We start from the raw sequence: 72089 nt of genomic DNA, 5'->3' as shown, positions 1-72089 counted from the left end.
TGTCTTCTTGCTCAGCAACTCCAATGTAGATTTGGCCTTGTGTTTTAGGTTAATGTCTTGCTGAAATGAGAATTTGTCTCCCACTGTCTGGTGAAAAGCAGACTGAACCAGGTTTTTCCAATAAAATTTTGCCTGTGCTTAGCTCCATTCTGTTTATTTTTACCCAAGTCCCTGCAGCCACCACCATGCTTGAAAATATGAAGAGTAGTAATTACTGATATGTTGTTTTGGATTTGCCCCAAACATAACACTTTGTATTCCTTGGCCACATTCTTTGCAGTATTACTGTGGTGCCTTGTTGCAAACAGAATGTGTGTTTTGGAATATTTTCTTAATTTCACTTCATCATTTAGGTTAGTTTTGTAGAGTTACTACAATGTTGTTGATCCATACTCAGTTTTCTTCTATCACAGCCTTTCAACTCCATAAACGTTTCAAAATCACTATTGGCTTCATGGTGAAATCCTTGAGCGGTTTTCTTCCTCTCTGGCAACTCAGTTAGGAAGGACACCTATATCTTTGTAGTGACTGGGTGTATTGGTACACCCCCCAAAAGCCAATTAATACATTTACCATGCATAAAGGGATATTCAACATCTGCTTTTTACATTTTTACGCATCTACCAATCAGTGTCCTTCTTTGCGAGGCATTGGAAAAGCTCTCTGCACTCTTAGAAATAAAGGTTCCTTTTAGAACCAAAAAGGGTTCTATCACTTGCTTCATACAGTATATGGAACACTGAAACATTATAAATACATGCCTTTTATAGGGTTCTTTGATAAGAACTGATATAGAGTCCTGCATGGTGCCATTTATTAATTATGGCTACTACTGTTAAAATAATATTTCTAAAAGAATATCTCATTTAGACAAAAAATATTAAATAAATGGACAAAATAATACCGACATTGTTTTTAGAATGTATTGTAATTATATGCAAACATAGTTTGGAAATATGCATGGGTGGCCAGGAATGCATCTCTTTGTTTGAAAAATTGCCCAAGTCAACTGTGGCTGACTTCTTTATAATACAATAGAAGTTAGTCCATTAGTTATAGCGAACAACAAACATGTGTCTTCTGCTCTATTCTCAACCCCCCCAAACAGCAGACCTCACACATACGTCTAAATCCAAGATGGCGTAGCAGTCAAGCAATGTTGTCTTCGTCTTGTCGTTTCCCGTGTATATATCTTTATATATCTTTTTTCTTTGCATATATTTTGTAATTTTTTCTTAACCCCAACTTCAACATACTCTCTTATAACCCGCCTCACCCAATGTGGTATGTATCTGCTATTTTCTTTACTTTAGAACCGGAACCCCCAAAATAAGCTAGCCAGCTAACTAGCAGCTAGTAAGCTAGTAGTCAGCGAGCCACTGCTAGTGGTCATCAGCTAACCTTTTGCCAGGACAACTCCTGCCAGTCTGTACAGCGTGTTTCAACCCAGAGCTTATCGGAATCCCTTTTCTCCATATCACCAGATTCCTGCCTCAAGCTCTGAACCTCTTCACCTGGATCATCGCAGCTAGCTCGCTGCTCTCCGATTGGAATCTCCTGGCTAACATCTCTGTCCCGAAGCAAGCACCAATTATCCTGGAGCTAGCATATGCTAGGCCCATCTCCCGGTTAGCTGAAGAGGTTCATCAGTCATTCCTTGGGCTACAATATCTATTTTGCCAATTGGCCGGGACCCCTTTTATTGCTGATAAGAAGCCCCGCCGGTCCATCACGACTGGACTACCGATGTTTTTCAACAGGCTCCTTCGTCGCGAATGCCCATCTGCTAGCCTGCTATCCACGGCCCGCTAGCTGTCTAGAGCATACCGGATTGTTAGCTGAAGTGGTCCATCAGTACATTTTTTGGGTTACTATACTTATTTTGCCAATTGGCCTGGACCCTTTTACTACACGGACCCCTGCTGATCCTCCACGACTTATCTTCTGACGTAACTGCACGAGGTGGCTACAACAACAGACTTCTTCCGTCGCGACGTCCCTCTAAGGCCCTTCTGCTATCCTGCTAGTCCCGGCCAGCTAGCTGTCTGAATCGGCCATGTCTCCAGCCCGTCCAGCTACACATTGGACCCTATGATCACTCGGCGACGCATGCCTCTCCCTAATATCAATGTGTCTTGTCCATTGCTGTTTTGGTTAGTGATTATTGTCTTATTTCACTGAAGAGCCTCCAGCCCTGCTCAATATGCCTTAGCTAACCATCTTGTCCCACCTCCCACACATGCGGTGACCTCACCTGGTTTAATTGGTGTCTCTAGAGACAATACCTCTCTCATCGTCACTCAATACCTAGGTTTACCTTAACTTTATTCACATCCTACCATAACATTGTCTGTACATTGTGCATTGAATCTATGCTACCACACCCAGAAACCTGCTCCTGCTTACTCTCTGTTCCGAAAGTACTAGACGACCAGTTCTTATAGCACTTAGCCATACCCTTATCCTACTCCTCCTCTGCTCCTCTGGTGATGAAGAGGTTAATCCAGGCCCTGCAATGCCTTGCTCCACTCCCATATCCCAGGCCCTCTCATTTGTTGACTTCTGTAACCGTAAAAGCCTTGGTTTCATGCATGTTAACATTAGAAGCCTCCTCCCTAAGTTTTTTTAATTCGCTGCTTTAGCACACTCTTCCAACCCGGACGTCCTAGCTGTGTCTGAAACCTGGCTTAGGGAGGCCACCAAAAACCCAGAAATGTCCATCCCTAACTATTCAATTTTCCGACAAGATAGAACTGCCAAAGGGGGCGGAGTTGCAATCTACTGCAGAGGTAGCCTGCAGAGTTCTGTCTTACTATCCAGGTCTGTACTCAAACAATTTGAGCTTCTACTTTTAAAAATCCACCTTTCCAGAAACAAGTCTCTCACCGTTGACGCTTGCTATAGACCACCTTCTGCCACCAGCTGTGCCCCGGACACCATATGTGAATTGATTGCCCCCCATGTATCTTGAGAGCTCGTGCAGTTAGGTGACCTAAACTGGGACATGCTTAATATCCTACAATCTAAGCTTGATGCCCTCAATCTCACACAAATGATCAATGAACCTACCAGGTACAACCACAACTCCGTAAACACAGACACCCTCATAGATATCATCCTAACCAACCTGCCCTCCAAATACACCTCTGCTGTCTTCAACCAGGATCTCAGCAATCACTGCCTCATTGCTTGTGTCCGTAATGGGTCTGCGGTCAAATGACTACCCCTCATCACCGTCCCTAAAACACTTCAGTGAGCAGGCCTTTCTAATCGACCTGGCCCGGGTATACTGGATATTGACCTCATTCTATCAATAGAAGATTCCAGGTTATTCTTTAAAAGTGCCTTCCTCACAATCTTAAATAAGCATGCCACATTCAATGTTTTTTTGACCAGGAAAAGATATAGCCCATGGTTCACTCCAGATCTGACTGCCCTTGACCAGCACAAAAACATCCTGTGGCGCACGGCATTAGCATCAAATAGCCCCCGCGATATGCAACTTTTCAGGGAAGCAAAGGCTAGGTTTTTCAAAAAGAAATTTGCATCCTGCAGCACAAACTCCCAAAAGTTCTGGGACACTGTAAAGTCCTTGGAGAATAAGAGCACCTCCTCCCAGCTGCCCACTGCACTGAGGCTAGGAAACACTGTCATCACCGATAAATCTACGATAATCGAGAATTTCAAAAAGCATTGTTCAACGACTGGCCATGCTTTCGACCTGACCACCCCTACCCTGGTCAACAGCCCTGCACCCCCCACAGCAACTTGCCCAAGCCTCCCTATTTCTCCTTTACCGAAATCCAGATAGCTGATGTTCTGAAAGAGCTGCTAAATCTGGAACCCTACAAATCAGCAGGGCTAGACAATCTGGACCCTCTCTTTCTAAAATTCTCAGCTGAAGTTGTTACAACCCCTATTACTAGCCTGTTTAACCTCTCTTTCGTATCGTCTGAGATCCCCAAAGATTGGAAAGCTGCCGGGGTCATCCTCCTCATCAACGGGGGAGACACGCTAGACGCATACTGCTACAGACCTATATCTATCCTCCCGTGCCTTTCTAAGGTCTTCGAAAGCCAAGTTAACAAAAAGATCACAGACCATTTCGAATCCCACTGTACCTTCTCCGCTATGCAATCTGGTTTCCGAGCTGGCCATGGGTGCACCTCAGCCACGCTCAAGGTCCTAAATGATATCATAACCGCCATCGATAAGAGACAATACTGTGCAGCTGTATTCATCGACCTGGCCAAGGCTTTCGACTCTGTCAATCCCCACATTCTTATCGGCAGACTCAACAGCCTTGGTTTCTCTAATGACTGCCTCGCCTGGTACTTCTCAGACAGAGTTCAGTGTGTCAAATCGGAGGGCCTGTTGTCCGGACCTCTGGCAGTCTCTATGGGGGTGCCACAGGATTCAATTCTCGGGCCGACTCTTTTCTCTGTATACATCAATGATGTCACTCTTGCTGCTGGTGATTCTCTGATCCACCTCTACGTAGACGACACCATTCTGTATACTTCTGGCGCTTCTTTGGACACTTTGTTAACTAACCTCCAGAAGAGCTTCCATGCCATACAACTCTCCTTCCATGGCCTCCAACTGCTCTTAAATGCAAGTAAAACTAAATGCATGCTCTTCAACCGATCGCTGCCCGCACCTGTCTGCCCGCCCAGCATCACTACTCTGGACGGTTCTGACTTAGAATATGTCAAATACCTAGGTGTCTGGTTAGACTGTAAACTCTTAGACTGTAAACTCTGTAAACTCTCCTTCTAGACTCACATTAATCATCTCCAATCCGAATATCCTACCGATACTTGACTTCGGCGAGGTCATTTACAAAATAGCCTCCAACACTAAACTCAGAAAATTGGATGCAGTTTATCACAGTGGCATCTGTTTTATCACCAAAGCCCACATACTACCCACCACTGCGACCTGTATGCTCTTGTTGGCTGGCCCTCGCTCCAGAAGGTATATTTCACTGGTCACCCCCAAAGCCAATTCCTCCTTTGGCTGCCTTTCCTTCCAGTTCTCTGCTGCCAATGACTGGAACGAATTGCAAAAATCACTGAAGCCGGAGACCCATATCTTCCTCACTAATTTCAAGCACCAGCTGTCAGAGCAGCTCACAGTTCACTGCACCTATACATAGCCCATCTGTAAATAGCCCATCCAACTACCTCATCCCCATACTGTTATTTATTTTTTTGCTCCTTTCCACACCAGTATCTCTATTTGCAAAAAACATACAGTTGAGATGAGCACAGGTTCAAGCTGCAGAGCAGCACCCCATGATGGAGAGCATGTTGTGGAGTTTAGGGCCATGGTCAAGGGCCCAAAGATAGGTGAATGCTTTGAGGATGAAACCAGAGGCACTCCAGTTGTCAGATCAATTACGGCAGTTTTTTCCAGCGCCCTTTCCGGGATTCAGGCCACTTTTCGGCCACATGTCCAACTCCTCAGCTGCTGGGCTAACTACGGCTAGTACACATGGGTTGTATGAGACTGGTCCTTGAGAAAACTGAAGTTAATCTTCAGAAATTAGCATGAGTTAATCTGCCAAAATTAAGACATAATTCTATGCAGACATGTAATTAGTATGATGTAGAAGAACTTACAGTACATATAGTTGTTATGAGCAGCAGCCGACAGAGAGATCCTCTGCCTCTGATAGTGCTGTGTTACTGCCAGACTGAGCAAAACATATATGTAGTATTACTTTAGTGTATTGTTGCAAACAGGATGCATGTTTTGTAATATGTTTTATTCTGTGCAGGCTTCCTTCTTTTCACTCTGTTCAATTAAGGTTAGTATTGTGGAGTAACTACAATGTTGTTGATCCATTCTCAGTTTTGTCCTATCACACCCATGAAACTATATAACTGTTTTAAAGTCACCATTGGACAGATTGGCAAAATCGCTGAGCGGTTTTCTTCCTCTCCGGCAACTGAGTTAGGAAGGACGCCTGTATCTTTGTAGTGACTGGGTGTATTGATGCACCATCCAAAGTGTAATTAATAACTTCACCATGATAAAACGAATATTCATTGTCTGCTTTTTATTTTATTTTTACCCATCTACCAATAGGTGCCCTTCTTTGCGAGGCATTGGAAAACCTCCCTGGTCTTTGTGGTTGAATCTGAGTTTGAAATTCACTGCTCGACTGAGGGATCTTACGGATAATTGTATGTGTCAGGTACAGAGATGAGGTCGTTCAAAAATGATGTTAAACACTATTATTGCACACAGAGTGAGTCCATGTACCTTATTATGGGACGATTATGTTAAATTTTTATTCCTGAACTGATTTAGGCTTGCCAAAAGAAACGACTTGAATACTTATTGGCTCAAAACATTTAAGCTTTTCATTTTAATAATATGATGGAGGTGACTAGGGTCGCTTTAGAATCACATTTTGAAGAAAAAATGTATTAGTGGGGTGCCGGCGTGCAAGCTTGGGAACAGTCTGTATAGAGAAGGGAGAGAAGGGAGAAAGAAGGAACAGGAAAATGTGGGGTTTTTCATGAAATAAGTGTGTATTTGTCCAAATTAATTGGATCTTAATCAGTTTTCTGTAGCTTTTTGTTGTGGACTACACATTCTAAGATGTAAGTGGTGTGTTAATATTGATGTTTAGAATATAAAACTGTTTCAAAGTCCTTTAAAACCCTTTTACAAACGGACATCAGCCCTAAGCTGGCTCAGACTCAGACTGTTCTTTGAGAGAATATGTAAGATTGGAAAGTACTGTGCTCACTTGGGCGGGCTAGGTTCAGGCTCTGCGTAAGTCCACAACGGCACAGGCAATGCCTATAAGGAGGAAGCCAACCAACTGCAGTCACTATGATCCCCTTCTCTGGGTGATCTCCTCCAATCAGCATTGGAAGTCACGTTACTATGACAAGTACAATAATGGAAGAACAAAATCATACATACCATTTAATAAGCTCTTGTCACTTACATGTTTGGTAAATTTGGTGGTTCCATAGAGGGTAAAGAATCACATCTGTCTCCCTACCTAACTAAGGTGTGCGTGTTTGTGTTTAATATAATGGCGTTTTAATTGTGTTTATGCAGGTTATTTACATATTCATGGACTTTATTTGAAGTGGAATTTGTTTGTGAAGTTGTAGTTTTGAATATACAAAACATGGTTGCTGTATGTGGTTGAGATGGGAACAAAAACATATGCGCACATACCCGGCATGCAAAACAAATGTCATTTAAATATTGGTTGAACTTAGGTTAAGGTAAGATTCAGGGTTAAGGGTTTGGGTAAGTGTTAGATCTAGTTGTTTCTCTGACCGGGTGTGTCCTTATAGTCTGTCCCTGTTGAGACATATTGCTTCATGTTGTTGAGACAGGAATGGAGATAAGGCAAAATAAAGTCAAAATTTTGATTTTTTTTATTCTAAATGTTTTTTCTATACAACTGATCCTTGACCTCTTCGACCTCAGTTATTGTCTGCATGTAGTGTAGAGTGCCACCTAGTTATGAAAATGCCCCATGAGGTGGAATGTTTAATACTCAATCAAGCCTGTCATGGTTAGTCAAATGTACAACATAAAACAGGAACAGGAATTTAGCGGCAACATCATTGGGGAGAACGGGCTCATGGTAATGACGAGATGGGAATGAGTGGAATGGTATCAAATACATCACATGGTTTCCAGGTGTTTGATGCCATTCCATTTGCTCTGATACGGACATTATTACGAGCCATTCTCCCCTCAGCAGCCTCCTGTGAAAACAGGGTATTAAGCTGATCTGCTTAATATTCCTATTATCAGTTTTTATTAGATAGAAATAATGGAGAGAGGTAGAAAACTAAGGAGGAGAGGGTATGTCAGCAGGGCTATGAGCCGGATTCAAACCCATGCCGACATGGGCATATGTGTGCATTGTAGACTATGATGCTACATCACTGGATCACAATTAAAGCTGCAATTTGTAACTTTTTGGGCAACCGGACCAAATTCACATTTTGTATTCTTCCAGTTCTTAAGTTTAGTTTTTGAACACCAGTGTCCAACAGCTGAAAATGCAATATTTTTGGTTATGGAAAAGATATTTCACAGCGGTTTAGATACAATAATTCTCTCCACAAAAACGGGTTGTTTTGTCACATAAACTGAAATTAGGTAAAGTATTATAATTTTAGCAACCAGGAAATGGCTATATTAGGAAGGTGTCCTTGATGTTTTGTATACTCAGTGTGTATTATTTATTAGTGTGGTGTTCAGGGATGGCGGCTAGGACACAATGCTCAGACGATTGGTCGTGTTCCTCAGAGCATTTCTTTTTTCTACTTTGACAAGCATTCACATATTATGCACTCTGGCAACAAATGTTTAGCTCTGAACACATTTTTTTTTTTTCTAAGTGAAATAGATAAACAAGTATAAAATAGTCCATAGTCTTATATCTATTTCAATAAATAATTGAATAAAAAATAAATTAAAGCTATTTGTACAACAACTAACAAGTTACTCGTTTCCTTCAAAAACAGTTATGATAATCAAATCCCAAAAACACATTTGAAATAGTCTATAGACACATGTATTCCCAGAAGAAAGTCAGTTTTAATACCATTTCCCATAATCAACCACAGGTGCCTCAGGCTCTAACTATTTCCTTGTAAGAAGTGTATTTGTCCCAGTACAAGCAATACAAGCAAATAACATTTCCAGATATTGGAAGATACAAAGCAACTACTGTAGACTGTTTGGTTGGATGCATAGGCAACAGAGACAGTAGAAATCATCTCAGTAGGTCACTTCCCAACTATGGACATCAGAAATGACAAAAACCAAGGATTATTCATCAAAAGGCTAAGTTATGGGGCAAAAAAAGTATTTAGTCAGCCACCAATTGTAATTTTCATCATAGGTACACTTCAACTATGACAGCCAAATGAGAAACAAATAATCCAGAAAATCACATTGTAGGATTTTTAATGAATTTATTTCAAATTTTTTTACTTAACACTTTTTTTTCTTAAAACTTCTTAAAGCATTGTTGGTTAAGGGCTTGTAAGTAAGCATTTCACTGTAAGCATCTACACCTGTTGTATTTGGCGCATGTGCCAAATAACATTTGATTTGAAGAAAGCAAGTGAAAAATTATAATTTCAAGTATTAAGCGTTCCAGGTAAGATGATTTGAACCTTTTGCCTTTCCATAGTAAACACACACTAGACAGGTGTAAAAAAAAAAGAAAAAAAAAAGACATTTAACACTTGAAAAAAGCAAGTGAAAAATGAAAATTAGAAGTGTTAAGATATCCTCAACCTCTGGGACCTCATTTATAAATGTTGCGTAGGCATAAAAGGCAGCGTACGCCACTTTCTAAACAAATTTTGGGATTTATAATTTTTTAAAACTTGACGGGAGAATGTGCGGTCCTCCACAGACACTGTCAAGGATGAAACTCTAGAAACTATTTGAAATTGATATCATTGTGTAAAATACATAGAAATATTAACTCTCACATATTATATATGAAGAGTTCCCTGGAGTGCACACAAAACAACATTTAGGATAATAAATAAATGGAGAAATCTGTTCTTGAAAAAGTGTCACGCCTTGGTCATTGTATTTTGTGTTTTTGTTATGTTTGGGTTTATATGTTGTGTTTCGTATTGGGGTTTGTATTATTTGGGATCGCGGCTGATTAGGGGTGTGGTATAGGCTTGGCTGCCTGAGGCGATTCTCAATTGGAGTCAGGTGCTTTTCGTTGTCTCTGATTGGGAACCGTACTTAGGCAGCCTGAGTTCGCTTTGTATTTCGTGGGTGTTTGTTCCTGTCTCTGTGTTGTAGTCACCAGATAGGCTGTAATTAGTTTCACGTTCCGTTCTGTTGTTTTTGTATTTAGTATCGGTTATTTCATGTACCGCGTTTTCTTTCATTAAAGTCATGAGTAACCAACACGCTGCATTTCGGTCCGACTCTCTTTCTTCAACAGACGAACGACGTTACAGAAACACCCACCGCTCACGGACCGAGCAGCGTGTAAACTGGCAACAACGTAGACAGCTGGAGCAGAAAAAGGAGGACAAATTATTCGGAGAATGGACATGGGACGTGTTGGATGGTAAAGGTTGTTAGAACACCTCAAATATGTTAGAACCCCTCAAATATGTTGTACAGTTTAATCGGGAATCATATTTATTTGGTTCTGTAATTAAACAATACTTGCAACCTGCCAGCTTGACCCTATCCCCTCCTCTCTTCTCCAGACCATTTCCGGAGACCTTCTCCCTTACCTCACCTCGCTCATCAACGCATCCCTGACCGCTGGCTACGTCCCTTCCGTCCTATAATATAATAATAATATATGCCATTTAGCAGACGCTTTTATCCAAAGCGACTTACAGTCATGTGTGCATACATTCTACGTATGGGTGGTCCCGGGGATCGAACCCACTACCCTGGCGTTACAAGCGCCATGCTCTACCAACTGAGCTACAGAAGGACCACAAGAGAGCGAGAGTTGTACCCCTTCTGAAAAAACCTACACTTGATCCCTCCGATGTCAACAACTACAGACCAGTATCCCTTCTTTCTTTTCTCTCCAAAACTCTTGAACGTGCCGTCCTTGGCCAGCTCTACCGCTATCTCTCTCAGAATGACCTTCTTGATCCAAATCAGTCAGGTTTCAAGACTAGTCATTCAACTGAGACTGCTCTTCTCTGCATCACGGAGGCGCTCCGCACTGCTAAAGCTAACTCTCTCTCCTCTGCTCTCATCCTTCTAGACCTATCGGCTGCCTTCGATACTGTGAACCATCAGATCCTCCTCTCCACCCTCTCCGAGTTGGGCATCTCCGGCGCGGCCCACGCTTGGATTGCGTCCTACCTGACAGGTCGCTCCTACCAGGTGGCGTGGCGAGAATCTGTCTCCTCACCACGCGCTCTCACCACTGGTGTCCCCCAGGGCTCTGTTCTAGGCCCTCTCCTATTCTCGCTATACACCAAGTCACTTGGCTCTGTCATAACCTCACATGGTCTCTCCTATCATTGCTATGCAGACGACACACAATTCATCTTCTCCTTTCCCCCTTCTGATGACCTGGTGGCGAATCGCATCTCTGCATGTCTGGCAGACATATCAGTGTGGATGACGGATCACCACCTCAAGCTGAATCTCGGCAAGACAGAGCTGCTCTTCCTCCCGGGAAGGACTGCCCGTTCCATGATCTCGCCATCACGATTGACAACTCCATTGTGTCCTCCTCCCAGAGCGCTAAGAACCTTGGCGTGATCCTGGACAACACCCTGTCGTTCTCAACTAACATCAAGGCGGTGGCCCGTTCCTGTAGGTACATGCTCTACAACATCCGCAGAGTACGACCCTGCCTCACACAGGAAGCGGCGCAGGTCCTAATCCAGGCACTTGTCATCTCCCGTCTGGATTACTGCAACTCGCTGTTGGCTGGGCTCCCTGCCTGTGCCATTAAACCCCTACAACTCATCCAGAACGCCGCAGCCCGTCTGGTGTTCAACCTTCCCAAGTTCTCTCACGTCACTCCGCTCCTCCGCTCTCTCCACTGGCTTCCAGTTGAAGCTCGCATCCGCTACAAGACCATGGTGCTTGCCTACGGAGCTGTGAGGGGAACGGCACCTCAGTACCTCCAGGCTCTGATCAGGCCCTACACCCAAACAAGGGCACTGCGTTCATCCACCTCTGGCCTGCTCGCCTCCCTACCACTGAGGAAGTACAGTTCCCGCTCAGCCCAGTCAAAACTGTTCGCTGCTCTGGCCCCCAATGGTGGAACAAACTCCCTCACGACGCCAGGACAGCGGAGTCAATCAGCACCTTCCGGAGACACCTGAAACCCCACCTCTTTAAGGAATACCTAGGATAGGATAAGTAATCCTTCTCACCCCCCCCCCCCCTAAAAGATTTAGATGCACTATTGTAAAGTGGCTGTTCCACTGGATGTCATAAGGTGAATGCACCAATTTGTAAGTCGCTCTGGATAAGAGCGTCTGCTAAATGACTTAAATGTAAATGTAAAAATGCATGTTATGAAATTTAATAAGGTGAACAGTAGGACAAATTACATTTACATTTCATATGCTATCACATGTTCTTTGCGCAGAATGTCAGTGTGATAATGACCCTGTCATGGTCAGTTACAATCAGGTTAATTACCACACCTGAAGGTGTTACGCAACTGGGTAGCTTTGACAATCAAACGGGTGGGTATAAAAAGGTGTTATGAGCACAATGGCTGCTTTGGCGAATGGAAGAATTCGGAGAGAGAGAATTTTCAGAGACAAGCAAGATTTACTGGCAGATGATGTGCTGCTTATGAGCCGGTTCCAATTACCAAGAGCTGTTCTCTTGGATCTCTGTGCTGTAGTGTGACCAGCTTTACAGAGAAACAACCTCAGAAATCAATCCCTGCCTGTCCCACTTCAAATCGTGACAACCCTCGGATCTCTGTCAACAGGCACTGTTACATAAACCTTTTGGGAGGGAATGCAACACCCTGCTACACTCAACTCCCTGTGGAGTGAAAGAGGTATGCGACTGTACAGTAGGTGTGGGTAAAGATGACAAGAGGCAGAGAATATTACCATTTACAGGGAATTTATTTCATTCACATGGTCATTTGGGGAAAAGGGGCTGGACGGAACCAAAGTAAAAGTTAGAGTTCCCCCTCCTACCTTACCTGCCTACCCACTACTTGCCTACATTAACACCACCTGGCACGCTAACAAAAATACAGAGGGAGGGGGGGGGTCTTACCTAGTGTGCATGGACAGAGTACATACTACGGGTATATGTGTGCCCACAGGCCTCTTGCCTAAGCACTCCCAAGGTGCCTTCCCCTTCCTCCCTGGTTACAAATTAAACAGAATAATACAAACTTTAAGTGAAGAAGTTCTATAATCACAAACACAGTCCTTCTGGCATACACATACCTCAGCATGACCGGCTACAAAATACTTTACAAACTGTCTCTGAGCAACAGCCAACACAGGACATCAAAGAAACTCTCTCTCCTAACAAAGGAACACTGGCTTTTATCCAGCTGCAGAAGGAGTTTGTACTTGCCGACAGCTGTATCCCCTAACGAGAGGGCGGGATCAGAGCTCCAAACTGCAATGGGGCCGACCAATCAGCTGCTTGGGGGATTCAGGAAGCCATTTTCTGAAATACACACATACATTTACCTAAAAACCCACAACACAGAAACTGGGGAACGTAACAGGCATTGATGTACCTCTACATAAAGTTTCCTTACACGGTGGGTGAACAAGCAAATAAAAAAGTGCAATTTGCAGCAATGTCTGGTTTCCCAAATGTAATTGGTGCTATTGACTGCACTCATGTTGCTATACAGGCACAGAGTGAGAATGAATTTGCTTTCAATAATCGAAAACATTACCATTCCACTAATGTCCAAATCATATGTGATCTGGACATGGTACTGACTAATATAGTGGCTCAGTCATATGGAGCAACACCAGTGTTGGGCGCAGACTTGAGGCCGGAGCTGTGCGTGTTGGCTGGCTTCTAGGTACAGATGATTAATGTAGAAATTCTAAATCAATTGCAATTTTTCTCTACTGCAGTGCCTAACCCATTCACTAACCTTGCAGGCGACAGTGGATATCCCCTCAAGTGGTGGCTGCTCACCCTTTTCGCCAACCCACAGAGCGCAGAGGAGAGGAACGTGCGCCATTGCCAAGGTACGCGCTGTTGTGGAGCGGGCTTCTGAAGGGCAGATGGTGCTGCCTCGATTCCTCAGGTGGAAACCTTTTTATACAAGCCTGAAAAGGTCTGGGACATTGTGAGGGAGTGTGCTGTGTTACATAATGTGGCACAGCTAAGGAATGTGGCTTTACTCCCTGACACTGTTGGTTGTGTAGAATTGCATTGGGTGCATAGTTATCTCACTGTACAGCCTTACCTATGAATTGTGGATCAATGACATGGGGTCATTTGGATCCAAGATGGTGTAGCAGTAGGACTTGTGTATTTGTCTTATCCCGTGTCTTATCCTGTGTAAATAGACGGTCTATTTCATATATATCATAATCTCACTTTCTATGTACGAACTAAATATACTTTCCTGCAACCCAGCTCACCCAATGTGGTACTGATCTGCTACTTTTATTCCATTATTTCATTACAACTGGAACTTCCATCAGGAGCTAGTCAGCGAACTAGCTACTAGTCTTTGTTAGCCACGGCTAGCGGTCTTCACCTCTTTCTCGATCACCAACCAGCCTTAGATCGGACAACACCTGACAGTCTGCACAGCGCGATATCAACCCAGAGCATATCGGATTGCTTCTCTCTACCATATCACCGGATTCCTGCAACTCTGGATCATTACACCGGATCATCGCAGCTAGCTAACTGCAAACAAGTGGCTACTGTTAGCTAACACCTCTGTCCCGAAGCAAGCACCAGCTAGCCTTGAGCTAGCGTTGAGCTAGGCCCATATACCAGCTAATTCTAGGGCTACAATACCTCCTTTGCCAATTGGCCTGGACCCTTTCCCGACACGGAGCCCCGCCGATCCATCATGACTGGACTACCGACATGATCGCCCGACGTGGTCTCAACAGGTTACGATGTCGCCGAAGAACCATCTACTAACCCCGGCCCGCTAGCTATTCTGAATGCTGTGTCCCCTGCTCGCCTAGCGTAGTAGTGACTACTGAACGGCACCCTGACTCACCTATTGCTGCTCTTTTGACCCTATGATCACTCGGCTACACAGCTGATGCCCCCTGGACTGTTTCAATAACAGGGTACCTCATTTTGTTTACATGTCGGACCCAGCCTAGAACTCAGGTCCTGTATGTACCTAACTGACCCGCTCTGCCCATTCATCGCCATTTACCCATTGTTGTCTTAGCTCTCCTGATCAACACCTGTGATTGCTTTATGCTTCTCTCTAATGTCAATATGCCTTGTCTACTGCTGTCTTGGCTAATTCTTATTGTTTTATTTCACTGTAGAGCCCTCAGTCCCGCTCAAAATGCCTTAGATAGCTCTTTTGTCCCACCACACACACATGCGGAGACCTCGCCTGGCTTAACTGGTGCCTCCAAAGACGAAACCTCTCTCATCATAACTCAACGCTTAGGTTTACCTCCACTGTACTCACATCCTACCATACCATTGTCTTTACATTATGCCCTGAATCTATTCTACCGTGCCCAAAAATCTGCTCCTTTAATTCTCAGTCCCCAACGCACTAGACCAGTTCTTATAGCCCTTAGCTATACCCTTATCCTACTCCTCCTCTGTTCCACTGGTGATGTTGAGGTTAACCCAGGCTCTGTAGCCCCCAGTTCCACTCCTATTCCCAAGGTGCTATCATTTGTTGACTTCTGTAATCGTAAAAGCCTTGGTTTCATGCATGTTAACATCAGAAGCCTCCTCCCTAAGTTTGTTTTATTCACTGCTTTGGCACACTCCACCAACCCTGATGTCCTAGCATGTCTGAATCCTGGCTTAGGAAGGCCACCAAAAATTTTGCAATTTCCATCCGAAACTACAACATTTTCAACCAAGGTAGAACTGCCAAAGGGGGCGGAGTTGCAATCTACTGCAGAGATGGCCTGCAGAGTTCAGTCATGCTATCCAGGTCTGTGCCCAAACAATTCGAGCTTCAACTTCTAAAAATCCTGTCTCTTACCATTGCCGCGTGTTATAGACCCCCCTCACCCCCCAGCTGTGCCCTGGACACCATATGTGAATTAATTGCCCCCCATTTATCTTCAGAATTTGTACTGTTAGGTGACCTAAACTGGGATATGCTTAACGCCCCGGCTGTCCTGCAATCTAAGCTACATGCTTTCAATCTCACACAAATGATCAAGGAACCTACCAGGCACAGCCCTAAATTTGAAAACACGGGCACCCTCATAGATATCATCCTGACCAACCTGCCCTCTAAATACCAGGATCTCAGTGATCACTGCCTCATTGCCTGCGTCCGTAATGGGTCTGCGGTCAAATGACCACCCCTCATCACAGTCAAACGCTCCCCTAAAACATTTCAGCGAGCAGGCCTTTCTAATTGACCTGGCCCGGGTATCCTGGAAGGATATTGACCTCATTCTCTCAGTAGAGGATGCCTGGTTATTCTTTAAAAGTGCTTTGATCACCATCTTAAATAAGCATGCCCCATTCAAAAAATGTAGAACTGAGAACAGATATAGCCCTTGGTTCACTCCAGACTTGACTGCCCTTGACCAGCACAAAAACATCCTGTGGCGTACTGCATTAGCATCGAATAGCCACCGTGATATGCAACTTTTCAGGGAAGTCAGGAACCAATATACACAGGCAGTTAAGAAAGCAATGGCTAGCTTTTTCAAACAGAAATTTGCACCCTGTGGCACAAACTCCAAAAAGTTCTGGGACACTGTAAAGTCCATGGAGAATAAGAGCACTTCTCCCAGCTGCCCACTGCACTGTGGCTAGGAAACACTGTCATCACCGATAAATCTACGATAATCGCACATTTTTCTACAGCTGGCCATGTTTTCCACTTGGCTACCCCTACCCCGGTCAACAGCTCTGCACCCCCCATAGCAACTTGCCCAAGCCTCCCCCATTTCTCTTTCACCCAAATCCAGATAGCTGATGTTCTGAAAGACCTACTAAATCTGAACCCCTACAAATCAGCAGGGCTAGACAATCTGGACCCTCTCTTTCTAAAATGATCCGCCGCAATTGTTGCAACCCCTATTACTAGCTTGTTCAACCTCTCTTTAGTATTGCCTGAGATTTCTAAGGTCTTCGAACGCCAAGTTAACAAACAGATCACCGACCATTTCGAATCCCACCGCACCTTCTCCGCTATGCAAACATTTTTCCGAGCTGGTCACGGGTGCACTTCAGCCACGCTCAAGGTCCTAAATGATATCATAACCGCCATCGATAAGACACAATACTGTGCAGCCGTCTTCATCGACCTGGCCAAGGATTTAGACTCTGTCAATCACCGCATTCTTATTGGCAGACTCAACATCCTTGGATTCTCAAATGACTGCCTCGCCTGGTTCACCAACTACTACTCAGATAGAGTTCAGTGTGTCAAATCGGAGGGCCTGTTGTCCAGAACTCTGGCAGTCTCTATGGGGGTGCCACAGGGTTCAATTCTCGGGCCGACTTTTCTCTGTATACATCAATGATGTCGGTCTTGCTGCTGGTGATTCTCTGATCCACCTCTATGCAGGATGACACCATTCTGTATACTTCTGGCCCTTCTTTGGACATAGTGGTAACAAACCTCCAGATAAACTTCAATGCCATACAACACTCCTTCCGTGGCCTCCAACTGCTCTTAAATGCAAGTAAAACTAAATGCATGCTCTTCAACCGAGCGCTGCCCGCACACACCCACCCGTCCAGCATCACTACTCTGGTCGGTTCTGACTTGTGGACAACTACAAATACCTAGGTGTCTGGTTAGACTGTAAACTGTCCTTCCAGACTCACATTAAGCATCTCCAATCCAAAATTAAATCTAGAATTGGCTTCCTATTTCACAACAAAGCATCCTTCACTCATGCTGCCAGACATACCCTCGTAAAGCTGACTATCTTACCGATCTTTGACTTCGGCGATGTCATTTACAAAATAGCCTCCAACACTCTGCTCAGCAAATTGGATATAGTCTATCACAGTGCCATCCATTTTATCACCAAAGCCCCAAATACTACCCACCACTACGACCTGTATGCTCTCGTTGGCTGGCCCTCACTTCCTATTCGTCGTCAAATCCACTGGCTCCAGGTCATCTATAAGTCTTTGCTAGGTAAAGCCCCACCTTATCTCAGCTCACTGTTCACCATAGCAGCACCCACCCATAGCACGTGCTCCAGCAGGTATATTTCACTGGTCATCCCCAAAGCCAACACTTCCTTTGGCTGCCTTTCCTTCCAGTTCTCTGCTGCCAATGACTGGAACAAATTGCAAAAATCACTGAAGCTGGAGTCTTATATCTCCCTCACTAACTGTAAGCATCAGAGCAGCTTATCGATCATTGCACTTGTACACAGCCCATCTGTAAATAGCTCACCCAACTACCTCATCCCATATTGTTATTAATGTTTTGCTCCTTTGCACCCCAGTATCTCTACTTGCACATTCATCTTCTGCACATCTATCACTCCAGTGTTTAATTGGTAAATTGTATTTATTTCACCACTATGGCCTATTTATTGCCTTTACCTCCCTAATCTTACTAGATTTGCACACACTGTACATAGATTTTTCTATTGTGTTATTGACTGTAAATTTGGTTATCCCATGTGTAACTCTGTGTTGTTTGTTGCACTGCTTTGCTTTATCTTGGCCAGGTCGCAGTTGTAAATGAGAACTTGTTTTCAACTGGCCTACCAGGTTAAATAAAGATGATTTAAAAAAATATATATAATAATAAATTCAGAGAACATTAGCGTCATAGCTTTTATTGCGGGACTCTGAAACTAGGGATGCACGAATTATCAGTGAAGATATTGGAATCGGACGATATTAGCTAAAAATGCCAACATCGACATCGGTCTGATGTCTAGTTTAACGCTGATGTGCAAAACTGATGTCAAAGCTTACGTACATAGCTATATAACGTAGGTACATGACGTAATGACGCCACGTAAAATGTTGCGCTACACGTGCAACATTCCTAACCTAGCCCACAATGTCTGCTGTGTGGATCGAGCAGTCAACAAGTCAAGCAGTCATTTGAATGAGTAAGACCATTTCAGCAAGACAACTCAAAGGCGGAATCCATTATTATGGATATTATTATATATATTATTATCGCCAAGATAATGGAATTCATTGCCCTTGACAATCAACCATTCTCTGTGGTGGGTGACGTTGGCTTTTGCCGACTGGTCGAGCACTTATACACACTACCAAGTGTGCTATTTTTCAGATGTTGCCCTACCGGAGTTACACAGTAATAGCGCCACTGCTATTAGCTTCACGACTGACATTTGGACCAGTGATATCAGCCCCATGAGCATGATGAGTCTGACAGCACAGTGGGTCGTCGAGGATTTCGCACTGAGGAAAGTCGTATTTCCTGCTCATGAATGTGCTGGTTGTCATATTGCTGCTGCAATTTCAATGGCATCTGAGAACATGTTTGAAACTTGGAAACATGAACACACTTTCTAGCTCCATTGGAACAACTGACTCGAGAAATAAGCTCATCAACTGCGCCTGCAGCAGACGTGATACCCTCTGTCATGGCATTGAAACGCCTGCTCAACAGGCATTCTCTCTTTACTGTGTCGCACCGCTACTTCAATGCAGACAAGAAATAGGTTTTACGTGAAACATTACATACACAGCTGGACAAGATGGAAATGGACACAGTGACAGTGCGCACCGAGGAAGAGAGGCAACAAACGTAAATGCCAATAAAATAACTTTTTGGTCAGTGTGGTGTGTAACCTTTTATTTATCTGGGCAAGTCAGTTAAGAACAAATTGTTATTTACAATGACGGCCTACACCTGCCAAACCCTGAGGACGCTGGGACAATTGTGTGCCGCCCTATGGGACTCCCAATCACGGATGGATGTGATACAGCCTGGATTCGAACCAGGGACTGTAGTGATGCCTCGTGCTAGGAGATGCAGTGCCTTAGACCGCTGCGTCCGTGTGTGTGTTAACTATTTAACTGTACTGGCATGCTTAAAAGGCGGCAAAAATGTTCAATTTGCAAGGAAAATATTGGATATTGGTATCGGTGCATCACTATCTGAAAACACTGTGAATTGAGCCACATTTATTGTACCAGTCAACCTACTATGTGTATTGAACACTATTGCAGCAGGAAAACAATACAACCTGGATGTTTTGGAGCCTGCTAACTCTGAGAAGGACTTTGCTAAAAAAGCTCTTGGATACTGAGTAGAATGATACCCCATTTCATTGATCCCCAATCGTTAGGTAAGGCTGTACAGTGAAATATAAATGTCAATATGCACAATAGGCTGACTGGGGAGGTGATTTCCCACAGCCAAAGTCCCTCAATAAGAGCTACTGTGACACTAATATTTGCATAAACTCTTCCCAGTTGTGTTCTGTGGGACTAGACTCGTACTCCGTTTCATTGCTCCACATTCCAACACTCCAACCTTGTTTGAGATTGTCTAGTCTAAATATGTATGTATGTAACCTTCTGCATTACTTTCAAAGAGGGACTTTTATTTTGACAACACATAACCTGTCTGGTCAAGCAATACTGGTAAGGAAGTTTATAGCAATAGTTTTGGGCAACAGGGTTAAGTAGCTGGCTAGCTTGTTATTTTAATATTTCAAAACAATCTTGTTTTGCACACTTTGTACAAAATAATACAATGCAGTACTACAGGATATTTCTTAACGTAGCTCTTTATTAGCTAGCTATAACTGACATGTTCATGTATCGCCAACCAGGATCAAACTACCCATGACCTAACCATTTGGGTGGTCTTAACCAATCATAGCACAGTATGATATGGCGGTAAAATGCATCCAATTACAATTCAGTATGTTTACACATGAATATTACAGAGAACAACAAGTTGCTACCTAGCTAATACTTACTCACAAGGATTCCTAAACCATTGCTAAGAATATTGAAAATGACTGCAGTTTCTACTGGTCATTTTTTTCAGGCTGGTTGCATTGGTGCTAGCTAGGTACCACGCTAAAGCTAGCTAGCTACCACAGAAGTTGGTAATAACATCTGTATCAAAGATATTTGCAAACATTTTTGATCTTGGTCTAATTTCAAATGCTCGCACAGACGTGTTCCCATTCGGTCAAACAATAATGCCTTATTACCAATGCAGTTCTGTACAGCTTTGACAATAACATGAAAGGGGGATACCTAGTCAGATGTACAACTGAGTGCCTTCAACTGAAATATATATTTTGCATTTAACCCAACCTCTGAATCGGAGAGGTGCGTGGTTGCCTTAATCAACATCCACATCTTCAGCACCCAGGGAACAGTGGGTTAAGTGTCTTGCTCAGGGGCAGAACAACACATTTTTACATTGTCAGCTCGGGGATTTGATATAGCAACCTTTCAGTTACTTGCCCAAAGCTCTAACCACTAGGCTACCTGGTGGCGCTTGGCTTGTGTTTGCAAATTCAGCACACACAACATTCTGTAATTAAAATGGTGTTATTTGACCGTCAAATTCTGTTATTTGATGTGTATCTTTTTGGACAAGCAAAGACCCAAATGGCGCTCCATACGCAAAAACCCAAACGGCGTTCCATACGCAAAGACCCAAACGGTGTTCGATTAAATTCCCAACCAACACGGCTCCCGGTACGTGCCCTCTATTCATTTGAATGTTGTCATTTGGCCAAAGGTCCAATATTCTAGAACACCGCTGAGTACATATTACACGTTTTGGACTACAATAGACGCTTAACTCGGCACGTTCTCCGGTTTGTAAAGATGTACACATATACTAAAACCCAACCTGAATTGCCACACTGTCTGCTGAAAGTAGCTCCCAAAAGTAATTATTGGGCGAGTGTGGATATTGAAGTGCTAGAAAGTGAATCATCAATGTTATAAATTACGGTTAAACTGTCAACGTCTAGTGAATCTCTGTTTTCATTTCAACAATTTACTATCCGTGATGTGCTAGATGCCTTGCTTAAGATTGATGTGAAGAAAAAAAATCCACTGGGGCTCATATGGTTGATCCATTTCTGCTGCAGCTCTCTGATGGTGTCCGTATTGATCATGTCCCTGCTTACAAATATCTGGGCATCTCGATAGATGAAAAGCTGTCTTTTAAAACCATATTGAGGAATTAATTAAGAAGCTGAGAATAAAAATGGGCTTCTTTTATAGAAATAGGTCCTGCCTCTTGCCAAATAGTAGAAAGCAGATTTATTTAGTTGACGTTCCTATCAGTCCTAGACTTTGGTGACATGATCACAGCTGCAACTTCATTAAAGCCGTTAGATGCAGTTCATCATGGTGTACTGCACTATATTACTGGCGCCAATTGTAGTACTCATCACTGCATTCTCTACCAGAAAGTTGGTTGGCCCTCATTGATGTCACATAGGTTGATACATTGCTATGTTTTAATTTATGAAGCCATTTTACAAAAAGTCCCACTGTACCTAATATCTTTACTTAACTTTAGACATGAGTTACCACACCCGGTCCCAGGGATGGTGAACTCTGGAAATTCCTTTGTTCTCTACTGAGTGAGGTAAATCAGCTTTTAGTTTTCTTGCACCTTATTTGTGGAACAATCTTGAACGTGTTCTTAAATGTCATGTTCCGGTGCCTCTAGGGCGATTCAGAAAGCTGATCGAGGACCTGACTGATGAATGTTTGTTTTTTATGACCGTGTTTTTCTCTCTGCTTGTATTTTGTATTTACATTGATGTGTGTATTTTCTGTAATTTAAGTAAATCAGGGCTCATCTGTAAAAGAGACCTTGGTCTCAGTATGACTCCCTGATTTATTTAGTTTATGTGTCGGGGGGCTAGGGTCAGTTTGTTATATCTGGAGTACTTCTCCTGTCCTATTCGGTGTCCTGTGTGAATCTAAGTGTGCGTTCTCTAATTCTCTCCTTCTCTCTTTCTTTCTCTCTCTCGGAGGACCTGAGCCCTAGGACCATGCCCCAGGACTACCTGACATGATGACTCCTTGCTGTCCCCAGTCCACCTGGCCATGCTGCTGCTCCAGTTTCAACTGGCCTGGGCCCTAGGACCATGTCCCAGGACTACCTGACAGGAGGACTCCTTGCTGTCCCCAGTCCACCTGGCCATGCTCCTGCTCCAGTTTCAACTGTTCTGCCTTACTATTATTCAACCATGCTGGGTCATTTATGAACATTTGAACATCTTGGCCACGTTCTGTTATAATCTCCACCCGGCACAGCCAAAAGAGGACTGGCCACCCCACATATGCTCTCTCTAATTCTCTCTTTCTTTCTCTCTCTCTCGGAGGACCTGAGCCCTAGGACAGTGCCCCAGGACTACCTGACATGATGGCTCCTTGCTGTCCCCATTCCACCTGACTGCTGCTGCTCCAGTTTCAACTGTTCTGCCTTATTATTATTCGACCATGCTGGTCATTTATGAACATTTGAACATCTTGGTCATGTTCTGTTATAATCTCTACCCGGCACAGCCAGAAGAGGACTGGCCACCCCACATAGCCCGGTTCCTCTCTAGGTTTCTTCCTAGGTTTTGGCCTTTCTAGGGAGTTTTTCCTAGCCACCGTGCTTTTACACCTGCATTGTTTGCTGTTTGGGGTTTTAGGCTGGGTTTCTGTACAGCACTTTGAGATATCAGCTGATGTACGAAGGGCTATATAAATAAATTTGATTTGATTTGATTTGATTTAAAAAGGTCAAAAAAACAAGAACAAACATGTTGAAATCAACTTGGCTAGATAACTTCAAGTCTGGTTGTGCATGTGGCAAAGGCATGAGTACTGCCTGTTTGTTTACTCCAGTTGCTAGGCAACCCAACTCACCCGGTGAGTGGGAGTACAGCTACAATCAGAAGGGACTTTTTCGTACCAGGTTAGGATCATTTATACAGCAGGTTAGGTTAATTACAGTGGCAGGTTATGAGACTTAGGTTAGGAAAAGGATTAAGCGTAAATCATAGTCCGTAGACACGGAGACAGAATAGTCCACCATCCCATTGCCACCGTGATAGGCCTAAGAAGACACAGTGGCAGAATAAATTCAACCACACCTTTGTCTCATCACAAAACCGGAGAGCAACATCTGTCCAGTGAAGTCCACAAAGCATTTTGCCTGTAAGAAACAGTTACATGACCTACAGCATGGTTAAGCAAGTTAATGTTTCCAACATTTTCGGACTACTAAACAACTATTGATTTAGAAAACCGGAGAGTTACCACAAGTCGCAAAGAAAACAGGAGCTGCCTCCACTATTCCAGCACCATTTCAAATTAAAATTTCTAAATAATCAAATCACATATTGCTTAGTGTAATACAGTGACAACTAAAAGATACAGGAAAAAAATGTTGTCCAATCAACATAAGCGAAATCTGATGTGGCTTGTCCATGGTTGTGATTTGTGTGTGTGTGCAAGTAGAAAAAAAAACATTTTGACGCACCCTACTTGTAGAGAAACGCCAATGACTTTCATGTTGCCAAAACGGTCTATGACTCTGTCATACAGTACATGCTTTTAGTTTTTGTTGTCCTAGGCTACCTGGCTAAAATACTTGCTCGCTAGCTTAACTTATTTTCATAGGCAACAATGTGCCAGTCCAGCTAGTTAACATTAGCCTACTACATCTACAGTAGCTGCATATTGAACTTCCATCCTCTCAGGCCAGGGGCACAATGTATGAATTTATGGTTGGATCAGAATAGTCGTTGTAATCGTTGGCCAGTATGGAGGATTAAGTAAAACCACAAGTCCAAATCCCTATCTCCATCCATGGCTAATTTAGGAATGTGATGATTTTAGCTAGCTAGCTAGCCACCGAAGCACAACAAGATGCAAAAATTCTAAATTTTTCTGTAAATGCCGATCTGTTTTTGATGTGGTGTGAAGTTAAATCCAAACTGGCTTCCTATGACTTCTGTTCCACAAGGCAAACAAAAAGAAGGCACTGGCTGTCGTTGGCGAACCCTCCCACCCTCTACACCCTCAGTTCGAGAGGCTTTCTTCGGACCGGTGCTTCAGAACGCCCATGGCCAAGAAGAATGTGTTCAAACATTAATTTGTTCCTTATGCTGTTGGACTACTAAAAAAGTAAAGTAAATTATATTGGTATCTGGATTTATCTATCTAGTGCAGTTGGGACAGCGGTTGTTGTGAGTGAATGTATTAATGTCCTCTGTTGTTGTGTATGCAACATGATGCACTGACTGGTTTAAATGTGTATGATGTGAGAATGTATGTGTATGTGATTGTTTTAATGAAGTTGATGCCAAAGAAAAATGGCCATCCTAGATGGACAATAAAGTTTTATTCAATGACACTTTTTTTTGGTGTGCCAGGACTATTTACAGTTGAGATCACTCAGTTTAGCTCATCGTTGATTGGCTGTTATTTTATCAAATATTTTTGGTCAATTCTTGGTGGAAGCCTTGCTTCCCTTGGCATCCATGAGAACACACCACTGATTGTGACATAGCTACGCAGCTCTGAGACCAACATCCAATGGGAATGGCCCAAACACGCACCTCCCCACAATTCCTAACCAACAAATCTCCAGTACGTGGCCTCTATACATTTGAATATGTTGACAGTTGGAGAATTTGCTGGAGCTGCACTGAGAATTCGAAAAGTATGAATGGCAACGATACAATATTCTAGAACACTGCTGTGTGTACCCATACAGTACTCTGATAGACCCTTTAGGGGTTGATGTAAGCCTTAAAGTAAATAAGATGTTTTCATTGTCACATAATGTAGGCAACACCAGATAGGTGCAATGAAATGTGTTGTTCTACAGGGTGATCCATGTACAGCGCCCCTGGAGCAAATTAGGGTAAGTGCCTTGTTCAAGGGCACATTGACTGAGGTTTCACCTTGTCGGCTCAGATATTTAAACCAGAAATCTTTCAATTGCTGGCCCAATGTCCTAACTGCTAGGCTACCTGCCGCCCTAAAGTGCCCTAGCCCTTGTACTACATACACTGCCCTGTGAATCTTCAGCATTATTAAAACACCTCAACTGTAATAGAGTACCACAGTATGAGTCATAATACCCATGGTTATCAAAACGTCACACCAGGGTAAGCCTATGTGAAACACAGCCCTTATTTTAAGTGTTTCTAAAGGTCTTGTGCAATTTTTACATAAAGGCTACATTGAGGTTTTTCTTTAATTATTTTAGGCTTTCTGACATTAGTGCGTAAACCTAATCTTTAGGGCCTAACTGTAGGCATGCCAAATAGCCTACATGCCAATCGCCAAATGCTTTTGGTTAAACAGGTTGATCCACAGAGACAATAACTGAAAAAGCTGCGAAATGGAGAGTTGAAAATAAAGAGAAGGGAGGGTCAGAAAAGTAACTTAATGTTTGAGAAATATTTGGTGAAGTGGTTAATGAGGATGACTGCAGTGCCTATGTTATGTGTGACGATTGTAAGGTGCTGTAGCCTACAAATTCTACAGTCACAAGATGGGACTTCAAATAAGGCCTATGGCACTTCAAGGGCACTGTAGCCAACTGTTCAGATGGGTTAAATAGGAACTTAAATCTGGACATTGAATGAAGGTCTATAACTTCTCACATAGCCTTAACATTAACTCCTGCAAAATTAAGCATGTCTTACAGTAATATGATACGCCAAATTTAGGCTACAGTGAATTAATCAGATTTTCTTCAGCATCTTGAGAGAATACAAATGCTCAGTTCGACAGGCCTACCATCTGTATAGCTGATATCTGTATTAGCATTATAAAAGCTGATAGTATTTCAATCACAAAATATGCACCCAAGCCAAACTGAAATCTTTCAAGAAACATGTTGCGTCATTTTCAAAGCTTTCTATTTCCTTACAACCGGTCAAGCTGATGTCATTTGACATTTTACACAGAGAACTTTCCTGAGTTTTTGCATTTTGTCCCCCATCCCTAAACGTCTTTGCGCCATGAAAGAAGCATATGTAAACTTTACTGCTGTCAACTGGATTAAAGCATTCATTCTATCTACAGTATTTATGACATTATTCTGGTGAGAAAGGGTTCATTTAGTCTTCTAGGGCAACAGAAAATGACAGAAGAGAAGCTGCATGTATATAATTATACGACCTGGTCTCAAAGCATCTTGTATTATTTGTACACATATTATTTTAACACACTACGCCGCCAGGGACTCAAATCCTGCAGTGCCAGACGTGTCCCCCTGCTTAAGCCAGTACATGTCCAGGCCCATCTGAAGTTTGCTAGAGCGCATTTGGATGATCCAGAAGAAGATTGGGAGAATGTCATATGGTCAGATGAAACCAAAATATAACTTTTTGGTAAAAACTCAGCTCGTCATGTTTGGAGGACAAAGAATGCTGAGTTGCATCCAAAGAACACCATACCTACTGTGAAGCATGGGGGTGGAAACATCATGCTTTGGGGCTGTTTTCCTGCAAAGGGACCAGGACGACTGATCCGTGTAAATGAAAGAATGAATGGGGCCATGTATCGTGAGATTTTGAATGAAAACCTCCTTCCATCAGCAAGGGCATTGAAGATGAAACGTGGCTGGGTCTTTCAGCATGACAATGATCCCAAACACACCGCCCGGGCAACGAAGGAGTGGCTTCGTAAGAAGCATTTCAAGGTCCTGGAGTGGCCTAGCCAGTCTCCAGATCTCAACCCCATAGAAAATCTTTGGAGGGAGTTGAAAGTCTGTGTTGCCCAGCAACAGGCCCAAAACATCACTGCTCTAGAGGAGATCTGCATGGAGGAATGGGCCAAAATACCAGCAACAGTGTGTGAAAACCTTGTGAAGAGTTACAGAAAACGTTTGACCTCTGTCATTGCCAACAAAGGGTATATAACAAAGTATTGAGATAAACTTTTGTTATTGACCAAATACTTATTTTCCACCATAATTTGCAAGTAAATTCATAAAAAATCCTACAATGTGATTTTCTGGATTATTTTTTCTAATTTTGTCTGTCATACTTGGGGGGGGGCAATGCAAATAGTCTGGGTAGCCATTTGATTAGATATTCAGGAGTCTTGTGGCTTGTGGGATGATGGTGGTCTGCTTGAAACATGTTGGTATTACAGACACGGACATGGAGAGGTTGAAAATGTCAGTGAAGACACTTGCCAGTTAGTCAGCTCATGCTCAGAGTACATATCCTGGTAATCTGTCGGGTCCTACAGCCTTATGAATGTTGACCTGTTTAAAGGTCTTACTCACATCGGCTGCAGAGAGCTTGATTATACAGTCATCCACTGGGCAGCTCTCGGCTGTGCTTCCCTTTGTAGTCTGTAATAGTTTGCAAGCCCTGGGTTAAGGTTAAGGTTAGGATTTAGGTTAATGGTTAAGGTTAGGGGAAGGGTTAGCTTATATGCTAAGTAGTTGAAAAGTAGCAAAAAAAAGTAGTAATTAGTTGCAAAGTTTTTTTATTGGTCATAAGCTCAATTTTGAAAGTTGTCCAAGATTTGCGCATGCAACATTTGAGTTGCTAGACGTTTGCGTTATACGAGACCAGGCTGAACTATAGACAAGTTGACGAACGAATAATATACCAAATGTTGGAATTTATAGGCAGAAACATATCTAAATCAGATTTTTTTTTATCCTGCACCTCCAGTCAAAAAAACGTTCCGCCGTTTCTGACTGTAGCCTACAGCATTTTTTCTATATTGGCGGGTCGTGTGTGAGCCTCAGATTTTCACTTGATCACATATAGTCCGGTGGTTGTGGATGGATGGGTTATTAGCAATTGTAGGCAGCTGCAGGTGAACAAACAGCTGACCCATCTGTAACAGTATAACTTTAGACCATCCCCTCGCCCATACCCGGGCACGAACCAGGGACACTCTGCACACATCAACAACAGTCACCCACGAAGCATCGTTACCCATCGCTCCACAAACGTCACAGCACTTGCAGAGCAAGGGGAACCACTACTTCAAGGTCTCAGAGCAAGTGAAGTCACCGATTGAAACGCTATTTAGCGCGCACCACCGCTGACTAGCTAGCCGTTTCACATCCGTTGCACTCACCCCCCTTTTGACCTCCTCCTTTTCCGCAGCAACCAGTGATCTGGGTCAACAGCATCAATGTAACAGTATAACTTTAGACCGTCCCCTCGCCCATACCCGGGCGTGAACCAGGGACCCTCTGCACACATCAACAACAGTCACCCATGAAGCATTGTTACCCATCGTTCCACAAAAGCCAAGGCCCTTGCAGAGCAAGGGGAACCACTACTTCAAGGTCTCAGAGCAAGTGACATCACCGATTGAAACGCTATTTAGCGTGCACCACCACTGACTAGCTAGCCGTTTCACATTATGGCTACACGAGAAGAGCAGGAGATTAACTCCAGTTATACATTAACTCAAAGGAACAGTGTGGACATAATTGTGTTGGGAAAGTTTGCTTTCTGTGTTGCACTGAAGAAATCCCCTCACAATGGCCCTCTGCCAAAGGTCATATTTGCTCAGTTCTTCTATTTCTATTTGGTTTGTTTTACGTAGGTTTTGGAGACCTCATATTATTACCTCATTAATTTAGTCTGGGACCGCAAGGCAAGGCAAAAAAACAAACACTTTTACATTTACATTTACATTTACATTTAAGTCATTTAGCAGACGCTCTTATCCAGAGCGACTTACAAGTTGGTGCATACACCTTATGACAACCAGTGGAACAGCCACTTGCATCTAAATCTTGTTGGGGGGGGTGAGAAGGGGGTGAGAAGGATTACTTACCCTTACTTACTTTTGAATTCATGTGATATTGCAAAACGGTATGGATATAAAGATAGGCTACATTATAGATTGACCATCTATCAGGCTATTATCAAATAAAACCAAGAGAAGAGAAGAGGCAATAGTGTTAGTGGTTGGGTCAGCCAGTTGGACTGTGCAGTGGGTAAATGACCTTTGTGTTAAGTCTCCAGCTCATCAGTGCTTGTTTGAACCCACACAAAAGGAAGATATAGATGGTGTGACACTTTTTGAAGAATTTCACCAGGATTTCGCTATGATAACCTTGTGCTATCTACACATTCAGTCAAAGATAAACCGTGACAAGATCTATCACAATGAGAAAAGTGTTTAACCCTTTAGCCCAAGACATGCTCTGACAGTAGTGGAGTGACTAAGTATAAAAGAAGACAGACTGATTTTGAGGCGCTTAATCTGTTTTAGCCTATAGGCTAAAGGGTAATCAAGAACATTTGCGTTAATTCCAAATAATTCTTGGCTATTCAGTTGTATTGTTGCCTGCCCTTAATTGTATTCACAAGAAATAAAGACAGACCTATTCTGCATTAATTGGAACCTGTCTTTTCTCCAGAATACATCTGAACACTCTTTAAATGTTCAAAAGAGAAACCATGGGGGAGATGTTTGAACCTGAAAGGGTCGTTACATTATGAATCACATAAGAAGAGTATTGGTGAAGCTATGAGCTATATAATATATATTTTATAGTCTTTACTTATACAGATTAGAAAATGAATATCTATATAGATCTATGTCTGTAATATAGATATTCTTATTCACTATAAATATTCTAAAGAAAATCTTTGACAGTGCAGTGAGTGGCACAGTTATCTTTGAGTAAAATAAATGACGAAAACGACACATTTGGTGACGCAATTGGATTATGTGTATGCTGATCCAGAAGGAAGTGACGACAAAAGCGGCCACCACAAAATGTTCGTTCGCATCTCCTGAAATTATTTTCGAGGCAACGTTATACAGGTAAGTTAGGTGGCAACAGTAGCTTTTCCACAAATTGGACGTTGCGCGGAGAGACAAGTATTTATGTAGCACAACCTAAGAGGAGAGTCGCCTTATGTGATCAACCCGTCGTTTACAAGCCAATTGTATGCGACTTTGACGACGCTCACATTTGATTTTTTTTGTGTTGTTGTTCGCGATTCATCACTCTAGACGGAATGCCCATGTGTCCAGGTTGAAGTAGCTAACGTTAGCTACAGTAGCTAGCCTGGAGAGCTGTGGACACTGGGTCTGGCTTTTATAGGCTATCATCAGTGGTTTGCAAATTGCGTAATGACTATCATTTATGTAACTATCCAGTTGAGCACAGTCTGACGTTGAACTGGTGTATTTAGCTATCTTATTCGCAATGACATAACATTTGCGGGGTATGAACAGTTGGAATAAGTGATACATTTCTTAGATTTGCGGTGGGTGGAAAATGGCTAGCTAGCTAGCTAGCTAGCGGGATGTTTAAAAAAAAAAAAAAATTCACCAATGTATCACTACAACAACGTTATTATAGCATAATCGTTGAGACACGGGAACATTTGTAGCAAGTCAACGCGTTGATATAAATGTATACATTGTGTCAAGTTTGCTAGTCGTGTTGGCATGAACTGCCTGGGCCGGGCATTTACAAGGTCAATTAGAGAAAAAAGCTCGGCTGGGAAAGCCCAAGGTTAATTTCGTAACGGGTTCAATTTATATCTGTATTTGTGACAATGATTTCCCTTTGTAGCCAATTCAATTGCAGTAATTAAATTTGGTAACAATCTTACGTTATCACTTAATAAACCACATAGCTATCAGTAAAAACGCGAACTAGTTGGAAGGTGTTAGTTCACACAAGTAAAGGTAGATTATCATCCCTGCATGAGGGAGAGAAATTAGGAAATATCTTAAAGATATGTGGGTTTTTGGTAACAGAATTAAACGGATACTTATTTTGGCAATGAGGCCAGTCATCTACTACTCACGAGTCCGATGAACTCGTGGATACCATTTTTCTGTCTCTTTGTCCAGTATGAAGGTAGTTTCATGATCCAATGCTAACTACCGTTAGCGCAATGAATGGAAGTCTATGGGTATATAGACTTTCAGTCATTGCGCTATCACTAGTAAGCAATTGTGCTAGTTAGGATCTTCCTTCAAACTGCACGCAGATCAATAACATGGTATCAATGAGTTCTGACTCTGGGGAAGTAGATAAAGAGCCTCATTGCCAAAACCCCAAAGTATTCCTTTAAGGTCCAGGGCAATATTTCTTAAACGTACAAGGCAAATGATTTCTCAATAACAAAATATAGAATTGTTATTAGTTGGCAGGGGTCTAAAGCATTGTTATGTTTTGATGTATTTCTAGTACCTATTTAAAGGGATATTTAGGCAACGAGGCCCCTTTATCTAACTCGTGGATACCATTTTTAATGTATCTACGTACAGCATGAAGGAACTTCATGCCAATCCTAACTAGCGTTTGCGCAATGGCTCGAAGTCTATGGTATCTGCTATCATACTAGCAAATACAATAGACTTGAATGGAAGTCTATGGTAGGGTTTCCCAAACTCGGTCCAAAAATCAAAATCTTTGCTTATTCCTAACTTTTAGGATGGAAAATCTTTGAAATAGTTATATATGCTGTAATTTCTCAAATATAGACTCCTAACTTTCATTTGACACCAGCTTTAACATGCTCCCATGAACTTCACATGTGCTTTTCAATTAACTGTGTGTTTTGCTATCTCAACCCGCTTCAGATGCTGACAGACTTGGGTGGGGCTGTTTTGGATGACACACAGTGAAATAACAGAAGATATTCTCAGGATATAGCTATCTACTCAACCTAGGGATTCAGAACACAATGACCAAGCCTGACTCAAAGAGGAGCAGCGTGGCTCTTGTCACTGGCAAACCTGCCAATGCTGCAGAGGAGCAGGTCAATAATGGCTCATCTGACCCTTCAGTGTCCGGTTCTCCCCACCACACATTGACCCCGGCGACTCCAACCAAACACAAATCTGCAAAACAAGTCTCCCGAGACAACCTTTCTAGACGAAACACAGAGTCTGAAGTATTCGACGATGGAACCAACACCTTTTTCTGGTGAGTGCTGCTGATCAATGGCAGGTCATTTTATTCTCCCAAACGGAAGGCTGTCATTGTTGGCTATTGACATGACAGTGCCTGGGGCTCTTTAGAAGGTGACAGCTCTGCCTTTTATGTGGGCTATGAATTCAAGGTTAATTGTAAATTTGTCACATGCCACTGGAATACAAGCTCAGACAGGTTTTTCATGCCCCTTTGTATTTGTGATGGACATTGAGTATTTTTGGTGAGACAGATCTTTTGTCTCTGTTAAACTGAAAGCGACATACCTAAAAAGTTACCTACCATTATCTCCGATTGTGAAATGTGAGTTCAATAAAAAAAAAGTAGAGCTTTTTTTAACACTGCAAAAGTGAGTATGGACCAGAATGAGGCTCTCCTCTAACTATTGTTCCTGCAGTCTGGAATTACCATCATCAGAAGGTTTTAGATATCTCCAGATAATTGTTGTCTGGAGCTCAAAGTATTAGTAACAGTATGCAAATCAGAGAGACAAATGAATAGCTCTTTCACAGATGTGATTTGGATCAAATCTAAAATAAAATTATATTTGTCACATGCGCCAAATAAAACTGGTGTAGACTTAACTGTGAAATGCTTACTTATGAGCCCTTCCCAACGACGGAGAGTAAAATAAATTATAATAAAAGAAAATAGTAACAAAAGGAATAAAATGCACATGCTGGAGCTATATACAGGGAGTACCAGTACCAGATCAACGTGCAGGGGTATGCGGTATTTGAGGTAGATTTGTACATGAAGGCAGTGTAAAATGACGAGGCATCAGGATAGATAAGAGTCAAATGAAGAACTGTGTTGCAGCAGCATATGATAAGTGTGTATTCAAAGTATTTGTACCCCTGGACTTATTCCACATTTTGTTGTTACAGCCTGAATTCAAAATGTATGACATTTTCTTTTTCTCACCCCCATCTGCACACAATACCCCATAATGACAAAGTGAAAATAATTTTATTTTCTTATACACTGATTTTGAAGTTGATTTAACAATTGACGTCAATAAGGGATGATAGCTCTCTGATATGCATGGGAATAATACATTTTATAACAGTTTACATACACCTTTGCCAAATATGTTTAAACTCAGTTTTTCACACTTCCTGACATTTAATCCTAGTAAAAAATCCCTATTTTAGGTCAGTTAGGATCACTACTTATTTTAATGTGAAATGTCAGAATAATAGTAGTGATTTATTTCAGCTTTTATTTATTTCGTCACATTCCCAGTCGGAACACACTTCATTAGTATTTGGTAGAATTGCCTTTAAATTGTTTAACTTGGGTCAAACATTTCAGGTAGCCTTCCACAATCTTCCCACAATAAGTTGGGTGAATTTTGGCCCATTCCTCCTGACAGAGCTGGTGTAACTGAGTCAGGTTTGTAAGCCTCCTTGCTCACACACACTTTTTCAGTTCTGCCCACAAATGTTCTATTGGATTGAGGTCAGGACTTTGTGATGGCCACTCCAATATTGAATTGGAAGCACAGAATCGTCTAGAATGTTATTGTATGCGTTAACATTTCTCTTCACTCTTAACTACGAGGCCTAGCCCGACCCATGAAACAGCCCCAGACCATTATTCCTCTACCACCTAACTTTACAGTTGGTACTATGCATTGTGGCAGGTAGCATTCTCCTGGCATCCGCCAAACCCAGAGAAGTCCGTCAGACTGCCAGGAATGGCTAAACACTTTCAACAGAGAAGAAGAATATCTCTTCAAGGCTACACAGTCAGTCTGCAGCTGTATATGTACAATACTCTAGGAAACCCGACCGAAGAAGAGCGAGAAGAACAATTTCCTCTAATGAACCGAGCCTGTGAACCACCGTTGGTATATCTGGAAGATCTAACCAGACACTTTCTGTCAAATTACTCCACAACTGGACGGGCAATTTCAACAGACAACAAAGGTGTACAATTGTGTATATACAGTACAGTGGCTTGCGAAAATATTCACCCCCTTGGGATTTTTCCTATTTAGTTGCCTTACAACCTGTAATTAAAATGTATTTTTTGTGGGTTTGTATCAATTCATTTACTCAACATGCCTACCACTTTGAAGATGCAAAATATATATTTTTTATTGTGAAATAAACAAGAAACCTCCGCTGTGGTGCTTTGCAGCTCCTTCAGGATTATCTTTGGGCTCTTTTGTTGCCTCTGATGAATACTCTCTTTGCCTGGTCTGTGAGCTTTGGTGGGCAGCCCTCACTTGGCAGGTTTGTTGTGGTGCCATATTCTTTCAATTTTTTTAAATAATGGATTTAATGGAGCTCTGTGGGATGTTCAAAGTTTCTGATGTTTTTTTAAATTTTTTTATTTATTTTTTATAAATAACCCAACCTTGATCTGTACTTCTCCACAACTTTGTCCCTGACCTGTTTGGAGAGCTCCTTGGTCTTCATGGTGCCCCTTGCTTAATTTCATGGTGCCCCTCTTATTTCAGTGTAGAGCCTCTAGCCCTGCTCAATATGCCTTAACCAACCATGTTGTTCCACCTCCTACATATGCGACATCACCTGGTTTAAAAGTCTCTAGAGACCGATTATGCTTTTTTTTCAACGCCGATACCGATTATTGGAGGACCAAAAAAAGCCGATACCGATTTAATCGGCCGATTTTCGATTTATTTATTTGTAATGATGACAATTACAACAATATTTAATGAACACTTATTTTAACTTAATATAATACATCAATAAAAATATATTTAGCCTCGTAAATAATGAAACATGTTAAATTTGGTTTAAATAATGCAAAAACAGTGTTGGAGAAGTAAAAGTGCAATATGTGCCATGTAAAAAAGCTAACGTTTGAGTTCCTTGCTCAGAACATGAGAACATATGAAAGTTGGTGGTTCCTTTTAACATGAGACTTCAATATTCCAAGGTAAGAGGTTTTTAGGTTGTAGTTAATATAGTATTTATAGGACTATTTCTCTACTATTTCTCTACCATTTGTATTTCACATACCTTTGACTATTGGATGTTCCTATAGGCACTATGGTATTGCCAGTGTAACAGTATAGCTTCCGTCCCTCTCCTCACCCCTAAGGCTTCCGGGTTCTTGTTAAGAAGCAGTGCTTGGTTCACTCCAGACCTGTCTGCCCTTGACCAGCCGAAGAACATCCTGTGGCTTTCTGCATTAGCATCGAATAGCCCCCGTGATATGCAACTTTTCAGGGAAGTTAGGAACAAATATACACAGGCAGTTAGGAAAGCTAAGGCTAGCTTTTTCAAACAGAAATTTGCATCCTTTAGTACTAACTCAAAGTTCTGGGACACTGTAAAGTCCATGGAGAATAAGAGCACCTCCTCCCAGTTGCCCACTGCTCTGAGGCTAGGAAACACTGTCACCACTGATAAATCTACTATAATTGAGAATTTAAATCATTTCAATAGCATTTCTCTACGGCTGGCCATGCTTTCCACCTGGCTACCCCTTCCCAGGTCAACTGCGCGGCACCCTCCACAGCAAACTGCGAAAGCCCCCACCATTTCTCCTTTACCCAAATCCAGATAGCTGATGTTCTGAAAGAGCTGCAAAATCTGGACCCTCTCTTTCTAAAATTATCTGCTGAAATTGTTGCAACCCCTATTACTAGCCTGTTCAACCTCTCTTTCATATCGTCTGAGATTCACAAAGTTTGGAAAGCTGCCGCGGTCATCCCCCTCTTCAAAGGGGATGACACTCTAGACCCAAACTGCTACAGACTTATATCTATCCTACCCTGTCTTTCTAAGCTCTTTGAAAGCAAAGTTAACAGATTATCGACCATTTCGAATCCCACCGTACCTTCTCCGCTATGCAATCTGGTTTCAGAGCTGGTCATGGATGCACCTCAGCCACGCTCAGGGTCCTAAACAACATAATAACTGCCATTGATAAAGATACATTACTGTGCAGCCCTATTCATTGACCTGGCCAAGGCTTTCGACTCTGTCAATCACCACATTCTTATTGGCAGACTCAACAGCCTTGGTTTCTCTAATGACTGCCTCGCCTGGTACTTCTCAGACAGAGTTCAGTGTGTCAAATCGGAGGGCCTGTTGTCCGGACCTCTGGCAGTCTCTATGGGGGTGCCACAGGGTTCAATTCTCAGGCCGACTCTCTTCTCTGTATACATCAATGTTGCTCTTGCTGCTGGTGATTCTCTGATCCACCTCTACGCAGATGACACCATTCTGTATACTTCTGGCCCTTCTTTGGACATTGTGTTAACTAACCTCCAGACGAGCTTCAATGCCATACAACTCTCCTTCCGCGGTCTCCAATTGCGCTTAAACGCAAGTGAAACTAAATGCATGGTATTCAACCGATCACTGCCCGCACCTGTTCGCCCGTCCAGCATCACTACTCTGGTCGGTTCTGACTTGTGGACAACTACAAATACCCAGGTGTCTGGCAAGACTGTAAGCTCTCCCTACAGACTCACATTAATCATCTCCAATCCCAAATTAAATCTAGAATTGGCTTCCTATATCGCAACAAAGCATCCTTCACTCATGCTGCCAAACATACCTTCGTAAAACTGACCATCCTACCGATCCTCGACTTCGGTGATGTCATTTATAAAATAGCCTCCAACGCTCTACTCAACAACAAACTGGATGCAGTCTATCACAGTGCCATCCGTTTTGTCACCATTGCGACCTGTATGTTCTTGTTGGTTGGCCCTTGCTTCATACTCGTCGCCAAACCCACTGGCTACAGGTGATCTACAAGTCTCTGCTAGGTAAAGCCCCGCCTTACCTCAGCTCACTGGTCACCATAGCAGCACCCACTCATAGCACGCGCTCCAGCAGATATATCTCACTGGTCACCCCCAAAGCCAATTCCTCCTTTGGTCATCTTTCCTTCCAGTTCTCTGCTGCCAATGACTGGAACGAACTGCAAAAGTCTCTGAAGCTGGAGACTCACATCTCCCTCACTAGCTTTAATCACCAGCTGTAGAGCAGCTCACAGATCACTGCACCTGTAAACAGCCCATCTGTCTACCTACCTCATCCCCATACTGTATTTATCTATTTCTTGTTCATTTGCACCCCAGTATCTCTACTTGCACATTCATCTTCTGCACATCTACCATTCCAGTGTTTAATTACTATATTGTAATTACTTTGCACCATGGCCTATTTATTGCCTATCCTACTCCCTTATCTTACCTCACCTCACTGTATATACTTTTTGTTTTCTTTTGTTCTACTGTAGTATTGACTGTTTTTTTTATTCCATGTGTAACTCTGTTGTATGTGTCGAATTGCTATGCTTTATCTTGGCCTGGTCGCAGTTGCAAATGAGAACTTGTTATCAATTAGCCTACCTGGTTAAATAAAGGTGAAATAAAAATAATGGTGTTGCAGACTCTGGGGCCTTTCAGAATTGTGTATGTATATATATATTAAATGAACACTTAAACAACACAATGTAACTCAAGTCAATCATACTTCTCTGAAATCAAACTGTCCACTTAGGAAGCAACACTGATTGACAATACATTTCACATGCTGTTGTGCAAATGGAATAGACAACAGGTGGAAATTATAGGCAATTAGCAAGACACTCCCAATAAAGGAGTGGTTCTGCAGGTGGGGACCACAGACTACTTCTCAGTTCCTATGCTTCCTGGCTGATGTTTTGGGCATTTTTGAATGCTGGCGGTGCTTTCACTCTAGTGGTAGCATGAGATGGAGTCTACAACCCACACAAGTGGCTCAGGTACTCCAGGATAGCAAGAAGGTTTGCTGTGTCTGTCAGCGTAGTGTCCAGAGCATGGAGGTGCTACCAGGAGACAGGCCAGTACATAAGGAGACGTGGAGGAGGCCGTAGGAGGGCAACAACCCAGCAGCAGGACCGCTACCTCTGCCTTTGTGCAAGGAGGAGCAGGAGGAGAACTGCCAGAGCCCTGCAAAATGACCTCAGCAGGCCATAAATGTGCATGTGTCTGCTCAAACGGTCAGAAACAGACTCCATGAGGGTGGTATGAGGGCACGACGTCCACAGGTGGGGGTTGTGCTTACAGCCCATCACCGTGCAGGACGTTTGGCATTTGCCAGATCACCAAGATTGGCAAATTCGCCATTGGAGCCCTGTACTCTTCACAGATGAAAGCAGGTTCACACTGAGCACGTGACAGAGTCTGTAGATGCCGTGGAGAACGTTCTGCTGCCTGCAACATCCTCCAGCATGACCGGTTTGGCGGTGGTCAGTCATGGTGTGGGGTGGCATTTCTTTGCGGGGCCGCACATCCCTCCATGTGCTCGCCAGAGGTAGTCTGATTGCCATTAGGTACCGAGATGAGATCCTCAGACCCCTTGTGAGACCATATGCTGGTGCGGTTGGCCCTGGGTTCCTCCTAATGCAAGACAATGTGACCTCATTTGGCTGGAGTGTGTCAGCAGTTCCTACAAGAGGAAGGCATTGATGCTATGGACTGGCCCGCCTGTTCCCCAGACCTGAATCCAATTGAGCACATCTGGGACATCATGTCTCGCTCCATCCACCAACGCCACGTTGCACCACAGACTGTCCAGGAGTTGGCGGATGCTTTAGTCCAGGTCTGGGAGGAGATCCCTCAGGAGACCATCTGCCACCTCATCAGGAGCATGCCCAGGCGTTGTAGGGAGGTCATACAGGCACCTGGAGGCCACACATACTACTGAGCCTCATTTAGACTTGTTTTAAGGACATTACATCAAAGTTGGATCAGCCTGTAGTGTGGTTTTCCACTATAATTTTGAGTGTCACTCCAAATCCAGATCTCCATGGGTTGATTTAAATTTGATTTCCATTGATAATTTCTGTGTGAGTTGTCAGCACATTCAACTATGTAAAGAAAAACATATTTAATAAGAATATTTCATTCATTCAGATCTAGGATGTGTTATTTTACTGTTCCCTTTATTTTTTGAGCTATATATATATCTCTTACCCCACAGTGTATTTAACCTCATGATGACATGTTACAGACTAGCGCTTGGCTATTCCTACAGCAGCATAGCCCACAATGTGTTACAATAGATCGGTCTATTCTATATGTCAGCATCTACTGGAGTAAAGTCCATGTTTCTCTTAATACTAAAATGGAGAGGGAGGTGTGTGTGTGTGTGTGTGTGTGTGTGTGTACGCGTCCCACCTGGCCAACATCCAGTGAGAGTGCCAAATTCAAATACAGAAATACAAAGATACAGCTATTTTACATTGGTTTAAAGATTAACTTTTTGTGAATCCAACCACTGTCAGATTTCAAAAATGCTTTACGGCGAAAGCGTACCTTACAATTATTTGAACATACACCAGCAGACAAATCATTACAAACATTAACCAGCCAAGTAGAAGAGTTACACAAGTCAGAAAGAGAATTAATCACTTACCTTTGATCTTCATATGTTTGGACTCAGACATTCATTTATTCAATAAATGGTCCTTTTGTTCGATAGTCTCTTTTATATCCGAAAACCTCAGTTTTGTTTGCGCATTTTCTTCAGTAATCCACAGGCTCAAACGCAGTCAAAACAGGCAGACTAAAAATCCATTATATCCGTAAAGTTTATAGAAACATGTCAAGCAATGTTTTATTCAATCCTCAGGTTGTTTTTTAGCCTAAATAATCAATAATATTTCAACCGGACGATAACGTTATCAATATAAAAGGTAAACAAAGGCACTCTTTGGTCGCGTGCATGAAAAAGCTCTGACACTGCAGGGTCCACTCATTCAGACTGTTCTTACTCCCTAATTTTTCAGAATATAAGCCTGAAACAAAAGACTGTTGACATCTATAGGAAGACAATAGGAAGTGCAATTTGAGTCCTAAGTCAATGGATACTGTTATGGCATTGAATAGAAAACAACAAAAAAGAGAATCCTACTTCCTGAATGGATTTTTCTCAGATTTTTTTCCTGCCAAATCAGTTCTGTTATACTCCAACATTATTTTAACAGTTTTGGAAACTAGTGTTTTCTATCCAAATCGACTAATTATATGGATATCCTATCTTCTGGGCCTAAGTAGAAGGCAGTTTAATTTGGGCATGCTTTTCATCCAAAATTCCAAATGCTGCTCCCTATCCTAGAGAAGTTAACTATGTCGTGTCTTTACTATCATTAAATTGAAGACACAGCTTTATCAAAGATTCCCTGTAATTAGTATAACGCGATTAAAGTAATTAATTGTGTAACTAATTAACTAGGAAATGGGGGGCACCAAGGAAAGTATTCAGATTACAAAGTTATAATTTCCCAATATAACCTTTCAGATATTTTCATATCTGATCAATAGTCTTCGGATTTAATGATTTATTTATTTTACCTTACGCTAGTCTCATTCCAAACGTCGTAAATTGTTGGCCATCTGCACGAACCCAGTCTTGACTGAGTCATCCATACATCAATTGTCTTAAATCATTTATTACTAACTAAGTAATTCACAGAAATGCGTAAATATGGTTACATGAAATGATAATGTACCCTAGTGGGCTGAACCGACATGGCAGCTTGTTAGACAGAGTGGCAATGGTGGGTCGACTAAGAAGTCCCTACAGAGTTAATTATAACAATTAAAATACTAATCCCTTACACATGAACGCTCACTCATTCGGGAACTATTGCAATCAATATATATATTTACGCTCAGTGTGTCGTCTTGATCGCTGGTGAAAAGTTCATTTCTTTTGCAGAATTGTCCGTTTCTCTCCCTCTGTTGTGGTTGGAGGGGATTGTTCAGTCACATTCGTTATAGAATGGATGTTTCAGCGGTTGTCGTTCTTCTCTTTCAATGATGCCGAATTCCTAGCTGCAGACTAGTAATTAGTACCAAAGTCTTATTCTGTCGGAATCGATAGTCTAAGAGTTTTAACCACGTGGTATGGTTAAAAGATTCAGCAATGGTCTGCAACCTTCAGTCCCTCTCCTACTGGAGAAAAACATGGTCTGCTGATAATTTCTCAGTGTGGTTTTATTCAGAGTTACAGAAGAGGGCTCTCCCAGGATGTCTTACCCTAACTGGGCTCAGGGCCAGTCCTCTGATTTAGTTCAAATCAAAAGGGAATTGTATTTTCCTTCATTAAACAGTCCACAATCATATTACACCATTATTCAGCCAGTGTCATCCTCACTCATTCATCTTCTACAACATTTAGATGTAAACCTCCTATCTGAGGCTTTCATATAAACAGAGTTATGGTAATGTGGCCACACAGTCTCTCTTGAGCTTCCCAAGTTGTGACAAACACCAGTTCGTAGCTGGATTCTTCACCAATCTTTTACACTTTCTCTGGAACATGAAATTTGTTCATACCTCACGTTCTGTGAGGTGGAAGGATTTCCTTTGTCTCCATGAAAACGACTCTCTATAACTGTGTCCATGAGGCAGGGTCTTCCTTAGGAATTTACGACCTCACTCTGCCCACAGCAGTCTGGTTGTAGAAGCAGAGAGCGGGGAATGGTGCTCGATGTACTCAGAGGGCAACATCATGACAACTAGCTTGTCCTGCGTTGCATATAATCGATGCGGTGCCTGTTAATTTAGCATTGAATCACAGCCTACTTAACCAAACGGGTGATTTAACAAGCGCATTTGTGAAAAAAGCACTGTCGTTGCACCAATGTGTACCTAACCATAAACATCCAACGCCTTAAATCAATACACAAGTATATATTTTTAAACCTGCATATTTAGTTAACCTCTTGCTCCTACCTGACACGCAGGCGTCCCATCAAGACATCTGGAAATGCAAATGCGCTACGCTAAATGCTAATAGTACTAGTTAAAACTCAAACGTTCATTAAAATACACATGCAGGGTATTGAATTAAAGCTACACTCGTTGTGAATCCAGGCAACAAGTCAGATTTTTAAAATGCTTTTCGGCGAAAGCATGAGAAGCTATTATCTGATAGCATGTAACACCCCAAAAGACCCGCAGGGGACGTAAACAAAATAATTAGCATAGTCGGCGCTACACAAACCGCACAAATAAAATATATAAAACATTCATTACCTTTGACCATCTTCTTTGTTGGCACTCCTAGATGTCCCATAATCACTATTGGGTCTTTTTTTCGATTAAATCGGTCCATATATAGCCTAGATATCGATCTATGAAGACTGTGATAAATGGAAAAAAAATAGCGTTTCATAACGTAACGTCATTTTTTCAAATTCAAAAAGTTGACGATAAACTTTCACAAAACACTTCGAAATACTTTTGTAATGCAACTTTAGGTATTAGTAAACGTTAATAAGCGATCAAATTAATCACGAGACGTAGTGTTTTCTATAGGGGTCCGTCTTGAAATAATGTCCGTGTATTTCTCAACCAAAATATCAGGTCGGAGACCAGAAGAAATGGGTTGTCTCTTGTCATTTGCCTAGGATTTGTTTCTTGGTCAAACGAACAAGACTGTTGACATCGTGTGGAAGCTGTAGGTACTGCAACCTCAGCCATATTTAATGTCTTTCGCCCATAACAATGGGTTGAAGCGGCGGATGGATATATTTTTCCACTTTCAGTGATCAGATTTTCCTGCACTTTCCAATGAAACGCACGTTCTGTTAAAGTCACAGCCGTGATTTAACCAGTTTTATAAACGTCTGAGTGTTTTCTATCCACACATACTAATCATATGCATATACTATATTCCTGGCATGAGTAGCAGGGCGCTGAAATGTTGCGCGATTTTTAACAGAATGTTCGAAAAAGTAGAGGGTAGGAGGAAAAGGTTAAACAATTTAAAGGCAATGCTACCAAATACTAATTGAGTGTACTGTATGTGAACTTCTGACCCACTGGGAATGTGGTGAAATAAATAATTCTCTCTACTAATTGTTCTGACATTTCACTTAAAATAAAGTGGTGATCCTAACACACCTAAGACAGTAAAAATGTCCTATGATTAAATGTCAGGAATTGTCAAAGCTGAGTTTAAATGTATTTGTCTACGGTGTATGTAAACTTCCCGACTTCAACTGTGCCCGTCTGCGGTCTATATGAGATCAATGTGACACTTAGATTGCACGCAGTTAGTCTTTATTTAACTAATTCTTCTGAAGGTAATTGGTTGCACCATGTCTTATTAAGGGGGTGAATATATCAGTTAGTTATTTTCTAGATCTTTTTTTTCTAAAGTAACTCATGTGCAAAGCATTTCCATGACCATAGTTATCAGCTGTATGTGTGATGGTGAAGTACTTTTTTTCTTTTCTCATGCTCTTTCTTACATGGCCCTCTCTCCATTTGGTCTTACAAACTGTCATATCGGTTTAGTTCACTAGGGACCTTTCACTGCATTGGATTAGTAACCAATAACTCTACTGTGTATGTGATTATTTAGTTGGCTAGTAAATAAATTAAACCAATTTGTGTATCGCTGATACATTTATGCTAGGGTTCTTGCAGATATCCAAAGATTTTGCACAATTCAAAATGAGACTTATAGAAGATAACAATTCCTTGATGGCTGAAATGTAGGCGATATATCTTTTAGAGTTAATTCGAAAAAAGGTAACTCATGAAACAAACTTAAGTGGTGCCCCAAGATTGCTGATGTGGTAATTGTTACATGAGTAATTTAATCATCTTAAAAATTAAACATTGTTTTATCAAATCGATTATCATCATCACATTAATGGTAGCCAAAGACATGACACTACCAAGTGAATAGTGGTCTGTGAGATAGTCTAGGCCTTAAAGCTAGTCAATTGGAGTGTGCTGATCTTTGTTTGGTGCCTGCATGGAAGGATGTCCCAGCAAGCTTTTCTCCCCAGTGGTTTGTTGTTAGGCAGGAGTCATACAAAAAGCTCTCTCCTGCCAAAGGGATTACAGAGGGAGAACAACAAAACCACATGTCTTAACATCACCATCTTGTCATATCAGGCCAATGCGATCCGCATACAACACCTCCTTTATGGCATGCGGCACCACTCTTTATTCCCCTCTGTGCTCCATGTGTTTTTATCATTATCCCTTTCCCTCCCCCTATCACTTTACATTTCCAAATTAAGGATACTCTATTGATAGGACATTTTATAAATATTGCCACGGCCAACTTGTGGCGAAATCTGCACGGAGCCTTCACCGTGCAGTGCCACTTTAAGAGAGCATGAGCAGTAAAGGAAGGAGGAAATAAAGAGGGCTCATTCAGCTCTTTGGGGAGGGGCTCTTGGGTGGCGCGACAGTTTGATTGTGTGTGCTGTGCAGCAGAAGTTTTGTTTGTTTTCAGCGTGTGTAGTTTACAAAGTATTTAACTCAATCATCGGTGTAATCGCTCTAGGTCGTGGTTGTTTTTGTTTGGGACTGCGCCCGTTATGGATCGCATGGATTAGTAGCAACATTGTTGCGAAGCTTTAACATACGAACTGTCGGACAGTACACCTGCACGCCTGTAGACCACAGCTAACATCTCTCTTGTTCTCTTTCTCTTTTTCTTCCCTCTATCGTTCCAGTGCTTTACCCTGCAACAGACTCTATTTTTCCAATGCACTTCCCATTGAAGTTCATTAGAGCTGGACTATTATTGCCCTGCCAGAAGTATTTGGACATTTTAGTTAAAAGGGAGGTTGCTTGCAAGTTGTGTATTGTTATGTGAACTGTATTGAGGTGTACTAATGACATGTGGCTGAGAAGATTGTGGACATTTTTAAGGCCTTTGTTGTGTCTATGAACACCCCCCACATTCATACCCTCTGCACCCCTCCACTGGACAATAATGCATATTATTGCAAATCCTCTGACTGGGTTCTTTCTTGTATGAACTTTCTTGTACGAAGTCCCCCATTATTAGTATTATTATTATTGTATGAGGTATTCTTGTTTGGGTTACCCCTGTGCTGTGATGTGGGTTTTATATGGTGTGTATTCTTTTTTTCTCTCCACTGGCTATCTGGTAAACAGGCTACACTCTAGACAGTCTCTTCTGCTGATGTGTGTGGGTCTGGTAGTGATACTCTCTCTATTCTACTCTTTTCCTTCTCGGCAGGGTTAATACCTGCCTGGCGCCAGAACAAAATCATTCTTTACCCCTCTCTAATAAATACCGCTACAAACTCACTTGTTTGACCAGCTTTTCAAAACACTTCATGGCTGACTACTACGGGCGGTAATCATTTAGGCAGGTTACCTTCGCTTCCTTGGGCACATGGACTATGGTGGTCTGCTTGAAACAACATGTAGGTATTGTAGACTTGGTCAGGGAGGGGTTGAAAATGTCAGTGAAGACACTTGCCAGCTGGTCCGCACATGCATTGAGTACACGTCCTGGTAATCTGTCTGGCCCCACAGCTTTGAATTTTGACCTGTTTAAAGGTCGGCCGGAACAGCTGGTGCATTCATGCATGCTTCAGTGTTTATTGCCGCATTTAGCTCGTCTGGTAGGTTCGTGTCACTGGGCAGCTCCTGGCTAGGTTTCCCTTCGTAGTCTGTATTAGTTTTCAAACCTTGCCACATTCACTAATATTGACTCACTTCTTGCAGCAGGCATTATAGAAAATTGACACAGTTCTCAAAAACAATCTCTCAATCATAAGCCCACGTGCTAATCAGTAGCTCGCTGATCTTTATATTTCAAGTTTAGCCAACTTAGATCTATTTGCTAGCTAACAAGGCAGAACAGTTGAATAGTCATACACAGCCTTCTGTCTCCTACTGTTTGAATAGCATTCTAGCCTGTCCACTTTGTTCACATTTGAAATCAAGTGGCCTACCTTATTTCTCACATTGATTGCACATTTATAAGACAGACTTGACAGGTAGTGTAACAGTCTTTGGCTAAAATGCTTCTAGCGGTATGTGGTACAGCAATGCCATGTGTGACAAACCTAAGCATTTTTTTTATCTGTTATTTTACCAGGTAAGTTGACTGAATATGTTCTCATTTGCAGCAACGGCGTGGGGAATATTTAGAGGGGAGAGGAGGGGAATGAATGAGCGAATTGTAAACTGGGGATTATTAGGTGACCGTGATGGTTTGAGAATTTAGGTATATTAACATTCCTGAGTAACTACAATGTTGTTAATCCATCCTATTTTATCTCTTAACACAGCCATTACATTTTAACCGTTTTAATCATCATTGGCCTCATGGGGAAATCCCTGAGCTGTTTCCTTCTTCTCCGGCACCTGAGTTAGGAAGGGTGCCTGTCTTTGTAGTGACTGGGTGTATTGATACACCATCCAAAGTGTAATTAACTGCACCATGCTCAAAGGGATATTCAATGCCTGCTTTTAAATTATTTTTTACCCATCTACCAATAGATGCCCTTTGTGGAAAACCTCCCTGGTCTTTGTGGCTTAAGCTGTGCTTGAAATCCGCTGCTTGAATGAGGAACCTTTACAATTATCAGTATGTGTGAGGTGTAGAGCTGAGGTAGTAATTCAAAAATCATGTTTAACACTGTTAATGCACACCGAGTGAGTCCATGCAACTTATTTAGACTTTGTTTTACCTCATGAACTTATTTAGACTTTGTTTTACCTCATGAACTTATTTAGGCTTGCCATAACAAAAGGATTGAATACCTATTGATTCAAGATATTTCAGCTTCTCATTTGTAAACGGTAAAAAAAATACAAATTAAATCCACTTTGACAATCTGGGGTATTGTGTGTGTGTATAAGATCAGTGACGCAAAATCTCAATTCAATCGATTTTTAAGTTCAGGTTGTAACACAAGATGTAGAAAAGGTCTAGGAGTGTGAATACTTTCTGAAGGCACTATCTTTGGTGTAAATAGGAAGGTGCACCCAGCACAGAAGGAGATGAGACTAAAAAGACCACATGAGAACAAGCGGGCATAAGCGCTCTTTTTTTTTTGTTTGTTTTTTTTCCGTTTGGAATATCGCGCTAAAACACAAGTCCAAATGAATTGAATGAATCCGATATATCGCCTAGCCCTATGCTCACCCAGTCTCTCTCAAGAAGGATGGCAGACAGGCATCGTACCGCTCAATGTCCTCTTCCACCCTTCTCCCTCCTTCTATCGCTCTTTCACACCATTTACCCGATTGAACAACCTCCGACCTACCACTAACATTCCCTCTTTTTCTTTTCCCTGCCCCTACCAGTCTTTTTGGTTAATGTGTGGTAGGTACATACTTGAAACATGCAATGTGGCCTGTTCATATGTAGCATACTTAACTGTGGAGAAAAGGGAACTCTCTTAAGTGTACTCAAACTAGGATGCTGTATGGAGGAATGGTGTATCAGCACGGCGGAGATGAACGATCTGTTGTCATTGAACTGAATTCGCCCAAGAAGCTCAACTCTTTCTTACACACACACACACACACACACACACACACACACACACACACACACACTGCTCATTGCATGTCCAGCCAATTAATATTGCTGATTATTCTTGCCACACTGTCATTGATTGCCGCTCTCTCTCCTCACCCTCCCTCTCTCTCATTGCAGGAGAGCACATACAGTCACTGTGCTTTTCATTCTCACGTGTGTGTTGGTCTATGTCACTCTGTTGGAGGAGACACCCCAGGATACGACGTACAACACGAAAAGGTCAGCCATTCGGTTACGCGCACACACGATGCCTCTCTTCTATAATCTTCTATAATCATGCAGCACGGCGACACACACTTAGTCACGACTGCTTGTGTGAAAGGAATCACTTCCACCTCGAACAGCCAGTCACCTTCAGCCCAGCTGGCTTGTAGCACAGTCAGCACAGTCTTTTAGGTTCCTCCTTTATTTTTAGCTCTGACTTCAGTTCTTGGGCACTTTTTTTGAAATGTCAAAATAGATATTGCACGGTAATACGTGCTCAACTCTTACGAAGTTCTGTAGCGTAAAGATGCTGTGAAGCCTAGTAAAAATCACACTATTATGAAAGAAATGGCCAGCACTCAAGCAAATTAAATATTAATGGCTGTTGGAGAATACATCGAAGATTGCAAGGCATAGATATAATGTAGGAAAAAGCTAGGTATTGACTAATGGATGCTTTGGGGAGCAGAGGACTGTTTCTATTCCCACCCCACTGCTTTGGTACTAGTCATTAACATGTACTTTTTTTTGTATGTTTTGTGACTATGATGTAAGTAAGAACTTTAAGAGCCTTTGCATGGTCTTAAGCCATTTCAGTGAGTTTTGCGAGCAGAGGAATTTGTCAACATTGGGGAGTCTTCAGACGGAGGAAGTGTGTTTGCATGCTTGTTTCTGTGTGTAGTATTAGTGTTGGTGTTACTTAGGAAGGCGTTAACCCCAACCAGCTATTCCTGGTATCTGTGCTGACAATCCGATGGTCATTAACGGGATTTGCCGTGGTTAGCGAGGCCCAGCTCGCCTGGGAGATTAGAGCCCACTACAACTTCTTCCCCCCGGGTCATAACCGACGCCACTACCCTACTGCATGCCTGGCTGAATGCCTTCACCTGAATGCACTGATCCCCTGGGGGTGGTTGTCTCACGCACCTAGGCTTTCTCACCTTTTCGCCTCTTCAGTCATGTGCACTGACATGATGGGTACAGCTAGCATGCCACACGTACTCAGCTTGCCTGGGCCCTGCCCTTAACTTGCCTGGTGTTCCACCTCTAAAACTTGCTCTTTCACCCACCTTGACCTACAGAACAACCTCTGAGGGCTGAAAGTAAAATGATGATTTAATGCTCTTTAGCCAAAACATGGGTCAAATAATGACATTTTAATGCAAGCCACGAATTCCAGTCCATGTATATAGATGTCATAATATTCTAAATGTATCTTTTTAGTCATCCTGTAAAGAGGACTGAGCTGTATGTGAGTTTATCATTAGTTGTTCTATTTACTGAAGTCTGCTTGTGTTTTCTACCAGAGGGATTGTGGCCAGCATCCTAGTGTTCCTCTGCTTTGGAGTGACACAAGCCAAAGATGGCCCATTCACCAGACCACATCCAGGTAACACAACCTCCAGCCGCAGTGCAAACACTCTTCACATTTCTGCTTCGTCGTGCGTTTGTACTTCAGTGAATACGAGCCTGCCAAGCCTTTTGATACGTCGGCTAAGTGCATTGACATGGGACACGCTCTCAGCAAAACTACATCCTGTCCAAAGAGACACCATTAGTGAGTCAACATGGTCACTTTTACACTTTGAAAGAAGAAAAAGAGGGATTTAATGCTTTTGTGAAACCGAAAACCTATAATATTCTTCCCAGATATGGCTTGCGGTGAATCACTGCTTTCAAAGGTGGTGGTGCTGCAGCACTGTGGACATGTCAAACATAAAACGTTGTCAACTGCCGTGGCAAGCACAGGTGTAAATCAAACTCTGTAATAGAGTATTGCTCTCCGGTCTTATTTTTATAGTTCACCTTTATTTAACCAGGTTAGGCCAGTTGAGAACAAGTTGTCATTTACAACGGCGACGTTTGCCAAGATAAAGCATAGCAATTCAACACAAACAACAGTTAGACATAGAATTAACAAACATGCATTCAATAATACAGTAGAACAATCTATATACAGTGTGTGCAAATGTAGTAAGATTTAGGGAGGTAAGGAAATAAATAGGCCGTACTGGTCGACGTAATTACAATTTAGCAATTAAACAGTGGAGTGATGAATGTGCAGATGATGAATGTGCAAGTAGAGATACTGTTGTGAAGAGCAGGTCTGTTCTTCCTCTGAAAATGTCTTCAGTGCGGAGAGAAAGAATGCATGTCTGCTTCCAAATCAATATAGATGTTTGGAGGCACAGCAATGGAGTGGGCCATGAAGACTATCCTGACTGTGTGTGAAGTACATACAGATTACATGCACTGCATCAGATTACATTACAATGGAGTGGGCCATGAAGACTATCCCGACTGTGTGCGAAGTACATACAGATTACATACACTGCATCAGATTACATTACAATGGAGTGGGCCATGAAGACTATCCCGACTGTGTGCGAAGTACATACAGATTATACACTGCATCAGATTACATGGGGATTACAATACATCCGCCAAATCCAGATTCGTACGTCGGACTGCCAGATGGTGAAGCGTGATTTGTCACTCCAGAGAACACATTTCCACTGCTCCAGAGGCCAATGGCGGCGAGCTTTATTTACTCCACTCCAACCAACGCTTGCCGTTGCACATGGTGATTTTAGGCTTGTGTGCGGCTTCTCGGTCATGGGAAACCATTTCATGATGCTCCCAACGAACAGTTCTTGTGCTGACATTGCTTCCAGAAGCAGTTTGGAACTCTGCAGTGAGTGCTGCAACCGAGGACAGACTATTTTTACACGCTTCAGCACTCTGCATTCCCGTTCTGTGAGCTTGTTACCTACCACTTTGCGGTTGAGCTGTTGTTGCTCCTAGACGTTTCCATTTCACAATAACAGCACTTAGAGTTGACCGGGGCAGCTCTAGCAGGGCAAACATTTTACGGGTGTGGCTGAAATGGCCAAATCCACAAATGTTAAGGGGTGTTCACATGCTTTTGTGTGTGTATATAGTGTATCTATACTGATCAAAAAGTGTTTCTCTCAAATTTTGTGCACAAATCTGTTTCTATTCCTGTTAGTGAGCATTTCTCCTTTGCCAAGATAATCCATCCACCTGACAGGGGTGGCATATCAAGAAGCTGATTAAACATAATGATCATTACACAGGTGCACCGAGTGCTGGGGACAATAAAATGCTACTCTAAAATGTGCAGGTGCACACAAGACAATGCCACAGATGTCTAATGTTTTGAGGGAATTGGTATGCTGACTGCAGGAATGTCCATCAGAGCTGTTGCCAGAGAATTTAATTTTCATTTCTCTACCATAAGTGGCCTCTGTCGTTTTTGAGAATTTGGCAATATGTTCAACCGCAGATCAAGTGTAACCAAGCCAGCCTAGGACATCCACTTCCGGCTTCTTCACCTGCGGCATGGTCTGAGACTAGCCACCCAGACAGCTGATGAAACTGTTTCTGCACAAACTGTCAGGAACCGTCTCTGGGAAGTTAATCTGCATGCTCGTCATCCCCACCAGGGTCTTGACCTGACTGCTGTTTGGCGTCGTAACCAACTTCAGTGGGCAAATGCTCACTTTCAATGGCCACTGGTACGCTGGAGAAGTGTGCTCTTTACGGATGAATCCTGATTTCAACTGTACCGGGCAGACTGTGTGTGTCGTGTTGGCAAGCGGTTTGCTGACGACCAGAGTGCCCTATGGTGACAGTGGGGTTATGATATGGGCAGGCATAAATTGGACAACGAATTCAATTGCATTTTATCGATTGCAATTTGAATGCAGAGAGATACCGTGACGACATGCTGAGGCCCATTGTCGTGCCATTCATCCATCACCTCATGTTTCAGCATAATGCACAGTCCCATGTCGCAAGGATCTGTACGCAATTCCTGGGAGATGAAAATGTCCTTTCTTCCATTGCCTGCTCACCAGACATGTCACCCATTGAGTACGTTTTGGATGCTCTGGATTGACATGTACAGCAGCGTGTTCCAGTTCCCGCCAATATCCAGCAACTTCGCACAGCCATTGAAGAAGAGTGGGGCAACAAAGAACTGAGAACAGTGTACTGCCACAGGCCACAATCAACAGCCTGATCAACTCTATGCAAAGGTGTCGTGCTGCATGAGGCAAATGGTGGTCACACCAGATACTGACTGATCCACGCCCCTACATGATTTATTTATCTGTGACCAATATCTGTATTCTGTCAAGTGAAATGCATAGATTAGGGACTTATCTGTGACCAACGATGCATATCTGGAACTTTTGACTAACAATTTCAATAATAATAATGATTTGAGCCCACTTATACATAATACATAATTACACAATCATAAGCTTCCTATTCTACCTTCCTGAATAAATAATTAATTTAGGTTGTTTTAAAAACTAATGTTAAAATAAGAACTCCATAATGTTAATCATAAATTAATAAGTGCTATGCTTATAGCACACTATATTTGTATGATCATATGAAACGTGTGTTTGTTAATATGTAGGTGTATGTAGCCTATAACAATGTTGGAAAATATTTGTTTATTTTGGTCTTGTATTCTGTTAGCACAGTATGTTTTAATTCATATGATCTCGTATTAGAAGTGATGTGCTCTACCCTGACAGTTGTTTTTAACTTGGTAATTTCGTTAGACATGTTTTTCACTCAAGTGTTGGGAAATTGCAATTCATGATCACAATTGCAATTTCTTTGGGGTGGGCCAGATATTGCAATTTGTTGTTTTGTCCAAATCGTGCAGCCTTAATGCAGAGACAGATTTGGCATTTTTCTGTGTGTCGTTTCAAGCACCACCAGTTGAAGAACTTTTAGTTTATTTAATCGCGGCATGTGCATTGGTCAGGAACAGTGGAAACTGTGAATTTGTCTTTTACAACTTGTCCCATTCAGCTGTGAAACTCTGAATTGCACAATTCAATCTGAACATTTACCATATCAGCAATATGTTTCATGTCCTACCTGAAATTAAACCTGTTTGAACCTCTGTAACATCACAGGTGCAAAATCAAAGAGTGCTAGGCAGTGTGAAAGCCTGGCAAGGGCTACAAACCATTACACGCTACAAACCAAAGAGCCATTGTAAACTCAGCAAAAAATGAAACGTCCCTTTTTCAGGACCCGGTCTTTCAAAGATAATTAGTAAAAATCCAAATAACTTCACAGATCTTCATTGTAAAGGATTTAAACACTTTTTCCCCATGCTTTTTCAATGAACCATAAACAATTAATGAACATGCACCTGTGGAACGGTTAAGACACTAACCACTTACAGGGAGTAGGCAATTATGAAAACTTAGGACACTAAAGAGGCCTTTCTACTGACTCTGAAAAACACCAAAAGAAAGATGCCAAGGGTCCCTGCTCAGCTGTGTGAATGTGCATTAGGCATGTTGCAAGGAGGCATGAGGACTGCAGATGTGGCCAGGGCAATAAATTGCTATGTCCGTACTGTGAGACGTCTAAGACAGCGCTACAGAGAGACAGGACGGACATCTGATCATTCTCACAGTGGCAGACCACGTGTAACAACACCTGCACAGGATTGGTACATCCAAACATCACACCTGCAGGGCAGGTACAGGATGGCAAACAACTGCCCAAGTTACACCAGGAATGCACAATCCCTCCATCAGTGCTCAGACTGTCCGCAGTAGGCTGAGAGAGGCTCAACTAAGGGCTTGTAGGCCTGTTGTAAAAGGCATGTCCTCACCAGACATCACCGGTAACAACGTCGCCTATGGGCACAAACCCACCTTCGCTGGACCAGACTGGACTGACAAAAAGTGCTCTTCAGTGACGAGTCATGGTTTTGTCTCACTAGGGGTGATGGCCAGATTTGCATTTATAGTTGAAGGAATGAGTGTTCCACCGAGGCCTGTACTCTGGAGCGGGATCGATTTGGAGATGAGGGGCCGTCATGGTCTGGGGCGGTGTGTCACAGCATCATCGGACTGAGCTTGTTGTCATTGCAGGCAATCTCAACACTTAGGGCCACTAACCATTTTTGTTAGCTATTTAAGTAGTCCTACTCATACCTACTCATTTGTTTACTACAGGTGATGGATAGTCAAATGCAAACACGGCAACACTTGTCATGCTACAACACTACTTGTGGTTTGCAGGCATTGTCATCTTGTTGCCAAGGTGTTTCTATTTTGCAAAACAAATGGCCCATTTGTAGGAGACTAAAGTGTTGTATAGGACTGTATGGTGTGAAGGTTACTTCAGGGTTTTAGACTGGAGAAACTGGAGCGACGGTATGTATCCCTGCCCTACTACACTGTCAATAAACAAAACAAACTAAATGGATGCTGTGCAGTAATATGTTTCCTTGCGGTCCTTATTAGTGACTCAGTTTTGTGGTTATTTACTGTTTTCCGTTAACCCCGTAGAGTCGATTGGCACACTGGTGAGTCAACCGAAGTTATTTTATTTTCATTTTTAAATCCCATCAAAATGTGTCACTTTTTAAACTGAAGATATCTGTGACGAGACTCATCTGAAGGTAACCGGTACCGGTAATAAAAAGGAATGGAAGTATGTAGGTAGTTTTTGTGAGTTATTTTTTTATCTGCTCCATTTTTAGGACAGATGCGTCAACCTGGTTTCTTATGATACATTTGTGGACTGTCCTTTTTGCCATTTATGAATGTGTTATTCAATGTGTTTCTGTGGGATTTAGTAGTAAAAGGCCAAAATCTATGTATTTTTTGGATACCGGAGGGGTCCTAAAATTCTAAACCAAATCGCTGAATGATCGATAGACCATCTTAAAACAATTCCATATGTCAGCTTAGCACTCCCGCCTCCAATGTCTTACTCTAAAGAATTAACAAGGAAAGCACCTTGTGGATGTCCCAGGAGTGTAGATTATCCTAACATGTATAATATTTTGTTCTCTCTCTCTCTTCTCTCCAGCATACTGGCGCTTCTGGCTATGTGTCTCCGTTGTCTACGAGCTATTCCTTATCTTTGTGCTGTTCCAGGTGGGTCGATTGCACGCACACACACACACACACACACACACAATTATAGTTGCAATAGAATTGTTGTTTGAATAAATAATCACTACAATCAGCTTTGAAATACAGAGGCAAGTTCTCTCTGAGAGCACTGCCAACTAGGTATTTTTTAGTAAAGAGGGACAATCAAAAGGGAAAAGGATCAATGACATGATTAGATGCGGAATGGGTCTGAAGGGACTTAAAGGGAAGAGAACACATCTTCCAGAAACGAGTTCAAAGTATACTGAACAAAAATCTAAACGCAAAAGCAGCAATTTCAACAATTTTACTGAGTTAAAGTTCATATAAGGAAATCTGTCAATTGAAATAAATAAATTAGGCCATAATCTATGGATTTCACATGACTGAGCAGGTGAGCAGCCATGGGTGGACCTGGGAGTCAGGCCCAGCCAATCGGAATGAATTTTACCCCCACAAAAGGGCTTGATTACAGGTAGAAATGCTCCTCATTTTCATCAGCCGTCTGGGAGGCTAGTCTGATGATCCCGCAGGTAAAGAAACCAGATGTGGAGGGCCTGGGCTGGCGTGCTTACACGTGGTCTGCGGTTGTGAGGCCGGTTGGACGTACTGCCAAATTTTCTAAAATGTCATTGGAGACGGTTTATGGTAGAAATTAACATTCCGTTCTCTGGCAGCAGCTCTGGTGGACATTCCTGCAGTCAGCATGCCAATTGCACACTCCCTCAACTTGAGGCATCTGTGGCATTGTGCTGTGTGACACAACTGCACATTTTAAAGTGGCCTTTTATTGTCCTCAGCACAAGGTGCACCTGTGTAATGATCATGCTGTTTAATCAGCTTCTTGATATGCCACACCTGTCAGGTGGATGGATTATCTTGGCAAAGGAGAAATGTTCACACACAGGGATGTAAAAAAATGTTTGCACAACATTTGAGAGCGAAGCCTTTTGTGTGTCTGAAACATTTCTGGGGTCTTTTATTTCAGCTCATGAAACATGGGACCAACACTTTACATGTTGCATTTGTTTTTGTTCACTATACATAGACAAGTACTAAATACTATCAATTTGTGTATACTTAATTTACCCTCATTCATTAGACGGTCCGTGATGGGAGACAGTTTATGAAGTACATTGACCCCAAACTGGGGGTAGCCCTGCCGGAGAGGGACTATGGCGGCAACTGCCTCATATACGACCCGGGGAACACCACCGACCCCTGGCATAACATCTGGGTAAGACACGTGCGCGCACACATTAACCTGTAGCACAACAGCAATGGTGGCACCTGCAGGGACTGTGACACTAAAGACATTTCTCTTTCTCGGTGTGTGTGTGTCTCTTTCGCTTTCTAGGTGACTCTCTCGCTTGCGCTCTCTCGGTGTGTGTGTGTGTGTCTCTCTCTGTCTCGCTTGCTTTCTCGCTGTCTTGCTCGACGGAGTAATACTTCACTCAGTGCTCCTACTGGGTTCCCTTAAGCCAAGACTGCCCTAGTGGACTGTACACTCAAATGTTGGCTTTCTGTGGGCTTTTTAATTTTGTAACTATTAAATTCCACTCAATCGCTAATTTCCACAGATATTTAAATCCACTGTTGTCCGCGTCAAACAAGGTTCTCAGTTCTTTGTTAACATGGTTGTAAAAGGGCCGTCCCAAAGATCACTGTTGACAAAGGTTAAAAAATATGACACAAATGTTATTTTTGCAGGACAAGATGGATGGCTTTGTCCCCGCTCACTTTCTTGGCTGGTATATTAAGGTGGGTCTGAGTAGCGTACTGTATTTTTAAGCCTATATTTCATGCTTGATTAGCATTAATACTGGATTAAAGGTAGAGCTGGCAATATGACTGCATCACACACAGTGGTGGGTGACTGCTTTACAGGAAGCCACAACATTCACGTCTCATCTCTCCCTCCCTTCTTCTGTCAAGACACTTGTGATCAGAGACTGGTGGATGTGTATGATCATCAGCGTGATGTTTGAGTTCCTGGAGTACAGTCTGGAGCACCAGCTTCCCAACTTCTCTGAGTGCTGGTGGGACCATGTATGTACCTCTTCTTCATAACACACCAGGATATGTTTGTCCACTGTTGAGTTTGGATAATGGATGTTTGATACTAGGAGGCAATTCAAAAGCAAATGGACTTTATTGAATTTCAAGTCTGTCAGTTGAATGTAAAATAAAAATAAATGTTTTTGACCTTTTTTTTTAACCAGGCAAGTTGAGAACAAATTCTTATTTACAATGACTGCCTAGGAACAGTGGGTTAATTGCCTTGTTCAGGGGCAGAACGACTGATTTTTACCATGTCAGCTCGGGGCTTCGATCTAGCAACCATTCGGTTACTGGCCCAACACTAACCACTAGGCTACCTGCCGCCCCGTCAGTAGATCGGTCTCCCTGTAAGTAGATACTGAATGTTATGTGCAGAAAGCTTGAGTTAGGATTTTGTCTTTAGAGAATGCCTAATGCCATGTCTTGTTCTGTGAATCCTAAATGTCATGTCTGTCTTTCAGTGGATAATGGATGTGCTGGTGTGTAATGGCCTGGGGATCTACGCTGGGATGAAGACCTTAGGCTGGCTGTCTATGAAGCCCTACCAGTGGCAGGGACTGTGGAACATCCCCACATACAAGTACGCTGCCCACCTCCTGTCACCTTGGTTACGCTTCCTTAAGCTTGTGCACAAAGAAGTCCCAATGTCATAAGAGTTATAGATATGGCTGTTGTTTACTTAACTAATATTCTCCCACCAAAGAGTTTGTAGTAGTAGTTTTTTTTTATAGAATGTTCTCATTTCTTATTAGGGATGGATAGTGTACGATATGTGTGTATGTGTCTGTTAATCAGAGGGAAGATCAAGCGCATGGCCTTCCAGTTCACACCCTACAGCTGGGTCAAGTTTGAGTGGAAGCCTGCCTCTAACCTACGCAGGTGGCTGGCTGTCCTGGGAATCATCTTCATGGTGAGACTCTCTCTCACTGTTGCTCTCTCTCTCTCATTCCTCTCACTTAACTCTTTGTCGACTGTCACTCTCTGTCTAGGTTGCGCTCTCACGTTCACGCTCACCCACACTAAATCTGTCGCTTATCTCTCTCTACTCAAGTCTTCCTCCTCTGACCTGTGATCTCTCTGCAATCTCCCTGCCTGGCTCTCCATCTCTCTCTCCCTTCTCTCTTGTTCTCTCTGTTAGTTCCTGCTGGCGGAGCTGAACACCTTCTACCTGAAGTTTGTGCTGTGGATGCCTCCGGAGCACTACCTGGTGTTGCTTCGCCTCGTCTTCTTTGTCAACGTGGGCGGAGTGGCCATGAGGGAGATCTACGACTTCATGGACGACCCGTGAGTATTAGTAACACTGTATGTATTGTGTGCAGTGTGTCTTTACAACTGACGAGCAATTAAATCCTCTGTCTCCTCCGTCCTCCCTCAGGAAGTTCTATAGGAAGCTGGGGCAGCAGGCGTGGCTGGTGGCGGCCATCACCGTGACCGAGTTCCTCATCGTAGTCAAATACGACCCCAGGACCATCATGCTGCCCATCCCCTTCTTCGTCACCCAATGCTGGTTCCTGGGTATCGTCCTCATCCTCAGCTGGACATTGTGGCGCTTCTTCATCCGGTAAGCTGCCAACCAGTCTGCCTGTCTCCTCCTCCTCTGTTGTAGAACATAGCAATAATGACACTAATGTGTATATACTGTAAGAGGTCTTCAGCAGTGTTCGGGTCATGAACTGGAGTCGTTCTGGTCTCTTCTGTTACCTCTTCCGATTAATTTAATGAATTGATAAGAAATGCCTTGCATGAAATTCACGTTTATGAATACATTTATGTTGATTCTTCATGGAAGCTTATGTTCATTAACTGCCCATTTTATTATTTTAGTAATGTAATATGTATATATATATATATTTTTTTTTTCCTGTTCATGTCCCCATATGGTATAATGGTTGTGTATGTTTTTTGCGTGGTTGAGTGTGCAATTTTTCTTTTATGTTGCCCTCCTCCCCTCATGCTGGACGTGACTGGGTATATTAGCCCTGCATGTTAAAGCTTCTCATCTGTTTTCTCCACCCCTCCTGCTGTCCCTTCTCGTTCATAGCGGCAATGTTCATGTCCAGTGAGGTAGGTGTAGGAGCGAGGCTGTGCCTGTTCTCCTACGAAGCGGTGGTCTGCCGTTGGTGTCATCATCACCCACCACCTCACCTTCTCTGGATCCAAAATGGATCCATGTTTTCCTCCACAGAATCAATCCATCTCATGATGCGTGTTGTTTTCGTTTCTGCCGTGTCGTACTACTACCCTCTTCCTGTTTTTTTTGTTTTGTTTTTCTGACCTCACACTCGGGCCTTTTTGCCTTTTCTCTCTCAGATTGTTCCTCAATTAGAAAAGGGTTTGATCAGTGAAAACACTAAATGAAGTGGAAGTTGTCAACTGCACACTTCAAAGTGCCATTCTGGAACATTTGGAAAGCTATGACTACAGTGCATTCGGAAAGTATTCAGACTCCTTTTTCCACAATTTGTTACGTTTACAGCCTTATTCTGAAATTGATAAGAGAAAATCCTCATCAATTTACACACAATGGCCCATAATGACAAAGCGAAAACAGGTTTAGTAATTTTGAAAATCAAAACATACCTTATTTATGTAGGTATTCACTCTAAATTGAGCTCCAGTGATCATCCTTGAGATTTTTCTACAACCTGATTGGAGTCCACCTGTGGTAAATTCGATTGATTGGACATGATTTGGAAAGGCACACGCCTGTCTGTATAAGGTCCCAGAGTTGACAGTGCATGTCAGAGCAAAAACCAAGCCATGAGATCAAAGGAATTGTCTGTAGAGTGCTGAGACAGGATTGTGTCTAGGCACAGATCTGGGGAAGGGACCAAAACATTTCTGCTGCATTTAAGGTCCCCAAGACAAGTGGCCTCCATCAGTCTTAAATGGAAGAAGATTGGAACCACCAAGTCTCTTCCTAGAGTTGGCCGCCACACCAAACTGCGCAATCGGGAGAAGGGCCTTGGTCAGGGAGGCGACCAGGAACCTGATGGTCACTCTGACAGAGCTCCAGAGTTCCTCTGTGGATATGGGAGAACCTTCCAGAAGGACAACCATCTCTGCAGCACTCCACCAATCAGGCCTTTATTTTTAGAGTGGCCAGACGGAAGCCACTCCTCAGTAAAAGGCACGACAGCCCATTTGGAGTTTGCCAAAAGGCACCAAAGGACTCTCAGAACATGAGAAACAAGATTCTCTGGTCTGATTAAACTCTTTGGCTTGAATACCAAGTGTCAAGTCTGGAATAAACCTGGCACCATCCCTACAGTGAAGCATGGTGGTGGCAGCATCATGCTGTGGGGATTTTCTTCAGCAGCAGGGACTGGGAGACTAGTCAGGATCAAGGGAAAGATGAATGGAGCAAAGTACAGAGATCCTTGATTTAAACCTGCTCCAGAGCACTCAGGACCTCAGGCTGAGCCAAGACAATGCAGGAGTGACTTCGTGACAAGTCTCTGAATGTCCTTGAGTCGGGCCTTGAACCCGATCGAACATCTCAGGAGAGGTCTGAAAATAACTGCAGCAACGCTCCCAATCCAACCTTGCAGAGCTTGAGATGATCTACAGAGAAGAATGGGAGTAACTCCCCAAATACAGGTGTGCCAAGCTTGTAGTGTCATACCCAAGAAGACTCGAGGCTGTAATCGCTACCAAAGGTGCTTCAACAAAGTACTGAGTAAATGGTCTGAATACTTATTTAAAATTAGTCATTTCAGTTTTTATTTTTAATACATTTGCAACAATTTCTAAACCTGTTGCTTTGTCGTTATGGGTTATTGTGTGTGGATTGATGAGGGGGGACAATAACAATTTTTGTATAAGGCTGTAACTTAATGAAATGTGGAAAAGGTGAAGGGGTCTGAATACTTTCCGAATGCACTGTATGACTCATTCCTCAGCCACCAACACAGTTTATAAAGTATGACATGACATGGCATGAGCTGGTGGTGTGATGCTGTGTCAATGATTATTTCCTGTAACATGCCATGTCACTCTGCAAGAAGTAGAAAAATGACTTGAAGCTCAAGGCTGGTTTTCTAAAGCCGACGTGTCATGTTATCTCTGAGGGCTTTTCTAACGAATCTCCCTGGCAAACCCAGTGTGGACAAACCCCCTTCTGGAGAGAGAGATGGCTACCCTCCTTGGGTGCATGCAGTTTCTCAACTCTAGTCCTTTAGTATCCTCAGCGGTCAACATTTTTGCTTGAACACACATAATTCTACAAATCAGGAGCCGGGTAAGCTTGATTAACTGAATCCGGTGTGTTAAAGCAGAGCCGGAGCACACCCAGTAGCTCTCTACAAGAGGGTTGGCCGTCCTGGCTGTATTACAGGAGCTTCAACCTGTCAGTCAGCATGCTGACCCCACCCGCCATCCTCTGATAGCCAATCAGATCAGCAGCTCCTCGCCCTGCACCTTCCACCAACTGTCTCCAGTCATGGTTCTGAAGCGTACAGAGAAATATATATATATCCCCATCCGCCTGCATGTTGTCTGGACATGCCGTCTTTAAACAGAGACTTGACAAGTGGTCTCCTCCTCCCCAGCTGTATGTCTTACTATTCTACACTGTCCCTTAGGGAGGATGGGGTGAGCGTGTTCATAACCATTGGGGGTGCTTTAGAATCAGGGTATTTGTAAGTGTGTGTGAAGAAATGTGCTAACGTTTAGGCCTATGTAGGCCGGTAAACATCCTTATACTTGTGTGTGTGTGCCACTGTGTCCCCCTTGACTCTCCTCCTCTGCTCTACCCGCAGTGACATCACTCTCCGCTACAAAGACGCTCGCCGACGGAAGCAGGAGGTCACAGGGGACTGTGGCCGTCCCCATGGCAACGGTGGCACGGCAACCCCGTCGGGACGCAGCAAACTCAACGGCATCTCCGAGTCTCTCCGACACAGGAAGTCCTGAGAGGCGGAGCCTGCTGCTGGTAGGGGGTGGGGAAAGGGACAAAAAAAAAGAGCCGCAAAGCGCTGCAGCGCCATACACACGCAGGGCACCTGGATCACAAGTGTAGAGGTGTGTCTGGGGGAAGGGGGATGTTGTTCTTGTGCCTACCTGAACAGTGTCATAGTCATTCCTGTGCTGGCTTTTCACTGTTAACACTAATCACAGAACAAAACACCGAACAGGGATTTGGGGTTGTGGTGTCAGCTAGCTATCCCATACTACAGGGATTTACCTCATGTACGTTCATTGTGTAATCGTGCTGGGAACTTTACGGGGGCAATTTTATTATTCTGTTATATGTTGAAATTTAATTGGGTCCAAAATTGTATTTTTCTGCGAAACTGGGATCACAAAGGGTATTGGGTTGGGACAGATGATGGATTTTGTTTTCACGTGGCAGAATTATGTTAACTTAAAATGTAATCAGGATAAAGTAAGGGTTTTGGAGGGAGAGGAATTGAACCCCCCAAGGGGCCAGCAAACATACTTACAAGCTAAATAACAGACAAAGCTTTGAACAAATCCCTGTTCAAGCCATTTTCTGCTAAAGCAGGGTTTCCCAAACTCGGTCCTGGGACCCCCCTGGGTGTATGTTTTTTTTCCTCTAGCACTACACAGCTGACTCAAATGATCACCGTTTGATGAGGAGTTGGTTATTTGAATCAGCTGTGTAGTGCTATGGCAAAAAACAGAACGTGCACCCAGGGGGGGGGCGCACCAGGGTTTGGGGAAACCCTGGTCTAAACCATTTGGGCTGTGCCACTCAACCTGCGCTAGGGCAATTAAGTCCCAATGCCGTGGATTGCAATCGTTATATCCTAGTAACATGTGGTAATGATGGCTGAAACATGACAGACGATGGTATTCAAACCAAATTGGATGCAAAGGAGGGATGCAAAGCTGGCCAAAACGAGCTTTAAATACAGAATGAACATCTGTACAATTCTAAAATATGCTTAAAGAATGCAGGGCACACACAGCCATTGGAGAAATGTGAACCATGTCTGACACACCTGTATTTAATTAGGCTCTTTAACGTCTTAATTAATCACACTGGCGTCGTTCATGGGAAATGCGTCTCAGAATAGCCAAAAGCCAGGTGACGGGTAACAATTAGTGTGGGCTTTCAAGTTGAAGTGGTAGCTACAGTATTATATAACCCATGGGCCCTCGCCGCACTGTTCGTCATGGGTGACTCAAGCCTAGATGACATGAAGGGACTGAGAGGTGTCCACATTGTGGATGTTGGCTACAGACTTAATCCACTTGTGTTGGTGATCACCCACCCAATAAATAAGGGGGAGAAAAAAAGCACATCACAAAGATGAGACTAAAGTGGGCAGCCTTTGCACTGCTCAGGGCTCAATGGTGACTCTTGTTGGGACATGAACTTCGGCACCTTGATTCCATGTGTAATTACAAGCACCATCCAATGTAAAATAACTAGTTGTGAGTCGCAATAGGTATTTGTGTGTGTCACTGGATGGAGAGTAGAAGACTTGTGCTAAATAGTTCCAAACTGCCTGATGTGACCTAGAACATGCTTAATGCCATTTATAATATATTGTGAATGTAAACCAGCAGCTCTAAACCTTAAAATAAGGCGGCTTCTCATTAAACACCAATTATTTAACATGTTATGTGGTGGTTATAAACTGGGCTGTAGTGCAACGTAGAATCAGAGGAGTTTGCCATTGAAGTCTATATATATTTCTCCAAAAGATTCCTTTTTTAATTGTAATGCTCCTTCCTCTCTCCTTCCAGAAATGTTTCTGAAAATTATGGCGTGTGTATATTTGTCTGTATATATGTGTGCATGCATACATACATTATATATACATACATATCTCTGTCTCTCTGTGTGTCTGTCTGTGCACAGTACCAGTCAAAAGTTCATACACACCTACTCAATGGTTTTTCTTTATTTTTACCATTTTCTACATTGTAGAATAATAGTGAAGACATCAAGTTAAGAAATAACACATATGGAATCATGTAGTAACCCATTTTTGTTTTTTTAACAAATCAAAATATATTTTAGATTTGATTCTTCAAAGTAGCCACCCTTTTCCTTGACGGCTTTGCACACTCTTGGCATTCTCTCAACCAGCTTCACCTGGAATGCTTTTCCAACAGTTTTGAAGGAGTTCCCACATGTGCTGAGCACTTGTTGGCTGCTTTTCCTTCACTCAGCGGTCCAACTCATCCCAAACCATCTCAATTTGTTTGAGGTTGGGTGATTGTGGAGGCCAGGTCATCTGATGCAGCGCTCCATCACTCTTCTTCTTCGTCAAATAGTCCTTACACAGCCTGGAGGTGTGTTGGGTCATTTGTCCTGTTGAAAAACAAATGATAGTCCCACTAAGCGCAAACCAGATGGGATGGCGTATCTCTGCAGAATGCTGTGGTAGCCATGCTGGTTAAGTGTCCCTTGAATGTTAAATAAATCGGACAGTGTCACCAGCGAAGCACCATAACACCAGTTCCGTGCTTTACGGTGGGAAATACACATGCGGAGATCATCCATTCACCCACACCGCGTCTCACAAAGACACGCCGGTTAGAGCCAAAAATCTCCAATTTGGACTCATCAGACCAAAGGACACATTTCTACCGGTCTAATGTCCATTGTTTGTATCTTGGTCCAAGCAAGTCTCTAATTCATATTGGTGTCCTTTAGTAGTGGTTTCTTTTCAGCAATTTTGACCTTGAAGGCCTGATTTCACACAGCCTCCTGTGAACAGTTGATGTAGAGATGTGTCTGTTACTTGAACTCTGAAGCATTTATTTGGTCTGCAATTTCTGAGGCTGGTAACTCTTATGAACTTATCCTCTGCAGCTGAGGTAACACTGGGTCTTTTCCTGTGGCGGTCCTCATGAGAGCCAGTTTCATCATAGACCTTGATGGTTTTTGCAACTGCAAAAATACATTTTAAAGTTCTTGAAATGTTCCGTATTGACTGACCTTCATGTCTTAAAGTAATGATGGACGGTTGTTTCTCTTTGCTTATTTGAGCTGTTCTTGCCATAATATGGACTTGGTGTTTTTCCAAACAGGGCTATCTTCTGTATACCACCCCTACCTTGTCACAACACAACTGATTGGCTCAAAGGCATTAAAAAGGAAAGAAATTCCACAAATGAACTTTTAACAAGGCACCCCTGTTAATTTAAATGTGTTCCAGGTGACTACCTCATGAAGCTGGTTGAGAGAATGCCAAGAGTATGCAAAGCTCTCAAGGCAAAGGGTGGCTATTTTGAAGCATCTCAAATATAAAATATTTTATTTGTGTGACAGTTTTGGTTACTACAGTGTAGAAAATAGTGAAACATTAAGAAAAACCCTTGAATGAGTGTGTTTTTAACTTTTTACCAGTAGTGTGTGTGTACAGTGCCTTTTCAAAGTATTCAGACCCCTTGATATTTTCCACATTTTATGTTACGGACCGATTCTAAAATGGATTTAAAAAATACAAATAATTCAATCTACACTACCTCATGTCAAGGCAAAGTTTATTTTATTTTTTGCAATTGTATAAATATAGAAACTGATGCCTTGTTTACCTAAGTATTCAGACCCTTTTCTATGAGACTCGAAATTGAGCTCAGGTGCATTCTGTTTCTGTTGATCATCCTTGGTATTTCTACAACTTCATTGGAGTCCACCTGTGGTAAAAAAACATGAATTGATTGGACATGATTTGGAAATATAAGGTCTCATAGTTGACCGTGCATGTCAGATCAAAAACCCTACCATTAGGTCGAAGGAATTGTCCGTAGAGCTCCGAGACGGGATTGTGTCGAGGCACAGATCTGGTGGAAAAGTATCAAAAAATGTTTGGAGCATTGTAGATCCCCCCAAGAACACAGTGGCCTCCATCATTCTTCCTAGAGCTCTAGAGTTCCTCTGGGGAGATGGGAGAACCTTCCAGAAGGACAACCATCTCTGCAGAACTCCACCAATCAGACTTTCATGGTAGGGTGCCCAGACGGAAGCCACTCCTTAGTAAAAGGCACAGAACAGCCCGCTGTCAGACCATGAAAAACGAGATTATCTGGTCTGATTGAACCAATATTGACCCTTTACTCAGTACTTTGTTGAAGCACCTTTGGCAGCAATTACAGCCTCATGTCTTTTTGGAATGACGCAACAAGCTTGACACACCAGTATTTTGGGAGTTTCTTCCTCTTTGCAGATCATCTAAAGCTCTGTCAGGTTGGATGGGAAGTGTCGCTGCACAGCTGTTTTTAAGTCTCTTCAGAGATGTTTGATCAGGTTCAAGTCCAGGCTCTGGATGAGCTACTCTAGGACATTTACATACTTGTCCCGAAGCCACTCCTGCATTGTCTTGGCTGTGTGCTTAGGGTCGTTGTCCTCTTAGATGGTGAACCTTCACCCCCAATCTGAGGCCCTAAGCGCTCTGGAGCAGGGTTTCATCAAGGATCGCTGTACTTTGCTCTGTTCATCTTTGCCTTGATCCTAATTAGACTCCCAGTCCTTGCTGCAGAAGAACATCCCACAGGATGATGCTGTCACCACCATGCTTCACTGTAATGATGGTGCCAGGTTTCCTCCAAACCTGATGTTCGGCATTCAGCCCAAAGAGTGCCATTTTGGTTCAGACCAGAGAATCTTTAGGTGCCTTTTGGCAAACTCCAAGTGGGCTGTCGTGCCTTTTACTGAGGGGCTTCCGTGTGGCCGCTCTATCATAAATGCCTGATTGGTGGAGTGCTTCAGAGATGGTTGTCCTTCTGGAAGGTTCTCCAATCTCCAGAGGTACTTTGGAGCTCTGTCAGAGTGACTGTCGGGTTCTTGGTCACCTCCCTGACCAAGGCCCTTCTCCCCCAATTGCTCAGTTTGGTTGGGTGGCCAGCTCTTGTAAGAGTCTTGGTGGTTCCAAACTTCTTCCATTTAAGAATGATGGATGCCACTGTGTTCTTGGGGACCTTCAATACCGCAGAAATCATTATGGGGTATTGTGTGTGTAGATTGTTACATTTACAGCCTTCATCAATGTGTAAAAAGTCCAGGGCTCTGAATACTTTCCAAATGGGGGGTGTGTGTGTTTTTTTAAAATTGGTTTCAGAACATTTTGCCCCCTTTGAATATGCAGGCTGCCTGTACAAAAACAAAAAAATGTTTAGCTGAAGTATCCCTAAGTCTGTACCTGTTTTCTTGTACTATATTATATGTTGGAGTGTCTTGAAGATGACACTAAGATTTTTTTTTTTTAATTATTATTATTTTAGACGTGGGCCCGGGAATTCAGTCTACCGTGCCCGTTGTGAAGGATCAGGATTTCGGGCCAATTCTATTTCAATTCAGGAAACTCTGATGATGATGATTGAAATTCAAAGTATTTGCTTGATAATTGTTCATTGTTTTCTATGTTTACTTTTCAAGCTGATGGCACTGAAATGAGATTGATCCCCAAACCTGCTTATTCTCCAAAACCCGATCCCCAAGCAACAGAGACTAGAGTCTGGTTTCAATGATGGGCTCTTTTGGCATAGAGGAACTATGTCATTGCCTACGTTGATAAGGGTGAGATCTGGTGACTCTTCCAACAAATCACGAGGCTGACATGCCAAAACCTTGTGAAGCAAAGGTTGCAGCCAAAATCTATTTTGTATTATATTCAAGTGGGTAAAGTAGTTGCATAAGCAGTGATGTGGTTCCCCTATGCCAAAATAGTCTGTCATTGTAACCAGAACTTAATCATTGACCACATTTACATGCACACCAATATCCTGTTGTTTTTCGTGCAGTGCGCAGGCTCAATCTTACAAATCATGGGTGTTGTGTGATATTTTCATTTGATTTGTCAAACAAATCTCTTCCAAAAGGTAGGCTACCTGCACAGTTCGTACGACCAAAATAATTCAATCATTCATTTAGCTGATTCTCCGTACTGGACTCGAGATTAATAAAAAATTATAATATTAATATTCTTCTTTCTTGTTCCCAAGACATTTGTTGTATAATTTTACTGCTAGTGATAGTATTATATGAGACTGCATGTGAGAGGTTATAGGCCCTACTGTCAGTCTGTTTCTGTTACAATTCCATTTAACCTATAACTTAAATGAGGAATATTCAGTTTATTCACTCCAGAATAAGACCTTAAGCGGGATATGAGCTACTATCCGGAATACTGTGCCCATGTAAATTTGGTCACAGTGCTTCCTAGGGTCGGGTTTCTGAGACTCAAATCTGTTTGACTTGCCTAGTTAAATAAAGGTAAAAAATGTCTTAGCCACAAGAGGGCAGCAGATCTCTTCTGTCTCAGACTCTGCCTGTGCGGTTGGTCTGAGAGGGCTGTTAAAGCCATTTTCTACAGTTTGAATAAATGTGAACATGTAAAGGATAGTAAACAAAAAAATGAAATGCTGCTGTAGCATGTTATTTTATAAAGTTTTCAATAAAATCTAATGAAAAATGTGAACATTTGTTGTCCTGGCTTTATTTGTGACTCGTCAATTATGCATGGTGCAGCTCACATGGCAAATTTCCACTGAGAATTTACACCGATGTTTTACCAAAAAGGCGCAGACGTTTGTTTCCACCTACACGGCCCGGCTCCAGTGACACACAAGGCCGTGGCCTCAGCGGACCTGCTCTGACAGCGGGGTCGCTGGTACTTTTCAGCTGGCATTTATATAACAATGGAATAATTGTGAACATGGGTTCACACCTTCCACTGTTTACACCAATTCACAAAGCAACACCACCAACACTGCTCTCCCAGTTCTCTCCCCTGCATCCAGCAACTTGAGGCGGGTCTGTCAAATGTTCAGACTGCTTTGCTGTTACGTGGTTGGCCAGGGACTTTATCGAAGTCTCATCTCACTCAACAAATAGCTGCAGATGACCCTATGCCAGTTCGCTCTTATGGGAATGATCTTAATACCCTCTCTGACTTTACACTTCATAGAGGGCTCACGCTTATGAAACTAAATGTGACAAGTATGATAGAAAAAATGGACACAGTTGACACAGCTTTAGGGCTCATGCCTGACATTCCGGTTCTCTAGGAAACATGGTTGAATCTTCACTGAACAAAAATATAAACAACAATTTCAAAGATTTTACTGAGTTACAATTCACTCAATTAAAAAATATATAATTCATTAGACCCTAATCTATGGATTTCACGACTGGGAATACAGATGTTCATCTGTTGGTCACAGATACATTTTACATTACATTTAAGTCATTTAGCAGACGCTCTTATCCAGAGCGACTTACAAATTGGTGCATTCACCTTATGACATCCAGTGGAACAGCCACTTTACAATAGTGCATCTAAATCTTTTAAGGGGGGTGAGAAGGATTACTTTATCCTATCCTAGGTATTCCTTAAAGAGGTGGGGTTTCAGGTGTCTCCGGAAGGTGGTGATTGACTCCGCTGTCCTGGCGTCGTGAGGGAGTGTGTTCCACCATTGGGGAGCCAGAGCAGCGAACAGTTTTGACTGGGCTGAGCGGGAACTGTACTTCCTCAGTGGTAGGGAGGCGAACAGGCCAGAGGTGGATGAACGCAGTGCCCTTGTTTGGGTGTAGGGCCTGATCAGAGCCTGGAGGTACTGAGGTGCCGTTCCCCTCACAGCTCCGTAGGCAAGCACCATGGTCTTGTAGCGGATGCGAGCTTCAACTGGAAGCCAGTGGAGAGAGCGGAGGAGCGGGGTGACGTGAGAGAACTTGGGAAGGTTGAACACCAGACGGGCTGCGGCGTTCTGGATGAGTTGTAGGGGTTTAATGTCACAGGCAGGGAGCCCAGCCAACAGCGAGTTGCAGTAATCCAGACGGGAGATGACAAGTGCCTGGATTAGGACCTGCGCCGCTTCCTGTGTGAGGCAGGGTCGTACTCTGCGGATGTTGTAGAGCATGAACCTACAGGAACGGGCCACCGCCTTGATGTTGAGAACGACAGGGTGTTGTCCAGGATCACGCCAAGGATCTTAGCGCTCTAATATAATAATAATAATATATGCCATTTAGCAGACGCTTTTATCCAAAGCTACTTACAGTCATGTGTGCATACATTCTACGTATGGGTGGTCCCGGGAATCGAACCCACTACCCTGGCGTTACAAGCGCCATGCTCTACCAACTGAGCTACAGAAGGACCAGGGAGGAGGACACAATGGAGGACACAATGGAGTTGTCAACCGTGATGGCGAGATCATGGAATGGGCAGTCCTTCCCCGGGAGGAAGAGCAGCTCCGTCTTGCCGAGGTTCAGCTTGAGGTGGTGATCCGTCATCCACACTGATATGTCTGCCAGACATGCAGAGATGCGATTCGCCACCTGGTCATCAGAAGGGGGAAAGGAGAAGATTAATTGTGTGTCGTCTGCATAGCAATGATAGGAGAGACCATGTGAGGTTATGACAGAGCCAAGTGACTTGGTGTATAGCGAGAATAGGAGAGGGCCTAGAACAGAGCCCTGGGGGACACCAGTGGTGAGAGCGCGTGGTGAGGAGACAGATTCTCGCCACGCCACCTGGTAGGAGCGACCTGTCAGGTAGGACGCAATCCAAGCGTGGGCCGCGCCGGAGATGCCCAACTCGGAGAGGGTGGAGAGGAGGATCTGATGGTTCACAGTATCGAAGGCAGCCGATAGGTCTAGAAGGATGAGAGCAGATACCTTAACGGTAGGGATGTGGATCAGAAAACCAGTCTGTATCTGGTGTGACCACTATTTGCCTCATGCAGCATGACCCATCTCCTTCACATAGAGTTGATCAGGCTGTTGATTGTGGCCTGTGGAATGATATCCCACTCTTCAAGGGCTGTGCAAATATTCGATATAGGCAGGAACTGGAACACGCTGTCGATCCAGAGTATCCCGAACTTGCTCAATGGGTGACATTTCTGGTGAGTATGCAGGCCATGGAAGAACTGGGCCATTTTCCGCTTCCAGGAATTGTGTACAGATTCTGTCACATGTGGCCGTGTATTATCATGCTGAAACATGAGGTTTAGGCGGCAGGTGAATGGCACGACAATGGGCCTCAGGATCTCCTTACGGTATCTGCATTCAAATTGCCATCAAACAAATACCATTGTGTGCGTTTTCCGTAGTTTATGCCTGCCCATACCATAACCCCACCTCCATGGAGCACTCTTCACAATGTTGACGTCGTCAAACCGCTCACCCACACGCTACACTGTCTGCCATCTACCCGGTACAGTTGGAACCAAGATTCATACCCAAAGAGCACACTTCTTCAGTGGCCATCGAAGGTGAGCATTTGCCCACTGAAGTCGGTTTTGACTCCGAACTGCAGACAGATGAGCTTCCCTGAGACGGTTTCTGACAGTTTGTGCAGAAATTCAGTGGTTGTGCAAACCCAGTTTCATCAGTTGTCCGGGTGGCTGGTGTCAGATGATCCCGCAAGTGAAGGAGCCGGATGTGGAGGTCCTGGGCTGGCATGGTTGCAAGTGGTCTGCAATTGTGAGGCCGGTTGGCTGTAGGGCTGTTGCAGTGACCATATTACCGGCAGTCATGAGTCATGACTGCAATAAAATTCCACGTGATCAAAATTACAGGTGACCGTTGAGTCACAGTAATCCTCTTTTATGCACTCTGGACATACTTTGGTAGTACCCAACTTGCTACTGTAACTACCATCAGGTCCTAATGGCCTGGTACTCCGGGCTCTATTGTCCCTTTAACCACTTTGACATCAATGCAAATGCATTTGAAAATCACATCAGACACATTTCATAAAAACAGTATGGTGCTTTTAAAACTCACCTCGCTGTGATGATCAGTTTGAAGAAAGAAGTTCAGCAGCAGGTTGAAACAGTGTAAAACATTGTTGTGGATGTTTCAAAGCCTAACACAATGAAATGCACAGCCTTTCAAATGTGATGATTCATTCAAAACACTAATGCATATTAGAACATATGATTCAAAGTATTCAGACCCTTTGACTTTTTACACATGTTTTACAGCATTATTCTAAAATGGATTCAATTGTTTTTTTCCCCTCACCCATCTACACACAATACCCCATAATGACAAAGCAAAAACATTTTTTTTTTTCA

At 42.9% G+C, this 72089-nt stretch overlaps 1 protein-coding gene and 1 long non-coding RNA gene across 3 annotated transcripts; both read left to right on the top strand.

The window, feature by feature from the left end:
* Positions 1-13072: 13072 nt before the first annotated feature.
* On the top strand, positions 13073-24995 carry LOC118396089 (uncharacterized). Its single transcript, XR_004828117.2, has 4 exons — positions 13073-13264; positions 13620-13709; positions 22166-22234; positions 22629-24995. It is a non-coding gene; the product is annotated as an uncharacterized LOC118396089 (long non-coding RNA).
* A 5333-nt stretch (positions 24996-30328) lies between these two features.
* ptdss2 (phosphatidylserine synthase 2) lies at positions 30329-68482 on the top strand. 2 transcript variants are annotated; one of them, XM_035790402.2, is made up of 13 exons: positions 30329-30420; positions 32200-32545; positions 47989-48090; positions 49383-49465; positions 54958-55025; positions 56125-56259; positions 56733-56783; positions 56958-57071; positions 57545-57663; positions 57879-57993; positions 58222-58367; positions 58459-58644; positions 61844-68482. In XM_035790402.2, the coding sequence occupies exons 2-13, from the start codon at positions 32304-32306 to the stop codon at positions 61995-61997; spliced, it is 1515 nt and encodes a 504-aa protein (XP_035646295.1). In that variant the 5' UTR covers positions 30329-30420; positions 32200-32303; the 3' UTR covers positions 61998-68482. The 2 variants fall into 2 exon arrangements, with proteins under 2 accessions (XP_035646295.1, XP_035646294.1); XM_035790401.2 differs by lacking the exon at positions 30329-30420 and adding an exon at positions 30435-30729.
* The last annotated feature ends 3607 nt before the right edge of the window (positions 68483-72089 follow it).

Source organism: Oncorhynchus keta, chromosome 17, assembly GCF_023373465.1.
Source record: "Oncorhynchus keta strain PuntledgeMale-10-30-2019 chromosome 17, Oket_V2, whole genome shotgun sequence".
In the NCBI taxonomy this organism is placed as follows: Eukaryota; Metazoa; Chordata; class Actinopteri; order Salmoniformes; family Salmonidae; genus Oncorhynchus; species Oncorhynchus keta.
This window is presented reverse-complemented; position numbering and strand designations above follow the sequence as displayed.

Excerpts from the sequence above, each read along its gene's own strand:
- ptdss2 (XM_035790402.2), top strand. The coding sequence starts at position 32,304 with ATGACCAAGCCTGACTCAAAGAGGAGCAGCGTGGCTCTTGTCACTGGC. Across the intron at positions 57,072-57,544 it reads CTGAGTGCTGGTGGGACCAT|TGGATAATGGATGTGCTGGT; the intron begins GTATGTACCTCT and ends TCTGTCTTTCAG. Across the intron at positions 58,645-61,843 it reads TTGTGGCGCTTCTTCATCCG|TGACATCACTCTCCGCTACA; the intron begins GTAAGCTGCCAA and ends CTCTACCCGCAG.